We start from the raw sequence: 72,089 nt of genomic DNA, 5'->3' as shown, positions 1-72,089 counted from the left end.
TTGGGAGAAACAATATATACCAAAAAGTTTCGCATTTCCTCAAGCTTTCCAACGGCGTATCATTTGCTGCATTCGGACATACAGTTAAAAAAATAGATCGAAAATACAAACTCGGTGGAACTTGTACCGTTTTCTAAATTACTCTTAAACCGTTCAAAATTAGAAAAAAAATTGTACATGAAAAAGTAGCGCATATTCATAAGCTTTCCAACACCATATCATTTGCCTCAATTGGATTAGCCGTTTAGAAATTACATCGAAAATACGAACTCGGCTGTTTGGTTTGCGAAATTTTACGATTTTCCAAATTACTCTTTAACCATAAGGAATTAGAGAAAACTTTCAACATGTGGAAGGAGCGGTTTTGCAGCAGCTTTCCAACGCCATATTATTTGCCTCATTCTGATAAATGATTTAGAAATGCGATCGAAAATATGATTCACGTTTTTGTATGAAGAAAAAACGGTTTTCAAAACTGCTCTTAAACCGCTTACATTTTGCCAAAAATTTAACTTGGGTCATGATACTGGTGTCCATAGCTTTCCAACGGTGTATCGCAAGCCTCATTTGGGCAATGTTGGCGGAAGTTCAACCTAGCACTGGAAGAAGTTCAGGTCGAACAACTCAGGCAGTAAAATTGCAAAAAATGCAATTTCATCATAACCCGAGAGCAAAATCCGCCAACGAGCGAGATTCCTATTTAAAACCGGTATTTAGTTGCTGAAAAACGTTTCTAGATTACACTAACATCATATAGAACACGACTAACCAGAATAATTCGCGGGGGAAGCCACGGTTGCGAAGATAGCCCGAAGGTCGGGTTCGTACACTGGGAAGTTCAGGCGCGTTACTCAGGCAGTTTAGGTTGTGATCGGAATATTATTCTGATCCCGTGATCAGAATAGTGTTTATGTGTGTGTGTGTGTGTGTGTGTGTGTGTGTGTGTGTGTACCCGTGAGCTATGGGTGGCTCTGAGTGGAACAACTCGGTGGCACCGATATGTGTAACTACAAGTAGTAGAGCATATCGATGACTGAAAGTGCAACTAATCCCTGGGTGGGTTTGGTAATTCTTAACAACATATAGCTCATTGAACTAATACCCTTTCAAGATAATCATTTCAGGAAAGTTCAATGATTGGCATGGCATGGACTAGAGATGTGCACCCCTCAAAATGCTAAGGACACATATTGGCTCAATCTCAAGACTCTACATTTTCATTTTAGTGACCCAAGATCACATTGAGTGTATAGGAAAAGCCAATACTATTAAAAGGGGATGAGGTGTTGCTTAATGACTTGCTTGCTCAAAATGCTTAGTGATATGCTCCAAAAGCCCTCAACCACTTTCTCATATCCACATATGTCCCAAACCAAAAGTCAAACTTGGCCCCACCGATTTGATCTATCCGGCGCCACCGAGTTCATTTGACATAGCCATAGCCAGAAAACACTAATCAGTTCGGTCTCACCGATAGGGATCTCGGTCTCACCGAGATGGGATTGCAAACTCTCTGTTTCCCTTCGTAACGTTTCGGTCTAACCGAGATAAGCGATCGGTCCCACCGAGTTCGCAATGCAAACTGTCTGTTTCCTTTTCGTAACGTTTTGGTCTCACCGAAATGAGCGATCGGTCCCACCGAGTTTGCCTGACCAACTCTCTGTTTGCCTATTACAGAAATCGTTCTCACCGAGTTCATGTGATTGGTTTCACCGAGATTACGTTATACCCTAACCCTAATGAAATCGGTCCCACCGAGTTGACAAGTCGGTCCCACCGAAATCCTAATGTTCACATTTTGAACTAAATCGGTCTGACCGAGTTTGAGTATTCGGTCCCACCAAGTTTGGTAAATTGTGTGTAACGGCTAGATTTTGTGTGGAGGCTATATATACCCCTCCACCCTTCCTCCATTCGTGGAGAGAGCTATCAGAACATGCCTACACTTTCAGCATTCATTTTCGGAGAGAGAACCACCTACTCATGTGTTGAGACCAAGATATTCCAATCCAACCACAAGAATCTTGATCTCTAGCCTTCCCCAAGTTGCTTTCCACTCAAATCATCTTTCCACCAAATCCAAATCTGTAAGAGAGAGTTGAGTGTTGGGGAGACTATCATTTGAAGCACAAGATCAAGGAGTTCATCATCAACACACCATCTATTACCTTTTGGAGAGTGGTGTCTCCTAGATTGGTTAGGTGTCACTTGGGGGCCTCTGTCAAGATTGTGGAGTTGAACCAAGGAGTTTGTAAGGGCAAGGAGATCGCCTACTTCGTGAAGATCTACCCAAGTGAGGCAAGTCCTTCGTGGGCGATGGCCATGGTGGGATAGACAAGGTTGCTTCTTCGTGGACCCTTCGTGGGTGGAGCCCTCCGTGGACTCGTGCAGCCGTTACCCTTCGTGGGTTGAAGTCTCCATCAACGTGGATGTACGATAGCAGCACCTATCGGAACCACACCAAAAATCTCCGTGTCTATATTGCGTTTGCTCGCTACAAACTCCTCCCCTTTACCTTCATATGCAATGATTTATATTCCGCTGCTATACTCTTAGATTTGCATGTGTAGGTTGATTGCTTGACTTGTGATAAGTTGCTAAAATCTACCAAGACTTAAAATTGGGAAAATGCTAGATTTTTATTTGGTCAAGTAGTATAATCACCCCCCTCTAGACATACTTTCGATCCTACAAGTGGTATCAAAGCTTTGGCCTCCATTTGCCTTGATTTCCGTAGCTTTGGTGATCATAGCCTTGGTTTCACAACCTAGGAGAGTATGCCATCTAGCGAGGGAAATTACCACCGTAGAGGTCTTTACTTTGACGGTACTAATTTTGCTGGTTGGAAGCATAAGATGAAAATGTATATTCTTGGACATAACCCCGCTGTTTTGGCTATTATGTGTATTGGCTTGCAAGGTGAATTCTTTGATGGGAGAGAACCGAATTGTGAAGCTACCGCGGAAGAATTGAAGATGCTGCAATACAATGCTCAAGCTTGCGATATCCTCTTCAACGGACTGTGCCCCGAAGAATTCAACAAAACCAGCCATCTTGAGAATGCAAAGGAAATTTGGGATACTTTGATTGATATGCACGAAGGTACCGACTCCGTCAAGGAATCCAAATTGGATGTGCTTCAAAGTCAGCTTGACAAGTTCAAAATGAAGGATGGTGAAGGTGTCACTGAAATGTACTCTAGGCTTGCTCTCATCACAAATGAGATTGCCAGCTTAGGAAGTGAAGAGATGATCGACAGATTCATCATCAAGAAGATCCTAAGATCCTTGGATGGAAAATATGATACCGTGTGCACATTGATCCAAATGATGCTCAATTACAAAGATCTCAAGCCAACAGAAGTCATTGGTAGAATTGTTGCTCATGAGATGTCACTCAAGGATAAAGAGGAGCTTCACAACAAGTCAAGTGGTGCTTACAAAGCCTCATGTGATGCTCCTACATCATGAAGTGAGAAACAAGCCTTCAATGAGGAATTGAGCCTAATGCTGAAGAACTTCAACAAGTTCTACAAGAGTAGAAGCAAAGAAAGAAGTTCCAAGTCAAGGTCCTACAATGACAAAAGATCTTCTAGTCGTGAGCGTAATTGCTACAATTGTGGAAGATCCGGACACTACTCCAATGAGTGTACGGCTCCCTACAAAAAAAGAGAAGACTCACCTAAAAGGAGAAGTAGAAGAGAAGAATCACCTCCAAGAGAGAGAAGGAGTAGAGATGATCGTTATGAACGAAGAACCTCTCGCAGAAGCAAGGATTCTGAAAGGAAGGACAAGTCATCAAGGAGCTACACAAAATGAAGACATCAAGCTCACGTTGGTGAATGGGTATCCGGTGTTGGAAATATGCCCTAGAGGCAATAATAAAGTGATTATTATTATATTTCCTTGTTCATGATAATTGTCTATTGTTCATGCTATAATTGTGTTATCCGGAAATCGTAATACATGTGTGAATACATAGACCACAACATGTCCCTAGTGAGCCTCTAGTTGACTAGCTCGTTGATCAATAGATGGTTACGGTTTCCTGACCATGGACATTGGATGTCGTTGATAACGGGATCACATCATTAGGAGAATGATGTGATGGACAAGACCCAATCCTAAGCATAGCACAAGATCGTGTAGTTCGTCTGCTAAAGCTTTTCTAATGTCAAGTATCTTTTCCTTAGACCATGAGATTGTGCAACTCCCGGATACTGTAGGAATGCTTTGGGTGTGCCAAACGTCACAACGTAACTGGGTGGCTATAAAGGTGCACTACGGGTATCTCCGAAAGTGTCTGTTAGGTTGGCACGAATCGAGACTGGGATTTGTCACTCCGTATGACGGAGAGGTATCTCTGGGCCCACTCGGTAATGCATCATCATAATGAGCTCAGAGTGACTAAGGAGTTAGTCACGGGATCATGCATTACGTAACGAGTAAAGAGACTTCCCGATAACGAGATTGAACAAGGTATTGGGATACCGACGATCGAATCTCGGGCAAGTAGCATACCGATGGACAAAGGGAATTGCATACGGGATTGATTGAATCCCCGACATCGTGGTTCATCCGATGAGATCATCGTGGAACATGTAGGAACCAATATGGGTATCCAGATCCCGCTATTGGTTATTGGCCGGAGAGGTGTCTCGGTCATGTCTACATGGTTCCCGAACCTGTAGGGTCTACACACTTAAGGTTCGGTGACGCTAGAGTTGTTATGGGAAATAGTATGTGGTTACCGAATGTTGTTCGGAGTCCCAGATGAGATCCCGGACATCATGAGGAGTTCCGGAATGGTCCGGAGGTGAAGATTTATATATGGGAAGTCATCATATGGTCACAGGAAGTATTCGGGGGTTTGCCGGTATTGTACCGGGACCACCGAAGGGGTTCCGGGGGTCCACCGGGAGGGTCCACCTGCCCCGGAGGCCCCTATGGGCTGTATGTGGAAGGGAACCAGCCCCTAAGTGGGCTGGGCGCCATCCCCCCTAGGGCCCATACGCCTAGGGTTGGGGGGGAACCCTAAGGGGGGCGCCCCCCTTGGCTTGGGGGGCAAGCCCCCTCCCCTTGGCCGCCGCCCCCCCTCTAGATCTCATCTAGAGGGGCCGGCCCCCTTCCCCCTTCGCCCTATAAATAGAGGGGAGGAGGGAGGGCAGCAGCACCTCATCCAAGGCGCACACCTCCCCCTCTCCAACACCCCCTCCTCCTCCGTTGAGCTTGGCGAAGCCCTGCCGGAGAACTGCAAGCTCCACCACCACACCGTCGTGCTGCCGGAGTTCTTCCCCAACTTCTCCTTCCCCCTTGCTGGATCAAGAAGGAGGAGACGTCCCCGTGTTGTACGTGTGTTGAACACGGAGGCGTCGTTGTTCGGCGCTTAGATCGGAATCAACCGCGATCTGAATCGCTGCGAGTACGACTCCTTCATACGCGTTCTTGTAACGCTTCCGCATCGCGATCTTCAAGGGTATGAAGATACACTCCCCTCTCTCTCGTTGCTAGTCTCTCCATAGATTGATCTTGGTGATGCGTAGAAATTTTTTAATTTCTGCAACGATCCCCAACAGTGGCATCATGAGCCAGGTCTATGCGTAGTTTCTATGCACGAGTAGAACACAAGTTGTTGTGGGTGTCGATTTTGTCAATTTACTTGCCGTTACTAGTCTTATCTTGATTCGGCGGCATCATGGGATGAAGCGGCCCGGACCGACCTTACACGTACGCTTACGTGAGACAGTTCCACCGACTGACATGCACTAGTTGCATAAGGTGGCTAGCGGGTGTCTGTCTCTCCCACTTTAGTCGGATCGGATTCTTTGAAAAGGGTCCTTATGAAGGGTAAATAGAAATTGGCATATCACGTTGTAGTTTTGGCGTAGGTAAGAAACGTTCTTGCTAGAAACCTATAGCAGCCACATAAAAAACTTGCAAACAACAATTAGAGGACGTCTAACTTATTCTTGCAGCATATGTCGTGTGATGTGATATGGACAAAAGGATGTAATGAATGATATATGTGATGTATGAGATTGATCATGTTCTTATAATAGGAATCACGACTTGCATGTCGATGAGTATGACAACCGGCAGGAGCCATAGGAGTTGTCTTAATTTATTGTATGACCTGCGTGTCAATGAAAACGCCATGTAATTACTTTACTTTATTGCTAAACGTTAGCTATAGTAGTAGAAGTAACATTTGGCGAGACAACTTCATGAAGACACGATGATGGAGATCATGGTGTCATGCCGGTGACGATGATGATCATGGCGCCCCGAAGATGGATATCAAAAGGAGCAAAATGATATTGGCCATATCATGTCACTATTTGATTGCATGTGATGTTTATCATGGTTTTACATCTTATTTGATTAGAACGACGGTAGCTTAAATAAGATGATCCCTCTCTAAAATTTCAAGAAAGTGTTCCCTCTAACTGTGCACCGTTGCGAAGGTTCGTTGTTTCGAAGCACCACGTGATGATCGGGTGTGATAGATTCTAACGTTCGAATACAACGGGTGTAAGCCAGATTTACACATGCAAAACACTTAGGTTGACTTGACGAGCCTACCTTGTACAGACATGGCCTCAGAACACGAGAGACCGAAAGGTCGAACATGAGTCGTATAGTAGATACGATCAACATGGAGATGTTCGCCGTTGATGACTAGTCCGTCTCACGTGATGATCGGACACGGCCTAGTCGATTCGGATCGTGTATCACTTAGATGACTAGAGGGATGTCTATCTGAGTGGGAGTTCATTAAATAATTTGATTAGATGAACTTAATTATCATGAACTTAATCTAAATATCTTTAAAATATGTCTTGTAGATCAAATGGCCCACGCTACCCTCAACTTCAACGCGTTCCTAGAGAAAACCAAGCTGAAAGACGATGGTAGCAACTATACGGACTGGGTCCGTAACTTGAGGATCATCCTCATAGCTGCCAAGAAAGCATATGTCCTTGAAGCACCGCTAGGTGAAGCAGCTGTTTTCCCAACAACTCAAGACGTTATGAACGCCTGGCAGTCGCGTAGTGATGATTACTCCCTGGTTCAGTGCGGCATGCTTTACAGCTTAGAATCGGGGCTCCAAAAGCGTTTTGAGCAGCACGGTGCATATGAGATGTTCCAAGAGCTAAAAATGGTTTTCCAAGCTCATGCCCGGGTCAAGAGATATGAAGTCTCCGACAAGTTCTACAGTTGTAAGATGGAGGAAAACAGTTCTGTCAGCGAGCATATACTCAAAATGTCTCGGTTGCACAATCGCTTGTCTCAGCTGGGAGTTAATCTCCCGGATGACGCGGTCATTGACAGAATCCTTCATTCGCTTCCACCTAGCTACAAGAGCTTTGTGATGAATTTCAATATGCATGGGATGGAGAAAACCATTCCTGAGGTATATTCAATGCTGAAATCAACGGAGGTGGAGATCAAAAGGGAACATCAAGTGTTGATGGTCAATAAAACCACTAGTTTCAAGAAAGGCAAGGGTAAGAAGAACTTCAAGAAGGACGGCAAGGGAGTTGCCGCGCCCGGTAAGCCAGTTGCCGGGAAGAAGCCAAAGCATGGACCCAAGCCTGAGACTGAGTGCTTTTATTGCAACGGAAACGGTCACTGGAAGCGGAACTGCCCCAAGTACTTAGCGGATAAGAAGGTCGGCAATACCAAAGGTATATATGATATACATGTCATTGATGTGTACCTTACCAGCACTCGTAGTAGCTCCTGGGTATTTGATACCGGTGCGGTTGCTCATATTTGTAACTCAAAACAGGAGCTGCGGAATAAGCGGAGACTGGCAAAGGACGAGGTGACGATGCGCGTCGGGAATGGTTCCAAGGTTGATGTGATCGTCGTCGGCACGCTACCTCTACATTTACCTACAGGATTAGTTTTCAACCTCAATAATTGTTATTTAGTGCCAGCTTTGAGCATGAACATTGTATCTGGATCTCGTTTAATGCGAGATGGCTACTCATTTAATCTGAGAATGATGGTTGTTCTATTTATATGAGAGATATGTTTTATGGTCATGCCCCGCTGGTCAATGGTTTATTCTTATTGAATCTCGAACGTGATGTTACACATATTCATAGTGTGAATGCCAAAAGATGTAAGGTTGATAATGATAGTCCCACATACTTGTGGGACTGCCGCCTTGGTCACATTGGTGTCAAACGCATGAAGAAACTCCATGCAGATGGACTTTTGGAGTCTCTTGATTATGAATTATTTGACACGCGCGAACCATGCCTCATGGGCAAAATGACCAAGACTCCGTTCTCCGGAACAATGGAGCGAGCAACCAACTTATTGGAAATCATACATACTGATGTGTGCAGTCCAATGAGCGTTGAGGCTCGCGGTGGTTATCGTTATGTTCTCACCCTCACTGATGACTTAAGTAGATATGGGTATGTCTAATTAATGAAACACAAGTCTGAGACCTTTGAAAAGTTTAAGGAATTTCAGAGTGAGGTTGAAAATCAACATGACAGGAAAATAAAATTCTTGCGATCAGATCGTGGGGGAGAATATTTGAGTCGCGAGTTTGGCACACACTTAAGAAAATGTGGAATTGTTTCACAACTCACGCCGCCTGGAACACCTCAGCGTAATGGTGTGTCCGAACATCGTAATCATACTCTGTTGGACATGGTGCGATCTATGATGTCTCTTACCGACCTACCGCTATCATTTTGGGGTTATACTTTAGAGACTGCCGCATTCACTTTAAATAGGGCTCCGTCGAAATCCGTTGAGACGACATCGTATGAATTATGGTTTGGAAAGAAACCTAAGCTGTCGTTTCTAAAAGTTTGGGGATGCGATGCTTATGTCAAGAAACTTCAACCTGAAAAGCTCGAACCCAAGTCGGAAAAATGCGTCTTCATAGGATACCCTAAGGAAACTATTGGGTATACCTTCTACCTCAGATCCGAAGGCAAGATCTTTGTTGCCAAGAATGGATCCTTTCTAGAGAAAGAGTTTCTCTCGAAAGAAGTAAGTGGGAGGAAAGTAGAACTTGATGAGGTACTGCCTCTTGAACCGGAAAGTAGCGCAGCTCGGGAAAATGTTTCTGTGGTGCCTGCACCGATTAGAGAGGAAGTTAATGATAATGATCATGAAACTTCGGATCAAGGTACTAACTTCGTAGGTCCACGAGGACACGTTCCGCACCAGAGTGGTACGGCAACCCTGTCCTGGAAATCATGTTGTTAGACAACGGTGAACCTTCGAACTATGAAGAAGCGATGGCTGGCTCGGATTCCAACAAATGGCTTGAAGCCATGAAATCCGAGATAGGATCCATGTATGAAAATGAAGTATGGACTTTGATATACTTGCCCGATGATCGGCAAGCCATAGAGAATAAATGGATCTTTAATAAGAAGACTGACGCGGATGGTAATGTGACCATCTATAAGGCTCGGCTTGTCGCTAAGGGTCATCGACAAGTTCAAGGGGTTGACTACAATGAGACCTTCTCACCCGTAGCGAAGCTGAAGTCCGTCCGAATCATGTTAGCGATTGCCGCATTCTATGATTATGAGATATGGCAAATGGATGTCAAAATGGCATTCCTTAATGGTTTCCTTAAGGAAGAATTGTATATGATGCAGCCGGAAGGTTTTGTCGATCCTAAGAATGCTGACATGGTATGCAAGCTCCAGCGCTCAATCTATGGGCTGGTGTAAGCATCTCGGAGTTGGAACATTCGCTTTGATGAGATGATCAAAGAGTTTGGGTTTACACAGACTTATGGAGAAGCCCGTGTTTACAAGAAAGTGAGTGGGAGCTCTGTAGCATTTCTCATATTATATGTGGATGACATACTATTGATGGGAAATGATATATAATTTTTGGAAAGCATAAAGGCCTACTTGAATAAGTGTTTTTCAATGAAGGACCTTCGAGAGGCTGCTTACATATTAGGCATCAAGATCTATAGAGATAGATCGAGACGCCTCATTGGTCTTTCACAAAGCACATACCTTGACAAGATATTGAAGAAGTTCAATATGGATCAGTCCAAGAAGGGGCTCTTGCCTGTATTGCAAGGTGTGAGATTGAGCACGGCTCAATACCCGACCACGGTAGAAGATAGAGAAAAGATGAGTGTCATCCCCTATGCCTCAGCCAGAGGGTCTATTATGTATGCCATGCTGTGTAGCAGACCTGATGTGAACCTTGCCGTGAGTTTGGTAGGGAGGTACCAAAGTAATCCCAGCATGGAACACTGGACAGCGGTCAAGAATATTCTGAAGTACCTGAAAAGGACTAAGGATATGTTTCTCATTTATGGAGGTGACGAAGAGCTCGTTGTAAAGGGTTACGTCGATGCTAGCTTCGACACAGATCTGGATGACTCCAAGTCACAACCCGGATACGTGTACATTTTGAATGTGGGGCAGTCAGCTGGTGCAGTTGCAAGCAAAGCATCGTGGCGGGATCTACATGTGAAGCGGAGTACATAGCAGCCTCAGAGACAGCACAGGAAGTAGTCTGGATGAAGGAGTTCATCACCGACCTAGGAGTTTGTTGGGGAACGTAGTAATTTCAAAAAAATTCCTACGCACACGCAAGATCATGGTGATGCATAGCAACGAGAGGGGAGAGTGTTGTCCACGTACCCTCGTAGACCGACAGCGGAAGCGTTATCACAACGCGGTTGATGTAGTCGTACGTCTTCACGATCCGACCGATCAAGTACCGAACGCACGGCACCTCCGAGTTCTACACACGTTCAGCTCGATGACGTCCCTTGAACTCCGATCCAGCCGAGTGTTGAGGGAGAGTTTCATCAGCACGACGGCGTGGTGACGATGATGATGTTCTACCGACGCAGGGCTTCGCCTAAGCTCCGCAATGATATTATCGAGGTGTAATTTGGTGGAGGGGGGCACCGCACACGGCTAAAAGATCTCAAGGATCAATTGTTGTGTCTCTGGGGTGCCCCCCTTCCCCCGTATATAAAGGAGCAAGGGAGGAGGAGGCCGGCCCTAGGAGGGGGCGCACCAAGTGTGGAGTCCTACTAGGACTCCCTAGTCCTAGTAGGATTCCACCTCCCATATGGAATAGGAAAAGAGGAAGGGAAAAAGAGAAGGAAGGAAGGGGGCGCCCCCTTTCCCTAGTCCAATTCGGACCAGACCAAGGGGAGGGGTGCGGCCACCCTTGAGGCCCTTTTTCTTCTTTCCCGTATGGCCCAATAAGGCCCAATACGTATTCCCGTAACTCTCCCGTACTCCGAAAAATACCCGAATCACTCGGAACCTTTCCGAAGTCCGAATATAGTCGTCCAATATATCGATCTTTACGTCTCGACCATTTCGAGACTCCTCGTCATGTCCCCGATCTCATCCGGGACTCCGAACTCCTTCGGTACATCAACATACATAAACTCATAATAAAACTGTCATCGTAACTTTAAGCGTGCGGACCCTACGGGTTCGAGAACTATGTAGACATGACCGAGACACGTCTCCGGTCAATAACCAATAGCGGGACCTGGATGCCCATATTGGCTCCCACATATTCTACGAAGATCTTTATCGGTCAGACCGCATAACAACATACGTTGTTCCCTTTGTCATCAGTATGTTACTTGCCCGAGATTCGATCGTCGGTATCTCGATACCTAGTTCAATCTCGTTACCGGCAAGTCTCTTTACTCGTTCCGTAACACATCATCCCGCAACTAACTTATTAGTCACAATGCTTGCAAGGCTTATAGTGATGTGCATTACCGAGTGGGCCCAGAGATACCTCTCCGACAATCGGAGTGACAAATCCTAATCTCGAAATACGCCAACCCAACAAGTACCTTTGGAGACACCTGTAGAGCACCTTTATAATCACCCATTTATGTTGTGATGTTTGGTAGCACACAAAGTGTTCCTCCGGTAAACGGGAGTTGCATAATCTCATAGTCAGAGGAACATGTATAAGTCATGAAGAAAGCAATAGCAACATACTAAACGATCGGGTGCTAAGCTAACGGAATGGGTCAAGTCAATCACGTCATTCTCCTAATGAGGTGATCTCGTTAATCAAATGACAACTTATGTCTATGGCTAGGAAATATAACCATCTTTGATTAACGAGCTAGTCAAGTAGAGGCATACTAGTGACACTCTGTTTGTCTATGTATTCACACATGTATTATGTTCCCGGTTAATACAATTCTAGCATGAATAATAAACATTTATCATGATATAAGGAAATAAATAATAACTTTATTATTGCCTCTAGGGCATATTTCCTTCAGTCTCCCACTTGCACTAGAGTCAATAATCTAGTTCACATCGCCATGTGATTTAACATGAATAGTTCACATCACCATGTGATTAACACCCATGGTTCACATCGTCATGTGACCATCACCCAAAGGGTTTACTAGAGTCAGTAATCTAGTTCACATCGCTATGTGATTAACACCCAAAGAGTACTAAGGTGTGATCATGTTTTGTTTGTGAGATAATTTTAGTCAACGGGTCTGTCACATTCAGATCCGTAAGTATTTTGCAAATTTCTATGTCTACAATGCTCTGCATGGAGCTACTCTAGCTAATTGCTCCCACTTTCAATATGTATCTAGACCGAGACTTAGAGTCATCTAGATTAGTGTCAAAACTTGCATCGACGTAACCTTTTACGACGAGCCTTTTGTCACTTCCATAATCGAGAAACATATCCTTATTCCAGTAAGGATAATTTTGACCGCTGTCCAGTGATCTACTCATAGATCACTATTGTACTCCCTTGCCAAAATCAATGTAGGGTACACAATAGATCTGGTACACAGCATGGCATACTTTATAGAACCTATGGCCAAGGCATAGGGAATGACTTTCATTCTCTTTCTATCTTTTGCCGTGGTCGGGCTTTGAGTCTTTACTCAATTTCACACCTTGTAACACAGGCAAGAACTCTTTTCTTTGACTGTTCTATTTTGAACTACTTCAAAATCTTGTTAAGGTATGTACTCATTGAAAAACTTATCAAGCGTCTTCATCTATCTCTATAGATCTTGATGCTCAATATGTAAGCAGCTTCACCGAGGTCTATCTTTGAAAAACTCCTTTCAAACACTCCTTTATGCTTTGCAGAATAATTCTACATTATTTCCGATCAACAATATGTCATTCACATATACTTATCAGAAATGTTGTAGTGCTCCCACTCACTTTCTTGTAAATACAGGCTTCACCGCAAGTCTGTATACAACTATATGCTTTGATCAACTTATCAAAGCGTATATTCCAACTCCGAGATGCTTGCACCAGTCCATTGATGGATCGCTGGAGCTTGCATATTTTGTTAGCACCTTTAGGATTGACAAAACCTTCTGGTTGTATCATATACAACTCTTCTTTAATAAATCCATCAAGGAATGCAGTTTTGTTTATCCCTTTGCCAGATTTCATAAAATGCGGCAATTGCTAACATGATTCGGACAGACTTAAGCATAGATACGAGTGAGAAACTCTCATCGTAGTCAACATCTTGAACTTGTCGAAAACCTTTTTGCGACAATTCTAGCTTTGTAGATAGTGATACTACTATCAGCGTCCGTCTTCCTCTTGACAATCCATTTATTCTCAATTGCTTGCCGATCATCGGGCAAGTCAACCAAAGTCCACACTTTGTTCTCATACATGGATCTCATCTCAGATTTCATGGCCTCAAGCCATTTTGCGGAATCTGGGCTCACCATCGCTTCTTCATAGTTCGTAGGTTCGTCATGGTCTAGTAACATAACCTCCAGAACAGGATTACCGTATCACTCTGGTGCGGATCTTACTCTGGTTTACCTACGAGGTTTGGTAGTAACTTGATCTGAAGTTACATGATCATCATCATTAACTTCCTCACTAATTGGTGTAGAAGTCACAGGAACAGATTTCTGTGATCCAATAAGGGAGCAGGTACAGTTACCTCATCAAGTTCTACTTTCCTCCCACTCACATCTTTCGAGAGAAACTCCTTCTCTAGAAAGGATCCATACTTAGCAACGAATGTCTTGCCTTCGGATCTGTGATAGAAGGTGTACCCAACTGTCTCCTTTGGGTATCCTATGAAGACACATTTCTCCGATTTGGGTTTGAGCTTATCAGGATGAAATTTTTTCACATAAGCATCGCAACCCCAAAATTTTAAGAAACGACAACTTTGGTTTCTTGCCAAACAACAGTTCATAAGGCGTCGTCTCAACGGATTTTGATGGTGCCCTATTTAACGTGAATGTAGCTGTCTCTAATGCATAACCCAAAACGATAGTGGTAAATTGGTAAGAGACATCATAGATTGCACTATATCCAATAAAGTACGGTTATGACGTTTGGACACACCATTACACTGTGGTGTTCCAGGTGGCGTGAGTAGTGAAACTATTTCACATTGTTTTAACTGAAGGCCAAACTCGTAACTCAAATATTTTACCTCTGCGATCATATCGTAGAAACTTTTATTTTCTTGTTACGATGATTCTCCACTTCACTCTGAAATTCTTTGAACTTTTCAAATGTTTCAGACTTTGTGTTTCATCAAGTAGATATACCCATATCTACTCAAATCATCTGTGAAGGTCAGAAAATAATGATACCTGCTACGAGCCTCAATATTCATCGGACCACATACATCTGTATGTATGATTTCCAACAAATCTGTTGCTCTCTCCATAGTTCCGGAGAACAGCGTTTTAGTCATCTTGCCCATGAGGCACGGTTCGCAAGCATCAAGTGATTCATAATCAAGTGATTCCAAAATCCCATCAGTATGGAGTTTCTTCATGCGCTTTACACCAATATGACCTAAACGGCAGTACCACAAATAAGTTGCACTATCATTACTAACTTTGCATCTTTTGGCTTCAATATTATGAATATGTGTATCACTACGATCGAGATCCAACAAACCATTTTCGTTGGTGTGTATGACCATAAAGGTTTTATTCATGTAAACAGAACAACAATTGTTCTCTAACTTAAATGAATAACCGTATTGCAATAAACATGATCAGATCATATTCATGCTCAACGCAAACACCAAATAACACTTATTTAGTTTCAACACTAATCCCGAAAGTACAGGGAGTGTGCGATGATGATCATATCAATCTTGGAACTACTTCCAACACACATCGTCACCTCGCCTTTTACTAGTCTCTGTTTATTCTGCAACTCCCGTTTCGAGTTACTACTCTTAGCAACTGAACCAGTATCAATTACCGAGGGATTGCTATAAACACTAGTAAAGTACACATCAATAATCTGTATATCAAATATACCTTTGTTCACTTTGCCATCCTTCTTATCCACCAAATAGTTGGGGTAGTTCCGCTTCCAGTGACCAGTCCCTTTGCAGTAGAAGCACTTAGTCTCAGGCTTAGGACCAGACTTAGGCTTCTTCACTTGAGCAGCAACTTGCTTGCCGTTCTTTTTGAAGTTCCCCTTTTTCCCTTTGCCCTTTTCTTGAAACTAGCGGTCTCGTCAACCATCAACACTTGAAGTGGTCTCGTCAACCATCAACACTTGATGTTTTTCTTGATTTCTATCTTCGTCGATTTCAGCATCACGAAGAGCTCGGGAATTACTTTCGTCATCCCTTGCATACCATAGTTCATCACGAAGTTCTACTAACTTGGTGATGGTGACTAGAGAATTCTGTCAATCACTATTTTATCTGGAAGATAAACTCCCACTTGATTCAAGCGATTGTAGTACCCAGACAATCTGAGCACATGCTCACTAGTTGAGCGATTCTCCTCCATCTTTTTGCTATAGAACTTGTTGGAGATTTCATATCTCTCAACTCGGGTATTTGCTTGAAATATTAACTTCAACTCCTGGAACATCTCATATGGTCCATGACGTTCAAAACGTCTTTGAAGTCCCGATTCTAAGCCGTTAAGCATGGTGCACTAAACTATCAAGTAGTCATCATATTGAGCTAGCCAAACGTTCATAACGTCTGCATCTGCTCCTGCAATAGGTCTGTCACCTAGCGGTGCATCAATGACATAATTTTTCTGTACAGCAATGAGGATAATCCTCAGATCACGGATCCAATCCGCATCTTTGCTACTAACATCTTTCAACATAATTTTTCTCTAGGAACAAAAAATAAACACAGGGAAGCAACAACGCGAGCTATTGATCTACAAAATAATTTGCAAAATACTATCAGGACTAAGTTCATGATAAATTTAAGTTCAATTAATCATATTACTTAAGAACTCCCACTTAGATAGACATCTCTCTAATCATCTAAGTGATTACGTGATCCAAAGCAACTAAACCATGTCCGATTAACACGTGAGATGGAGTAGTTTCAATGGTGAACATCACTATGTTGATCATATCTACTATATGATTCACGCTCGACCTTTCGGTCTCTGTGTTCCGAGGCCATATCTGTATATGCTAGGCTCGTCAAGTTTAACCTGAGTATTCCGCGTGTGCAACTGTTTTGCACCCGTTGTATTCGAACGTAGAGCCTATCACACCCGATTAACGCGTGGTGTCTCAGCACGAAGAACTTTTGCAACGGTGCATACTCAGGGAGAACACTTTTATCTTGAAATTTTAGTGAGAGATCATCTTATAATGCTACCGTCAATCAAAGCAAGATAAGATGCATAAAGGATTAACATCACATGCAATCAATATAAGTGATATGATATGGCCATCATCATCTTGTGCTTGTGATCTCCATCTCCGAAGCACCGTGCTTGTGATCTCCATCTCCGAAGCACCGTCATGATCACCATCGTCACCGGCGCGACACCTTGATCTCCATCGTAGCATCGTTGTCGTCTCGCCAACTTATTGCTTTTACAACTATCGCTACCGCTTAGTGATAAAGTAAAACTATTACATAGCGATTGCATCTCATACAATAAAGCGACAACCATATGGCTCCTGCCAGTTGCCGATAACTCGGTTACAAAACATGATCATCTCATACAACACATTATATCACATCATGTCTTGACCATATCACATCACAACATGCCCTGCAAAAACAAGTTAGACGTCCTCTACTTTGTTGTTGCAAGTTTTACGTGGCTGCTACGGGCTTAGCAAGAACCGTTCTTACCTACGCATCAAAACCACAACGATAGTTTGTCAAGTTGGTGTTGTTTTAACCTTCGCAAGGACCGGGCGTAGCCACACTCGGTTCAACTAAAGTGAGAGAGACAGACACCCGCCAGTCACCTTTAAGCAACGAGTGCTCCGAACGGTGAAACCAGTCTCGCGTAAGCGTACGCGTAATATCGGTCCGGGCCGCTTCATCTCACAATACCGCTGAACCAAAGTATGACATGCTGGTAAGCAGTATGACTTATATCGCCCACAACTCACTTGTGTTCTACTCGTGCATAGCATCAACGCATAAAACCAGGCTCGGATGCCACTGTTGGGGAACGTAGTAATTTCAAAAAAATTCCTACGCACACGCAAGATCATGGTGATGCATAGCAACGAGAGGGGAGAGTGTTGTCCACGTACCCTCGTAGACCGACAGCGGAAGCGTTATCACAACGCGGTTGATGTAGTCGTACGTCTTCACGATCCGACCGATCAAGTACCGAACGCACGGCACCTCCGAGTTCTACACACGTTCAGCTCGATGACGTCCCTCGAACTCCGATCCAGTCGAGTGTTGAGGGAGAGTTTCGTCAGCACGACGGCGTGGTGACGATGATGATGTTCTACCGACGCAGGGCTTCGCCTAAGCTCCGCAATGATATTATCGAGGTGTAATTTGGTGGAGGGGGGCACCGCACACGGCTAAAAGATCTCAAGGATCAATTGTTGTGTCTCTGGGGTGCCCCCCTGCCCCCGTATATAAAGGAGCAAGGGAGGAGGAGGCCGGCCCTAGGAGGGGGCGCACCAAGTGTGGAGTCCTACTAGGACTCCCTAGTCCTAGTAGGATTCCACCTCCCATATGGAATAGGAAAAGAGGAAGGGAAAAAGAGAAGGAAGGAAGGGGGCGCCCCCTTTCCCTAGTCCAATTCGGACCAGACCAAGGGGAGGGGTGCGGCCACCCTTGAGGCCCTTTTTCTTCTTTCCCGTATGGCCCAATAAGGCCCAATACGTATTCCCGTAACTCTCCCGTACTCCGAAAAATACCCGAATCACTCGGAACCTTTCCGAAGTCCGAATATAGTCGTCCAATATATCGATCTTTACGTCTCGACCATTTCAAGACTCCTCGTCATGTCCCCGATCTCATCCGGGACTCCGAACTCCTTCGGTACATCAACATACATAAACTCATAATAAAACTGTCATCGTAACTTTAAGCGTGCGGACCCTACGGGTTCGAGAACTATGTAGACATGACCGAGACACGTCTCCGGTCAATAACCAATAGCGGGACCTGGATGCCCATATTGGCTCCCACATATTCTACGAAGATCTTTATCGGTCAGACCGCATAACAACATACGTTGTTCCCTTTGTCATCAGTATGTTACTTGCCCGAGATTCGATCGTCGGTATCTCGATACCTAGTTCAATCTCGTTACCGGCAAGTCTCTTTACTCGTTCCGTAACACATCATCCCGCAACTAACTTATTAGTCACAATGCTTGCAAGGCTTATAGTGATGTGCATTACCGAGTGGGCCCAGAGATACCTCTCCGACAATCGGAGTGACAAATCCTAATCTCGAAATACGCCAACCCAACAAGTACCTTTGGAGACACCTGTAGAGCACCTTTATAATCACCCATTTATGTTGTGATGTTTGGTAGCACACAAAGTGTTCCTCCGGTAAACGGGAGTTGCATAATCTCATAGTCAGAGGAACATGTATAAGTCATGAAGAAAGCAATAGCAACATACTAAACGATCGGGTGCTAAGCTAACGGAACGGGTCAAGTCAATCACGTCATTCTCCTAATGAGGTGATCTCGTTAATCAAATGACAACTTATGTCTATGGCTAGGAAACATAACCATCTTTGATTAACGAGCTAGTCAAGTCGAGGCATACTAGTGACACTCTGTTTGTCTATGTATTCACACATGTATTATGTTTCCGGTTAATACAATTCTGGCATGAATAATAAACATTTATCATGATATAAGGAAATAAATAATAACTTTATTATTGCCTCTAGGGCATATTTCCTTCAGAGTTATTCCCAATGCGTCGGGCCCAATGACACTCTTCTGTGACAACACTGGAGCTATTGCCCTTGCCAAGGAGCCCAGGTTTCACAGGAAGACCAGGCATATCAAGCGTCGCTTCAACTCCATTCGTGAATATATTCAAGATGGAGACATAGATATTTGTAAAGTGCATACGGATTTGAATGTCGCAGATCCTTGACTAAACCTCTTCCACGAGCAAAACATGATCAACACCAGAACTCTATGGGTGTTCGATTCATCACAATGTAACTGGATTATTGACTCTAGTGCAAGTGGGAGACTGTTGGAAATATGCCCTAGAGGCAATAATAAAGTGGTTATTATTATATTTCCTTATTCATGATAATTGTCTATTGTTCATGCTATAATTGTGTTATCCGAAAATCGTAATACAAGTCTGAATACATAGACCACAACATGTCCCTAGTGAGCCTCTAGTTGACTAGCTCGTTGATCAATAGATGGTTACGGTTTCCTGACCATGGACATTGGATGTCGTTGATAATGGGATCACATCATTAGGAGAAAGATGTGATGGACAAGACCCAATCCTAAGCATAGCACAAGATCTTGTAGTTCGTCTGCTAAAGCTTTTCTAATGTCAAGTATCTTTTCCTTATACCATGAGATTGTTCAACTCCCGGATACAGTAGGAATGCTTTGGGTGTGCCAAACGTCACAACGTAACTGGGTGGCTATAAAGGTGCACTACGGGTATCTCTGAAAGTGTCTGTTAGGTTGGCACGAATCGAGACTGGGATTTGTCACTCTGTATGACGGAGAGGTATCTCTGGGCCCACTCGGTAATGCATCATCATAATGAGCTTAGAGTGACTAAGGAGTTAGTCACGGGATCATGCATTACGTAACGAGTAAAGAGACTTGCCGATAACGAGATTGAACAAGGTATTGGGATACCGACGATCGAATCTCGGGCAAGTAGCATACCAATGGACAAAGGGAATTGCATACGGGATTGATTGAATCCCCGACATCGTGGTTCATCCGATGAGATCATCGTGGAACATGTAGGAACCAATATGGGTATCCAGATCCCGCTATTGGTTATTGGCCGGAGAGGTGTCTCGGTCATGTCTACATGGTTCCCGAACCCGTAGGGTCTACACACTTAAGGTTCGGTGACGCTGGAGTTGTTATGGGAAATAGTATGTGGTTACCGAATGTTGGTCGGAGTCCCGGATGAGATCTCGGACGTCACAAGGAGTTCCGGAATGGTCCAGAGGTGAAGATTTATATATGGGAAGTCATCATACGGTCACCGGAAGTATTCGGGGGTTTGCCGATATTGTACCGGGACCACCGAAGGGGTTCCGGGGGTCCACCGGGAGGATCCACCTGCCCCGGAGGGCCCTATGGGTTGTATGTGGAAGGGAACCAGCCCCTAAGTGGGCTGGGCGCCATCCCCCCTAGGGCCCATGCGCCTAGGGTTGGGGGGAACCCTAAGGGGGGGCGCCCCCCTTGGCTTGGGGGGCAAGCCCCCTCCCCTTGGCCGCCGCCCCCCCTAGATCTCATCTAGAGGGGCCGGCCCCCTTCCCCCTTCGCCCTATAAATCGAGGGGAGGAGGGAGGGCAGCAGGACCTCATCCAAGGCGCAGCCCTCCCCCTCTCCAACACCCCCTCCTCCTTCGTTGAGCTTGGCGAAGCCCTGCCGGAGAACTGCAAGCTCCACCACCACGTCATCGTGCTGCCGGAGTTCTTCCCCAACTTTTCCTTCCCCCTTGCTGGATCAAGAAGGAGGAGACGTCCCCGTGCTGCACGTGTGTTGAATGCGGAGGCGCCGTTGTTCGGCGCTTAGATCGGAATCAACCGCGATCTGAATCGTTGTGAGTACGACTCCTTCATCCGCGTTCTTGTAACGCTTCCGCATCGCGATCTTCAAGGGTATGAAGATACACTCCCCTCTCTCTCGTTGCTAGTCTCTCCATAGATTGATCTTGGTGATGCGTAGACAATTTTTAATTTCTGCAACGATCCCCAACATCCGGCTCCGACTCCGACCATCACTCCGAGAGAAGTTATCACCCCGACTCAGAATATACTCAAGATGAAGGTGTTGCTGGTCTAGCACTTGTGTCGACCAACTCCTATGACATATTTGACTCACCAAATGAAGGAATTGGAAGATGCTTCATGGCTAAAGGCCCAAAGGTGTCACACCCCAAGTATGTTGATTTCAATAGTGATGAAGATTATTTGCTAGGTGATTGTAACGCCCATGATGCGGCTATATCTCTCACGTGTCGGGGCACGACTTAGAGGCATAACCGCATTGTGGTTTTGTCGCAAGAAGGGTCATCTTCACACAATCCCATGTAATGAACAAGAAAGGGATAAAGAGGGTTGGCTTACAATTGCCACTTCACACAATACTTAAATAATTCATACATCATCCAAAATACACACATAGTCCGACTACGGACAACCAAATGAAAAAGAAGATAACCCAACTGCTAGATCCCCGATCGTCCCAACTGGGCTCCACTACTGATCGACATGAAAAGAAACATAGCAATGACCAAGGTCCTCATCAAACTCCCACTTGAGCTCGGTTGCGTCACCTGCACTGCTATCATCGGCACCTGCAACTGTTTGGAAGTATCTGTGAGTCATGAGGACTCAGCAATCTCACACCCGCGAGATCAAGACTATTTAAGCTTATGGGTAGGAAAGGGGTAATGAGGTGGAGTTGCATCAAGCACTAAGCAAATATGGTGGCTAACGTACGCAATTAAGAGCGAGAAGAGAAGCAACGCAACGGTCGAGAAGCTAGAAATGATCAAGAAGTGATCCTGAAACTACTTATGTACAACCATAACACAAACCGTGTTCACTTCCCGGACTCCGCCGAAAAGAGACCATCACGGCTACACACGCGGTTGATACATTTTAATTAAGTCAAGTGTCAAGTTCTCTACAACCGGACATTAACAAATTCCCATCTGTCACATAACCGTGGGCACGACTTTCGAAAGATTATACCCTGCAGGGGTGTCCCAACTTAGCCCATCACAAGCTCTCACGATCAACGAAGGATATTCCTTCTCTCGGGAAGACCCGATCAGACTCGGAATCCCGGTTACAAGACATTTCGACAATGGTAAAACAAGTCCAGCAAGACCACCCGAATGTGCCGACAAATCCCGATAGGAGCTGCACATATCTCGTTCTCAGGGCACACCAGATGAGCAATCCGTACAACTAAAACCAGACCTCAAGTGTCCCCGAGGTGGCGCTGCAAATGGCTCTAGTTTGGACCAACACTCAGAGGAGCACTGGCCCGGGGGGGTTAAAATAAAGATGACCCTTGAGTCTGCAGAACCCAAGGGAAAAAGGCTTAGGTGGCAAATGTTAAAACCAAGGTTGGGCCTTGCTGGAGGAGTTTTATTCAAAGCGACCTGTCAAGGGGGTCCCATAACCCCAACCGCGTAAGGAACGCAAAATCAAGGAACATAACACCGGTATGACGGAAACTAGGGCGGCAAGAGTGGAACAAAACACCAGGCATACGGCCGAGCCTTCCACCCTTTACCAAGTATATAGATGCATTAATTAAATAAGAGATATTGTGATATCCCAACATCTTCATGTTCCAACATGGAGCAATCTTCAACTTCACCTGCAACTACCAACGCTATAAGAGGGGCTGAGCAAAGCGGTAACATAGCCAAACAACAGTTTGCTAGGAAGGTGGGTTAGAGGCTTGACATGGCAATATGGGAGGCATGATGTGACAAGTGGTAGGTAGCACAACATAGCGATAGAGCGAACAACTAGCAAGCAAAGACATAAGTGATATCGAGGGTAATGGTCATCTTGCCTGCAATCCCGCAAGGAAGAAGAACGAGTCCATGAAGAAGACAAACGGACGTAGTCGACGGATCCTCACAATCGCAACGTAACCGGAACTATCAAGGAGAAGCGCAACAGGAAAGAAGCAAACATCATGGTAAACAACCATCACATAAACATGGCATGATGCACAATCAAGTATGATGCATGTCCGGTATAAAAGCATGGCAAAGTGCAACAAACAATACTACAAGTTAAGTGGAGCTCAATACGCAACAAGTTGCATATTGACGAAACACCACATTTAATTATTTAGTTCTCCCCCGTTTATGTACCCAACAATATTAAATGTTGTCAAACATGGCAAGGGGTGAAGCATAATAAAACTAGCTATCTAGGCAAGTTTAAATGAGGCCGGAAACAACAAACAACTATTCCAGAAAATCCTCATGTGCATATTTTAGAAATGGTACTGTTCTGCCCTAAACCATATTTTAGAGTAGTTAAACATTCAAAGTAATGTTGCCATGTTAAACTATGCATTTTTCCACCCCATTTACATATAAAGTTTATTTAAAATGGAGCTACGGTTAATTAGTTATGAAATAAATCATTTTAACATGTCATTTATACAAATTTATGCAAACAGCAAGTTTAAACAGTTTTAACATAGATGAAAGCAGCATATTATGAAAGTACATGAAAAACTAAGCATCTTACATATATAGTTTATTTAATTCTGATGCATGGTTTGTGAATTATTGATGCATGAACAAAGAGGGTTTTTCTGCAAAACTGGCACTCTCTGGAAATTAGCTAAATTCGCAGCAACAGAAAAAAAACATGAACGGGCCGTAACTGCTGGGCGCTGGGGCGCTCACCATGGGCCAAGCCCAGATCGATGGAGAGGCCAAGGCAGGTCGGCCTGGCGGGCGAGCGGGTGAAGAGGTCGGCTTGGGGGTCACGGTCGATGCAGCAGGACACGGTCAACGCACGCGGGCGAGCGCTCGTCCTGGACGTAGCAGAGGAAGCAGGGCGCTGGCAGCAGGGACTTGGTGACGGTGAGGCAAGCGAAGGCGACGGCAGGCGAGGTCTTGGTGACGGCGGCTGGTCATGAAGACGGACTTGGCGCGGGCGGAGGCGCGCTGGAACGAGCGAGTCCCTGCTCGACGAAGAGGAAGCAGAGGCCGGCGCGACGAGAAGCAGGGGACACAGCGGCGTCCTGGTGCGGCTGGGACTCCGGTGAAGGGCTGCACGACGGGGAGGGTCTTGGTCGTCGGTGTGGAGGCACGCCTCAACGGGGTTGCGGAAGCCGAGGCGGCTTGGCGCGGGAACTCCAGCGAGGCGGAGCTTGCTGCCAGCGAGGCATGAGGAGGGGAAGCAGAGAAGGCCGCGGGCTCCTGGAAGAAATGGTGGCGGCTTGAGGAGTTTCCCATCGCAGATCGAGGGAGTCAGGCGGCGCTCCGGTTCCTGTGGAGAAGAGGCAGGGAGATGAGACGGGAGGGAGAAGGGAAGAAGAAAGGAGAGACATGGAAGGAGAGGGCGGCCCTGCCGGTGCTCGTCTTGGCAGGTTCAGGCGGCGGACGGAGCAGCTCCGGTGGTGGCGCTCGCCGACGCGGTCGAGCGGGAGGAGGCTCTCGGGCTCGTGCGGGAGCTGGGAGGCGCTGGGGCTGCAGAGGCTCTCTGGGCATCGTATCTGAGATCCGGTGATCCAGATCGAGTGGGAAGTGGCTATGGTGGTTGGCTGGATCTGGATCCGAAGAGAGGTGGGAGGAGGCTGCGGGATCGAGGGAGGGGATCCCGAGAGGATTTGGTGGAGTGGCGGCGGGATGGGACAAGGGTCCTAATTTTTAGGGTTTGCTCAGATTTTGACTAGCTTCGTATATATAGTGATGGGAGATGAATTAGGGTAGACATGGACCCTTAGATCAAAATTGGGCGGTCGAGAAAGATAGGCTATGGGCGTCCAAACAAAGAAAACGGAGATGTTTTTGGGATGTTTCGAGATGAATCGAACCCATTGGTAACGACAGCCGGTTCGGGTCCGGGGAAGTTTCGGACACGGGCGAGGGGTCGATGCACTGTGCAAAGAGGGGTTAGGCGAACGAGGTCAAGTGTGTGGTTGGACTGAGAATGGTCAAGGAAGACAAATGGTCTGACCACATGCCACGGAGACCAGGAGAAGCGACAGCTACGAACGACTATGAGTTTTATGAAAACATGCGGATGCAATGCATATGATGTCATGATGAATGCAACAAACAAAAATAAAACACACGGCGACAACAAAATAGCAGACTTCTGGAGCGTCGGTCTCGGGGCGTCACAGTGATGATGATTTACTTGTTGACAACTCTAGTGATGAAGATTATGATGAACTTGCTATTAATCATGCTAATCAAGATAAAGTGAATGACGATGATAATAAGGAGATTGAGCGTCTAACTAAAGAACTAAACACTCTCAAGTTGGCTCATTAAACTACCTTGGAAGATCATCGAGAGCTTTTAAAGACTCATGAGAAGCTACGCTTTGGAAAACTCAACCTTGAGCAAAAGCATGGGTTCTTAAAAGCAATCAATGATGATCTTCGCAAGAAAAGTTCTTCTTACATCGCCAAGCGTTTACTCTTGTCTACTTACATGCCACAAGTAAAATCTAGCAACAATAGTAAGAAAGATTCTTCCTCTAGCAGTAACAATGATCATGCTAAATCCAATGTTGTTGCTTCTAGTTATTCTATTGATTCCACTAATGATTCTCTTAGCCAAGTTACACTTGAGCAAGAAAATAGCTTATTGAAGGGAATTATAGAGAAATGTGTTTACAAGAGCCTTGCCAGAAGTAAGCAATTTGAGGAAATTATATGCAAGCAAGGAAGGCACCAGAAGAATCAAGGTGTTGGTTTTGAACGAAAGTTCAATGCCAATGGAGTTGAGTCGGAAGAAGATCAATACCCCAAGATGAAGTTTGTTCCTCAACAAGAGAAGTATGATCCTACTTCTTTCAAGGGAACACGAGCTCAAGATGATCTTCCACCACAAGACCACAAGCAAAAAGGCAAGGACAAGCTTCAAGAGGAGATTGATGCATTTGAAGAAGCTCCCAAGGCCTTGGTCAAGTGGGTTCCCAAGACTACATCAAGTTCTACTTCATCAAGTATGACTACAACTCCAAGGATTCCCATCAAGTTGATGTGGATCCCGGAGAAGAAGAACTAGGGAGTTCTTGAGGGTGACTCCGCCAACATACTTCACTCATATCATTTTGGCGAGAACAAGTGCAAACAACTTCCACATCTTGCACTAGTTCAAGGAGTCACAAACCCTCTTGTTGGTAAGACAAGGGACAAGGTAACCTAATGCTTTCATAGACATCATCTTGTGTGAACTTCACTCTATGTCTATGGATATCCTTATTTGTTCCTTGTGGGACTAACCCGTATAGGTACTGAAGGTGCAACTCACTCCGATGGATTGCTCCAAATGATCTACATCAACATTAAGCATCCACATCTTCAACATCTACATGAAGTCATCATCGACAAAACCCAAGGTTAGTTCATCCCTCTTAGGGGGGATATCACATCTAGGGGGAGCTTTACTCTAAGAATTGAGCTAAAGCAACTCTAATGGTGTGAACACAACAATGTTGTATGTAAAAGTGGTAACCCCACTTCCGCTTAAACGATGAGTATGGCCTATGATCAAATGTTTTCATTTGACTCCTAAGTCAACATACTCATATATAGATGACCTAGTCATCGCCAATTGCTTGATAGATGCTAGAGTGTTTGTGCATGCTTTGCCAGATATTTCATTTGCCATTTTATTGTGTGAGCATGTTGATTGCATATTTTTGTCATTCGAGGACATCCATTTGTTGCTTTGATTGTTTGGCTCTTCTTATTTTGCCAAATGGATGGACAAGAATGCCTAAGAACTTGCTCTAGCTATCTATGCTTTTCTCGTCTCAAACTCTATTCATGCTACATCACAAAGTTTGATCAAGTCATATTCGCCATAGACTTAAACTTCCAAAACCTCTCTGTGCATTTCGGTCTGACCGATTCATCCTTTTCGGTCATACCGAGTTCACTGACTTGATCTAGGTTTTCAATCTCGGTGCAACCGATTAAAACTGTTCGGTCACACTGAGTTGCAGTAACCGCTTGCGATTCTGCATCTCGGTGCCACCGAGTTGTTCCACTCGGTCACACCGACAAGGTCAGGAGATATATACCGATGGGTCAAATTTTGGAAATTTCTCCGAAACCTTTTCGCCCGCCCGTGTCCTGCTCTGCCGACTCGGGTCTCCGGATCATCTTCTTGTCGCCAGCGACCTCCCGCCGCTGGTCTCCGCCGCCGTCAACGGAAATCTTCACCACCGTTGCCGCCGTAGCGAGATCATCGCCAAGTTAGGGTATGAGTTTGATCCTTTGTGCAATCTTTACCTCCGATTCTTAGCACAAAGTCAATGCCATGATTCTTACCATGTATGGGATCATCCTATCCAGCAAAAACTTCCTTTAGATTAGTTTTGATTTAAAAAATTTAGGGTTAGGTTTCCGCCGAACTCATCTCGGACCTACCGAGTTGTGGAAATCGGTCTCACCGATTTGGCTTAGGCCATTGCACTTGTAACTTTTGGTCTGACCGAAACTTGCAAATCGGTGTGACCGAGTTCAACTCTCAGTGAAACCCTAGCAATCTTGGAGTCACCGAACTGTGTCTCGGTCTGACCAATTTCACTAGTTTAGACTCCAAAGTTGCTTCAGTGTCACCGAGTTTAACAAATCGGTAGCTCCGAAATGCTTTTTATGGACAACTAAACTAAGTTTTTGACTCAATTGTTTTGCAAAATCTCTGCACTTTGTGATGCTCATCCACTCTATCTCATCTATAACTATTCACAGGGCCAGCTTTCAGTTTGCAGTGTCAAACATGTCAGATCAAAGTGATAGCCAGAACAAGTCTGAGGAGCAGGTAAATCTGAGTGAGGGCACTAGTCCCTCTGGCAGTTATGATGAAGGCAGCAGAAGTACTCCTAGCAACCTGCCTAAGGCTGCTACTAGGCAGAGGAGAAAGAGAAATTCTGATTCAGAGGATGAAGACTATGTTGCTGCTAAGGAGGAGGTGAGCTCCAAGAAGAAGGTTGTCAAGAAGGAATTTGGCACAACTGCTTTAACAAAGCCTGGTCTAAACAAGAAGGCTCCTGCAAAGAGAGTGCCCATGTCAAAGGCCAGAGCCTCCACTCTTGAAACCTCCAAATCAACTGTTGGAGAGGCTGCTGGTGAGGGAAAGAAAAAGAAGGAAAGAAAGAGAGGGAGATGGTGCAATAAAGTAGATCCCATGGCAAAATTTGGGAAGCACTCATCTAATGAGGAAGAAGAGGAAGAAGAGGATGCTGCACCAGCACCTAAAGCACAAAAGCTGATGGGGATGCCATCAAGTCTGGGGCTGCTCCTTCAAAGCCCAAGACTGCCCCCAAAGCTACTGCTCCAGCCACCAAAACTGCACCATAGAGAAGTACAAGAAATATACCAGCTGCTGAGAAGAACAAGGCCCAGTGCCTGAAATAGAAGAAGAAGACGATGAAGCCCAAGTGCTCAGAAAGTTAAAGCCAAAGATCCCTGATCATGATGACAATCATCCAGTGGCAGAAAACATGAAAATCAGAAAGGATGCAGGTCTCAGATCGTGGAGACAATCAGACCCTTATGCTGTAAGGAGAGGACTGCCGTGGACTATAGATTTCACACCAAGGAGTAGCAGGACTTCTATGAGACAATTCTTTTGGATGAGAAGCCCATAGTGTGTCACATGAAGTGGGTAGACTGGAAATACATCGACAACAATGAAGACCATTTCCCAGGAGTGCATGAAAGTTTCAGACTCAATGGAGTAGACACTTTTGTGGGTCAGAAACTGAGCAAGTGGAATGATGAGCTCATTATGCAATTCTATTCTACAACTCGTTTCTATCCAGATGGAAGGATTGTATGGATGTCTGAAGGTACAAGGTACCAATCAACAGTTGCTGAGTGGGCCAAGCTGATCAATGCCCCTGCAGAGCTTGAGGATGACATAGATGTCTATGCCAAGAGAAAGAAAGATCACAACTCAATGGCCAACATGTACAAGGAGATACCTGGCAAGGCCTTGGAGACACACAAGCTCGGCTCTATATATTATTTGTTGTCTGGACTGGCCACTATTAACACCATCTTGAGGCACACCTTGTTGCCCAAATCAGGAGATCACAGGATGATCAGAGGCCACTCCATCAATTTGCTTCAGTTGTTTGATGTGCCCCAGAAATTCAAGGTGATGAGTTTGATTGTTGAGACAATGAAGAGGACAACTGCAAACCAGAAGAGATCATGTGGGTATGCTCCACACATCCAGATACTCATCAACTCCAAGATGGGCACAGGCACATACTTGTTGGATAAAGAACACCTCCCCTTGAGGCCTGACTTTGAGGGCAACTCAGTTGTCATGGATGCTGAAGATCCTACATCAGTAGAGGCTCAAGAGAAGAGGGAGAAAGCAAAAGCTGAGAAGGCAGCCAAGATGCCAAGTGCTGAAGAGGCTTCACAAGTTTTTCTCAAGTCAAAACAAGATCAACTTGGATATCTTATTCAAGCCACTTTGAGGACTGAGAAAGGATTGGCCAACCCGACTCAGAATCAAGAGAGTCTTGAGAGGATCATTGAAACAAAAATTTATGATCTTGACTTGAAGGTGACAGAAATGCAAACAACTGTTGAGTAGCTCCAGAAAGAAGCTGAAGAGAGGAAAGGGAAAGCTACCACTGAAGCTTTTCAGAGAGTGCCCAGGGCACAGAGATCTGCAGCAGTGCCTATGACAGACACAAGAGCTACAACTTCTGCACCTGCAGCCACAACTTCAGTTGTTCCTCCGGTTGCAACTCCACCAGCTCCAACAACCTCAACAGATGCATTCGTCCTAGGAGTCCTCTCCACGCCACCTCCCGAAGATCAAGCCTAGAGAGCCGCATAGCACTATGCATTTTCAAGCTTTTTGGTAACTTGTTGCCAAAGGGGGAGAAAGTGTATAGATCATAGGCTTCGAGAGAGAGAGATTTGCTTCTTTTTGCTACCTCTTTTGCTACTTGTTTGATACTTATTTGTTTGCTTGCCTGGATGATACTTTATGTGTGTGTGAGATACTTGTATGATCATGTGTTTGATCATATCATACTTTAATGCTTGTGCTTGGATGATGATATTATTTATCTCTCATGTATGATCATTCACTTTGCCTTGGTGATGAGTGCATATTTTCTTATTCTATCATTTTGAGCGCTCCACCAAGATGTATGTGACATGGAAGAGTAACCCATGATCCTAACCGATTGTGCATTTGCATTCAAAAGCAAATTTTAAATAATGCACAAATTTAGGGGGAGCTCTTGCTTATCACATACTTCTCAAAGCGACGATATATTTCATTCTTATTATCATTTGTCGAAGCTTTGATCTATATGTTGTCATCAATTACCAAAAAGGGGGAGATTGAAAGTGCAACTAATCCCTGGGTGCTTTTGGTAATTCTTAACAACATATAGCTCATTGAACTAATACTCTTTCAAGATGATCATTTCAGAAAGTTCATTGATTGGCATGGCATAGACTAGAGATGTGGACCCCTCAAAATGCTAAGGACACATATTGGCTCAAGCTCAAGACTCTACATTTTCATTTTAGTGATCCAAGATAACATTGAGTCCATAGGAAAAGCCAATACTATTAAAAGGGGATGAGGTGTTGCTTAATGGCTTGCTTGCTCGAAATGCTTAGTGATATGCTCCAAAAGCCCTCAACCACTTTCTCATATCCACATATGTCCCAAACCAAAAGTCAAACTCGGTCCACCGATTTGATCTAGCCGGCGCCACCGAGTTCATTAGACATAGCCATAGCCAAAAAACCTAACCAGTTCGGTCTCACCGATAGGGATCTCGGTCTCACCGAGATGGGATTGCAAACTCTCTATTTCCCTTCGTAACATTTCGGTCTAACCGAGATGAGCGGTCGGTCCCACCGAGTTCGCAATGCAAACTCTCTTTTTCCTTTTCGTAACGTTTCGGTCTCACCGAAATGAGCGATTGGTCCCACCGAGTTTGCCTGACCAACTCTCTGTTTGCCTATTACAGAAATCGGTCTCACCGAGTTCATGTGATCGGTCTCACCGAGATTACGTTATGCCCTAACCCTAATGAAATCGGTCCCACCGAGTTGACATGTCGGTCCCACCGAAAATCCTAACGTTCACATTTTGAACTAAATCGGCCGACCGAGTTTGAGTATTCGGTCCCACCGAGTTTGGTAAATTGTGTGTAACGGCTAGATTTTGTGTGGAGGCTATATATACCCCTCCACCCTTCCTCCATTCGCGGAGAGAGCTATCAGAACGTGCCTACACTTCCAGCATTCATTTTTGGAGAGAGAACCACCTACTCATGTGTTGAGACCAAGATATTCCAATCCAACCACAAGAATCTTGATCTCTAGCCTTCCTCAAGTTGCTTTCCACTCAAATCATCTTTCCACCAAATCCAAATCTGTGAGAGAGAGCTGAGTGTTGGGGAGACTATCATTTGAAGCACAAGATCAAGGAGTTCATCATCAACAACCATCTATTACCTTTTGGAGAGTGGTGTCTCCTAGATTGGTTAGGTGTCACTTGGGAGCCTCCGTCAAGATTGTGGAGTTGAACCAAGGAGTTTGTAAGGGCAAGTAGATCGCCTACTTCGTGAAGATCTACCCAAGTGAGGCAAGTCCTTCGTGGGCGATGGCCATGGTGGGATAGACAAGGTTGCCTCTTCGTGGACCCTTCGTGGGTGGAGCCCTCCGTGGACTCGCGCAGTCGTTACCCTTCGTGGGTTGAAGTCTCAATCAATGTGGATGTACGATAGCACCACCTATCGGAACCACGCCAAAAATCTCCGTGTCTACATTGCGTTTGCTCCCTCCAAACTCCTTCCCTTTACCTTCACATGCAATGATTTACATTCTGCTGCTATACTCTTAGATTTGCATGTGTAGGTTGATTGCTTGACTTGTGATAAGTTGCTAAAATCTGCCAAGACTTAAAATTGGGAAAAGGCTGGATTTTTATTTGGTCAAGTAGTCTAATCACCCCCTCTAGACATACTTTCGATCCTACGGCGACTCCGAAACGTTCAACTCGGTGACACCAATATGGAAACCTAGATCAATCTCAGTGATTTCGGTTTGACCGAGTTTGAGTGGATTGGTCCAATCGAAATGCATAAAGAAGGTTTTGGATTTCAGTCCATCTCAGATCGGTGGCTCCGAGTGCGCCTCACCTAGGGTGTCGGAAAAGGCCCCAGGATGGGATCTCACGGGGAACTGAGGCTTGCAGCGGCGAAAAAGTATTTTGGTAGACGCTTCTGTTGGTTTGGGAATATTTGGGAATTTATAGCGCAAGAATTAGGGTTGGAGGACTCCTGGGAGCCCACAAGCTAGGGAGGCGCGCCCCCCTAGGGCGCGGCCTCAGGGCTTGTGGGTCCCTCGGGACTCTTCTGGCCCCCTCTCCAAGCTCCATGGATGTCTTCTGGTCCAAGAAAAATCATCATAAAGTTTTATTCCGTTTGGACTCCGTTTGATATTCCTTTTTTGTAAAACTCAAAACAAGGAAAAAACAGGAACTGGCACTGGGCTCTAAGTTAATAAGTCAGTCCCAAAAATAATATAAAATAACATATTAATGCATATAAAACATCCAAAATAGATAATATAATAGCATGAAACAATAAAAAATTATAGATATATTGGAGACGTGTCATTTTGCCTGATTCTCCGCCATCAACGGTGACTCAAGGAGCGTGGTTAACGAGGCGACCATCTCAGAAAGGACTTGAGCCGGCGGCTTGACCGGGCCAGAAGCGTTTGGATCAGTCACCGCAATGCAGGTTCCATCCACGGTGCCTGCAGCGGTGGAGTTAAGAGCCGGAGCAGTGCCCGCCATGTAGGCGACAGTCCAACGAGGCGGCTCAGGGCCAACCGGAGCCAGTTCATCATTAGAGCAGCCCCCGAGCCACCCGTCATACAGTGGGAGGATTGACTCCGTATCTCCAACCGACGACTCGCCATCAGAGTAGACCAGGGTGTCGCCGCCCGACGCTGAGTTGTCCGCGAGATCGACCCCCTGGGTGAAGCCAACGAAGACATGGTTTCGGCCGGCTTAAGCCCTGGTGGGTTGTGTGCGCCGAGCCGGCTCGACGATGTCGGTGCATATGTCCGGCTCGGGTCCTGACTCGCCGATCTCGCCGATGAAGACGTGGATCTCATCGAAGGGGACCCGGTACCCGTACTCGATTGAGTCGGCCTCGGGGCCCCAGCCTGAGTCGTCGATGTAGAGCTTGCCGTAGCGACTTTTGGTCATGTGGCCGATCGTGTATCCCTCGATCCCCGGGAGAGCTCCCTCGAAGAACTCAACACCACCGAGCGATAACCCCACGGTGGGCGCCAACTATCGTGGTTTTGTCACGGCAGATGTCCTCGTGAAAGGACTTAGTCGTGAGGCCATCGCCGCTAAGTAGTAGCTTGAACAGGGTTGATCGGAATCGAGAGACAAGGGTTTACTCAGGTTCGGCCCCTCACGGTTGAGGTAAAAGCCTACTCCTGCTTGATTGCTATTGGTAATGATGATCTCGATTACAACTGTGCGACTTGACTAACCTAGTACTCGAGAGATTGTAACTTAGTCTTTCTGCCTCAGGGGCTCCCCTTTATACATAGGTGGAGGCCGTGGGCTTACAACAGAGTCCGGCTCATACTCCGATCCGTGCTCTAGTATGTTTCGTATGTTTTGTTTCCTAAGTAAGAAACGTCCTTTGGCGTCACGGCAAATACTGACGGCTTGCACTTCTGGGCCATGAGTCGGCCCATTTGGCGACCCACCTCCTGGGCCTTGAACTCGTGGTCATCTCAGCCCATCATCAAACCATACCTTTGCCAAGTCGCCAAAGAATGACCCAGCCCTAAACTGGCGGGTGATATCGCGGGGTTATATCCCCAACAGATGGTGTGTATCCTACGCGATCCCAGGCAGGCGACAGACTCTCTGGCAAGGTGGTCGTCGTCGTGCATTGTTGGCTTGCTCGCCTGCCTGTGCGCCTCGCGCTGGCCGTGCGAGTTGTAGCGTCGCGAAGCGAGTTGCACCATCGGCTGAGGTTGAGCTGTCTAACTAACCGGTGCTGAGGAGGAGCAGCAGCGCTAGCTTGGCTCGGCCGACCGATTTGGCTCGGTTGGACCATGTATAAGGTTTGAGTCTAAATCGCGTTGGAGCACGAGGGCGTCGTTGGCGCCTCCACAATAACATCGTCGCGAGCATCTCCGCGTCGCGAGGAAGAGGGCCGCCACTGGTCCTGGTCTTCTAGAGATGAACCGAGGCCGGCGTCGTTGTGTCGCGTGCTGGAGGACTTTCTGCGCCGCACATCGTCTCAATCAAGAAGCTTGGACATGGTCACATGGCCGAGGACCAAGCCGAGTGCGAGCATGGGCGGTTGTGTGTTGGTGGCGGGGTGGTCCATGCTGTATCTCAGGCCGAGGGGGTCTCGCCAAGCATGCGCCGGCTAATGGCCATGGCAATATATGTGTTGCCTATGAGCATCGCCGCACCATTGTTGGCTGCACGCTGGAGGGTCGACAGGCGTCGTGTCGCTGCTGGCCGGGGAGAGCCTCGCCTTGGATGATGTCGTTCTTACGGCGCGCTGCGGGTGAAGGATGGTGCCTCAGGCGCTGCCACTCTGCGAGGATGCGGGCCGAGCGGCCGCGCCATGACTGGTGAGCTGATCGTTGCCCCGTTCGTCACTAGTGCCGCCGCGTGATATGAGCGAGAGAGAAGGCTCAGGCGCGGTCCACCACACAAGGTTCGCGGGCGTAGTCGGCATGCCTCCCCACCATGTCATCCTTACAAGCGGACCCTATTTGTTAGTTAGGCTTTCAAAAAAGGGTTCAAACTAGAGTTAGTCTGATTTTTGCGGCCTACCCTAAGCTTGGTCCTGATATGCTAAAAAATTAATGAAAACCCAGCCACAAATGTGGTAATTGCATGCAATTAACTCTCATCCACAAAACAGAACAAAAAAGCGCAAAATGCACTGAGAGCATGGTTAATAATACAGGCAACTGCTGGCTATAAAATGTTGCTAGATCATCTATAGCCAATACATATAGTCACTCATACAATAAGGTTAGCTACAAGATTAGTACTTTTTCTTATCTTCTTTCTATCTCTTTCCTCACATTTATTGCATTTGCCTTGGAGCACGCATATAACTAAGCTTTTGCATGAGAGCCCACTCCTCTTATTTTTTTCATGTCTCTCTTCTTCATATAGATAAAATTATTATGTAAGCAGACTATAAACCCACTATTGTACTCGCTCTAAGATGCTGACACGGGCCAGTGTCTACACTGTACAGAACCCTAACGGATTATGCTTTCCCGTATAGACCAATCTCACCCGTAGCTCTCCGAAGGCCGCAGCCACCAGTATCCGACCCCCGCTTCCTCCGCTCGGCCGCTCGCGCCGCCGTGCACAGCCGCGTGCCAATGGAGCGCCTACACCTCGCGGTGTCCCACCGCCCGGCTCTCCCCCTCCCCACTCCTCACAACCACCTACGCCGCCGCCATCTCCAGCTGCAGCCCTCCACTAGTTCTCTCTCCCTCTGCCGCCCCATCTCCCCTCACATCTCCCTCGCCCCTCGCCGCCACCTCCATCCTCTCCTGGCCTCCGCGTCCGCCACCCAAGCTTCAAGCCCCAACACTGAGCCCGCACCGGCGCCGGCCCCCGCCGCGGCCTCGGCCGGCGCGAAGCTGCTCCCCCTCATCGCCTCCATCGCGGTCGGTCTCGCAGTGCGATTCCTGGCGCCGCGGCCCCCCGAGGTGACTCCGCAGGCGTGGCAGCTCCTCTCCATCTTTCTCTCCACCATCGCAGGGCTCGTCCTCGGCCCGCTCCCCGTCGGCGCGTGGGCATTCCTCGGCCTCACTGCTACCGTGGCCACGGGTACGCTCCCCTTCACCGCGGCGTTCGGGGCGTTCACCAACGAGGTCATCTGGCTCATCGTCATCTCCTTCTTCTTTGCACGGGGGTTCGTCAAGACCGGCCTCGGCGACCGCGTTGCCACCTACTTCGTCAAGTGGTTGGGTGGAAGCACTCTGGGCCTATCCTACGGTCTCACCATCAGTGAGGCATGCATCGCGCCGGCCATGCCCAGCACCACGGCGAGGGCTGGAGGGGTGTTCCTTCCCATTGTCAAGTCGCTGTCGCTATCGGCCGGCAGCAAGCCGAATGATCCATCAGCGAAGAAACTGGGTGCCTACCTTGTGCAGTCTCAGCTGCAGGTACACTACAATTTACTGATGCACATGCCAAAAGGCTGCGCTTTTTATTTACGAATTTAAGATATTACTGATGAATCATTGTAATCTTGGAGGTGCATTTTGCCCAGATGGTCATCAATTTTTCCCGAGATCGCTGAGTCCGTGATATGCGCTCATAGCTAGGATCATGTTCTGTTTCTCATATCCTGATAGAATACGTAATTACCATTTTATCTCTATACTACATTGCTTATGGGGGTGCTCAGAATGAGGTTTTCAATTACAGTTGCGTCACATGGGTTGTCCATATGCTGACAAGCAAGTAGGATGGATCTTAGTAATAATTATTATACTCCTAAGATTATAATTTCTTATGTGAAAATTTCTGTCTTGCTATTATTAATCAAGAGTTCTGTTTGCTTCCTCATTGCATCCAGAAGCATGCGTTCTGGATCATTCTTATACTTGAAAGCACCTTCACTCTGAAACTATTGGAAAATATGTGGCATTTGTATCACAAGATCTGGTTTGCATGGCATTTTTTAGTATGCTAGCTACCTGCGTTAAACGCCGTGTCAGGGGCAGAACTTGATACTTGTAGGCTGTACTAGTGTCGTTTGAATGGGTTAAGTTACACGGTCTACAGATAGTTGTGATCATGGAGTCTATATATTTTTACTATTAATTAAGGGTTCTTCATAATTACTGGAATTTGACTCTGTTATGTGGGCTAGCTCATCAAATGATGGAGTCTTATCCCTTAGAGTCCTGGTTGATTAAGCAAGTTTGTTAGGACTTAGGAAATAGTCCAATCAGTTTAGATCGTATTAGAGTTTGAATATACGTACCGGCTTGTCGGTCAACTCTTGTCTACTGTATAAAAGGGCCGACCCTGCAAATAAAGCAAGCAAAGAAAAATAGTGTTGCTACTTTCATCTACTTTTCAATAATTAGGGTTATGTCATCAGTAGATTATTCCAGTTTGGTACCTGAGCCATCTACGATGGTGGGCAAAGAAATCGAGATCGAGGCTGTGGAGCAGATGAAGAGCATCATGAAGCAATTGGAGGTCTTCACGCGCCAACGAGCAGAGGACAAGACGCTCCTTGCCGGGCTAGTGACGGCCCTCGAGCAACGGCTGCAGCCTTGCCCGCGGCACTAGATCCCACGGCTGCAGCGGCCATCCATTACGCTACCTCCCTGTCCCAGGCCCTCCTCCCCGGCGACAATGTGCCCCTAGTGCTCCCCCTCGCCAACCCTTCTCGAGCGGGGAATCACTGATTGCCCACCCCAACCACCCCTCGCTTTCCTTCCATCAACCGGCTGCTTGCTGTCGCAACACAACCCTGTGCTAAGTCCTGCTAACCACCACCAGCAACCATTCCCCTTTTACCACCTCTAGCCATCTCCTTACTCGCCAGCTGCCTCCTAACATCAATTTGGGCCACTTCGCACCCCCACCTTACAGCTCAAATCCTACCCCAAATCCCGCCCCAATTTTGTCGCCCACCTACTAACAACAGCTCTACCATCACCAGGCGCAGATCTCTGCCGCCTTGACCGCCTCCAGCCACCAACTGATTCCTTACACCAGTATGGCCGTGCCCCCTTCCACAACCCATCTATGGATCCACCCTGCCCATCACCTCCCTCGCCCCTGCCTATCCATTACCTTGGCTTAGGTTTAGGTTCCGGCATGCTCCGCTTCCACAAGCTCGACTTCCCAACATATGCTGTCTCGCTTGATCCTCTTGGTTGCCTCAATAGGTCCGAGCAGTTTTTTCATGGACAACACATGAACTAATGATGCCCAGTTCTGGTACTTACAACTCGAGCACAATTTCAACAGTTGACCATGGGAGCAGTTCAATGAGGCTTGCCACGTTCAGTTTGGGCCATCACGTCGAGCAAATCCCTTGGGTGAGTTGGCACGTTTCCATTCACTTCCTTGGTCACTGACTACACCAACAGGTTTCTAGCGCTCAAGTGCCGCAACAATGAGCCATTAACACCGTCCCAACAACAGTACCTGTACACAGTAGGCTTGCCTGATGGTCTTCGCTTTGACATCGAGCTTCAACGACCATCTGACGTCCACACCGCCATTTCCTTCACCAAGGCCTATGAGCAGTGGCATTTCCTCGCAACATCACTACACTAGCCTTCTGAGCGGCCCCTCCGACCCTCCCGCGATCAACGCAACTCCAATACCGTCACTTCCAACACCACTAGCAGCTGTTCTATCGTCGACCACTCCAGTGAACGCCGCCATGGCAAGTTTGGCGCCTCACCCCAACTGAGTTGGTAGAACCTCGTCGTTGGGCCTTTGCACAACATTGTCGACCACTCCAGTGAACGCTGCCATGGCAAGTTTGGTGCCTCACCCCAACTGACTTGGTAGCACAACGAGATTTATGTTCGGTGGTCATCATTGTGCGTGGCTCTTCTTCATCGAGGCTGATGACTACGACCAAGATAGCTCCACAACTAGTAGTACCCAAGGTTCCTTGAAGAAAGGGAGAGATGATATGTGGACCAGCCCATCAAACATGGAGTCTTGCTCTTATCCCTTAACCAGAGTCCTGATTGATTAAGCAAGTTTGTTAGAAAGAGTCCAGTTAGTTTAGAGATCGTATTAGAGTTTGAATAGATTTACCAGCTTGTTGATCAAGTCTTATGTACTATATATGTTGCTTAATGAAAAACCACATAAGGTGTTTTTTTGTCGATCAAGTCTTGTCTGCTATATATTCGATCCGAAGTTTGAATAATCTTGGTAGATATTTGTCGTTGGTCGAGTCGACGTGGCACAATGCTAGCAAGCATCGCATTCATCAACCTTAAAAACGGGCATACACATCGGTTGTGCAACCGGTCGACGTATACTGGAGAGGTGTTTTTTTTTTGGGTTTGGCCATGCCTCCTGATCGAGTGAAGCTTAATCTCGTTGAGGGGTGGACCCCCCGAGTACCGTTACGATACCCGGCCCCGTGTTGTAGGCTGAATCCTCGACACGTGGTAAGCTTTCTTCATGATGTTTCCGTCCAAGCCTGGGCTCGGAGGGAAATTCACTTGGTCCGATTGCCTAAGCGGTCGTCTCAAAAGGAAGCCAAGGTCTTGCCTGTTGTGAGAGCTCTCTTATTCCAAATGAGAGATTTACAAATGATCCATGTGGTGCCTTTTATAGGCTCAAGGCCTCGTACAAATGACCACCACTACCCCTGGTGGGGAGGGAAAGCATGGGCAAAAGAGTCTATTGTAGAAAAAACTAAATGCCCCTACGAACATAAAGAAGAGGAAGGTTATTTCAATCTTCTTTGGTCCATGAGGGATGTGCATGAGTGGGGTTAATGGGCTTCGTACTTTAATGGGTCTCTTTATCATTAGGTTGCCATTTGACTTGGCATTTAACCTTTCTTTTTGTGTCTTTGATCTTCAATATTTCTTGGTGCTCTGGCTTATACAACATGGAGAACCAGGAACCTTCTGATTGATAGCTGATATTTTTATTTACAACAATATAAAGGGGCTCGGCCCCTCTCAACAAAGCAGAGAAGAATATTATCGTCTGGTTTTATCTACTTTTCAATAATTAGGGTCATGTCAGTAATAGATTCTTCCAGACTGCGCCAGAAAGCTGCTTTGATTTGCATTGGGCATGGTAGTTCAACATCAACTTTGGAGTATTATATTGGATATTCAGTCTAAAAGTCCATCACTAAGGGTGCAATTTTAGATATTTGATGTTTATACACAAGGTTGCGCTGTAGAGCTCATCTGAGTAGACGACACCATCAAATTAATAAACTGGCACTGGTGCTGAAAAAGTCTGCAAGTGTTTTGTATAAGCGTGTTGTTGGGTATGTGAAGCAGCACAAGGTTGTGGAGGAACAACTCCACTTTGCTGGTTGCTGCTACACAGTGTGCAACACAAGTGTTGAAGGAACTACTTCAATGTGCTGCGTAGATATCGCTCTAGAGGCCAAATAGGCCAATGTGGCAGCAGGAGTTTAGTCCAAAACTCCTTGAGCACAAGATCTACTCCAAGATCTTAGATAAGAATACCAAGTTCTATTATAGGTAGTGGGGGTACATAGCCTTGTCACAAGTTAAGAGATGAGGACCTCTATTTATAGGACTTTGGGAAGTCTTCACATCCCAAATTCTACTTATAGCTAGAACATTCTAGACAACATCACTTAAGATACAATGTTCCATTTATACCTAGAAGACTCTAGAAAACAGTAGCTAGGTTAAGAAAAGAAAAGAAAATACTGGAGGGGACAGATGTGCGTGGAAGCTAGCTATCCATTTGCCAGAATCATGAGTTGGTTGCGAGATCTTATGAGTTTCAGCTCTAGCCTACCCCAACTTGTTTGGGACTAAAGGCTTTGTTGTTGTTGTTGTGAAGTTTGTCTTCTTTTATTTTCCTCTATTGTTCCTCATCATTCTCCCCTGGTTGTTTGTGAGCGCTTCTTCTGGGTGGTAGAGAGTCAAGTCCGCAACATTGTATGCCCATCTCGCCTGGAAGATCAATCACATAAGCATTATCATTTATCTTCCTCATAATAGGGAAGGGCCTATACCTTCGCTACCTAAGCTTCCCTTTAATAATGAAGGTCTTGAAGTGTGGTTTTGTAATGTCCGCTGCTCTTTGTGTGATCTGGAGCTGTTTCTGGGTATGTGCGTAGAGGATCTGGTGCGATCCTATGCATAGTGGAATACTGAGACTAAATCATCAAAATAATGATAATATGGTACTACATTGGGAAGGATGGTGTATTCTTGTAACGTCTTACGTTGGAAGGATAAGATATGCTTTAGTATGTCGATGTTTGGTGGAGAAACCTGAGTTTCAAAGTAAACCATGGGCAACAAACAATCCTTCTTTAAGTTTGGAAGTTCTGGTGCTGTTTCTCTGTGATATACTCCCAGAATTTCTGATGTGTTGCTTCTAGAGTGGTTGCATGTATAATTTCTCTCTGTTCCACTTCTTAACCATTTAGCTTGAATTTTAAAACTACCAATAACAGTGTCGTGTTGGTTTCTGCTGCTTGACAGGCATCTGGCAACTCCAGTGCTCTCTTTCTGACCGCTGCTGCGCAGAATCTCTTGTGTTTGAAGTTAGCGGAGGAGGCTGGTGTCAAAATTGCAAGCCCGTGGATATCATGGTTCAAGGTTGCAAGTTTGCCTGCCATCATTTCGCTTTTAGCAACACCTTATTTGCTATACAAAATATTCCCTCCAGAAATAAAGGACACTCCTGAAGCCCCTGCATTAGCTGCTCAAAAACTAAAGAAAATGGGCCCAGTGACAAAAAATGAATGGGTCATGGTTGCTACAATGATTCTTGCAGTCTCACTCTGGATTTTTGGGTAAGATTTATGTCTTTTTGACTTCTCTGCACTGAGTTTACCTACTAGCAATATACTTCGGATTTATGATTGATTTACAAGAGATAAATGCACCATTAGTCACACAGCTCATGTGATATGTGTAGTCTAAGAATGTTTTAATTTTAAAGTGGCCACAAGACTTATAGTTTATGAGCAAACATGTGACATGCAAATTAAACCCCTCTCCCCCTCACGCTCCCAGCCACGAGGCTGATGAGGCTGTATTTTTTTTAAAGTAACTATGATGACAGCTTTAGTGTGGTTTAGTGCAAATTAAACCCCTCTCTCTTCCACGAGGTTGATGAGACTGCGAAACCGACTTATGGCACGACGCACTTAAAAAAGGGACTTCGACTGAAGTTGTCAATCGATGACATCATCGCAGTTTCCTCCACCTATTGGTGTAGCCGTGTCGTGTGCGTTGAGAACATAATGTCAGCATTCTGATCCGATAGTAACTATCGGGGGTCTACGAGTGGTAGATTGGAATGGCGACACACAAGAGACAACGATCTACTCAGGTTCTTGCCCTCCGTGAAGCCGCAATACTCTACTCCTGCTGCTGAGATGTATTGCTTAGTGTGCAGGCTGGATATCGGAGACATCTCAGCTAGGGTTGTACAAGGGGCGCCACGGTGGCTGCAGAGGTGGGAGCTGAAGGGTTAGGTGAGGAACCATAGATCTCGCTAGTGGTGTGTAGAATGATCTGAGATGAATCTCTTGTCTCTCGAGAGGCCTATAACTTTCCTTATATATGTGGTCAGGTTAGGGTTACATTGCTCGGGTCGGTTTACAAGTTGGTGGGGGCTACTGGGTCACACCGGACCCTGGCTTGTTGGGTGAGCTGGTTGGTTGACTTGTCCATCGAGATGATGAGGCATCCCATCTAGGAGCTGGACGTAGTCGCCAGTCCGGCCATGCTAGGGTCGCTGGGCTGGCTTTCGGCCTTGCTGACTATACCCTGGTGCCGTCCGTATCCTCGTCACAACCCCTTCGACACCGCGGAGAAGGAGGTCTGTGACGCCTCTGAGCTCATCGGCCGGGTCCTCTTCGTCCACCTCGCCGCCCATGGTGCAATGGGGAAGGGAAGGGCTATGCCTTCGTCGAGTACGACGATGACTCCGAGCGTGTTCCACGACCTGCATGCCCCCCCTGCGTAGCTGTGGGTCAGCCCCCAGGACCTCTTCCATGACTTCTGCAGACCATCACCGCTGCGTTCGTCACTGCCACACATGCCTTCCATTGGCACCGTCTGTGCTCACATCCGGTGACAATCCGGCCACCTCCACTCATGTGGATGCCATGGGCAAACTGGCGTGCGTGTCCTCGTAGCTCACGGACGCGTCCAACGCCGCCATGGGCTGCTCCATGGCCCTGCCTAGCGCCGAGCATGGACAGTAGGTCCATAAACGAACCGAACTCGAGCGAGTACACCCAGGCTCGGCTCGAGCTCGATTTCCATCACAAGCCAAAAGGTTAGCTCGAGCTCGGGTCGTGAGCTTAGGCATGAGGTTGAGCTCTACTAGCTGAAGGCTTTACAAGCTTGCAGAACTCTTTATTTTTTATATTTAACTAATTCAACCAGCACATCTGTTAGACGGCACAAATTAGAGTATACTGGCCAAGATGACAACAACACAAGCCTCTATTTATTGCTGGAGCTCTGCCGTGCTCCGTATCAACAACCGATGTGGTATGAACTGGAGTGCTCCAACGCACATGCATTAACGATGAGTTACTAGGCTGCAAAAGGCTTCTTTGCCTCAGGAGTGAAGTCCCGTGAGGTGCCCAGACTTGTGCATATCAAGTAGTAGTGGCAGGGGTATGATAACATTGGGCCTACAGTTATTTGCTGAAAGAGCTGGAACGTTGAGCATGCTCGTTCTACCGAGCCTTTGCGAACCGTTCAAGCTTGAGCTCGCCAGGTTCGTGAGCTTCACATCAGGCTTGAGCTCAGCTTGTTTAGCTCTCGAGCCAAGCTCGAATCCAGCCTGGAACGAATCAAACTCGAACAACATGACGAGCCTAAGCTTTTTTTACAACCCTAACGGCCAGCCCCTGAACCCCAGTGCCGTGGGCGGCGTCGCGCTGTGCTGTCGGACAAGAGGGCATGCGGCGGCGAGCATGAGCGCCACCGAGCCATGGCTAGGAGCGTGAGGGGAAGAGGGAGGTTTAAGTTGCACATTAAACCACTGTAAAGATATTATCAGGGTTTATTTTGTAAAAAGACGGCCTCATCAGCATGCCATGTCAGCTGCGGTTACTCTGCAAAAGGGTATGTGATCTGTTTGCTCATAAACAAATGCGACCGCTATTTAACAATCTAATAGTTCTGTGACTAAAGTACTCATCCTGCGTAAGCAATATGACTAATGGTGCATTTGTCTCCATTTATATCTACTTGTTATCTGCAGTGTTGCTTGCAGTTTCACGAACTGCATATCTTGCTGCTTCTCTCATTACGTTACACCTTTTATTGTGAAAGCAGACACACATACACATCACATGATTACAAGTACTTTTATGGTTGCTCTGCTGACTTTGTAGTTGTGTCCAGTTGTCGAAACTAAGAGGGACCTAACTGGAATTAGGTACTATTAAATTAAGATACCGGGGATGACTGTCTAGCTCACGATCGGTGGTGCTGACGAGTTGCCCCTGGATGACGTCTCCAGTTATAACGAACTATCACCATTAGACTCCAATAGATGATGTAAAATAGGGCACCAGATTGTGGTTCGAGTAAAATTTACATCACCTAAAAGTGCTATTTTACATCACCAAAAACCTCCAACTCCGATAGATGATGTAAAATAGGGCTCCAATAGGTGATGTAAAATAGAGCAGCCGCACAACAGCCGCTCCACAATTTCATACATGTGTGAACCAAATCATTTCAAATCAATCCTAAACCTAAACCGGCATTGAAAGTACCTCTCTAAAAAAACTGGTTTAGGAGTAAAATAGTTGCCCATCAATCTTGCGTGAGCCTCTAGCTGTTCTCTTCGTGTGCTCACGGCCAAACACGGAACCGCCATGCTTCGGCCTCTTCTTGTGCATCATCACGAGCAAAGCAATCACGAGCGAAATAGTGTCCTCTTCGTCGGCCAAATCATATTCCTCATTCGATGAGGAATCATCCCAAACAGAGGAGTCACATGAGCTCATCTACAATACGGAAATCTCCATGAAAGTACTTCTTTCGTGCACGTTAAAAAACCATGACAGGTTTAGGATATTTTTATCTTATGCAATATTTGTCGAACACCTTGTGCATGAGGAGGACGAAACTGGGGGGCTGCTCGTCGGAGCAAAGATGGTAGCTGTGCCGGCGACGAGACGCTCACTAAGGCCTCTTCTACGCCTCGTTGACGCGTGCCGGTTGGGGGCTGCCCGTGATTTTGGTGACGTGGTGCCGGCGGCGCCGACCAAAATCATGGCGGTTGCGCGACTGCCCGCGGTAGCTCCGGTGGCCAGAAGTCCTATTCCGGACAACGGCCATGAGCTGCGAGAGCCATCACGGGAGTCGGCGCTCTGGCCAACAGCCGAATCGGCCAAAACATGGCGCGGCGGCAGGACCTTCAGCGGCTGGATGGGGTCGCAGCGAACTCAGGGGAGGATGGACGAGCGGCGGCCGCAGCCTTCCCTTGCAAAATCGCCGGCAGCGGTGGTCGGGTGGATGAGCGGGCGGCAGGATCGACGTAGGAATGTTCCACGCGGCAGTTGGGCTACGCCTGCGACTGCACACGTTTTGCTCGAGCGACACAAGTTATGCAAATTTGCATCACTTGGTGGCCTATTTTACACCACGCCCTATCCCTCTAGTAAAATAATTGCTGGAGCACCGTTTTGCCCCTGGTGGTTCTAAAATATGTTATTTTTTCATCTACATCATCTATTGGAGATGCTCTGATGGTATAGAAATTTGTTCCCTCCAGAATTTTCTGCTGAAGTTTCCTTTATCAGTCTGACGTAAAGTTCAACGGGTTTAAAACAAATTCCATTGTCTTGAAAAAGGTATGCGTCGTTTTGTTTTCAACTACAGAAGTCATCCATTTTTGTTGGTTGCACCTAACTGACATTTGTACCCAAACAAATATTTGCTCCCCTCGTACAACAACTATGAACCCTTTAGTCCCAAACAAATTGGGGTAGGCTAGAGCTGAAACCCATAAAATCGCACAACCAACTCATGGTTCTGGCACATGGATAGCTAGCTTCCATGCATCCCTGTACATGGCTAGTTCTTTGTCGATACTTCAGTCCTTCAGATCCCTCTTTACGGACTCCTCCCGTGTCAAGTTCGGTCTACCCCGACCTCTCCTGACATTATCATCATGCCGTCCGCTATGCATAGGAGCTTCTAGAGGCCTGCGCTGAATATACCCAAACCATCTTTGACGATATTGGACAAACTTCTCTTCAATCGGTGCTACCCCAATCCCATATAACATCATTCTATACCCGATCCTTTCCCGTGTGGCCACGCATCCATCTCAACATGCGCATCTCCGCTACACCTAACTGTTGAACATGTCATCGCCTTTTAGTCAGCCAACACTCGGCGCTATACAACATTGCATGTCAAATCACCGTCCAATAGAACCTGCCTTTTAGCTTTTGTGGCACTCTCTCGTCATAGAGAACACCAGAAGCTTAGCGCCACTTCATCCACCCGGCTTTGATTCGATTCGATTGTTCACATCTTCATCCATCCTTGTGCATCATTGACCCCAAATATCGAAAGGTGTCCTTTTGAGGTACCACCTGCCCATCAAGGCTAAGCTTCTCCTCCTCGTGCCTAGTAGTACTAAGCCTGCCCATCAAGGCTAAGCTTCTCCTCCTCGTGCCTAGTAGTACTGAAACCGCACCTCATGTACTCGGTTTTAGTTCTACTCAGCCCAAAACCTTCTGATTCCAAGGTTTGTCTCTATAGCTCTAATTTTCTATTAACCCCCGTCCGACTATCATTGACTAGCACCACATCATCCTCAAAGAGCATACACCATGGGATATCTTCTTGTATATCCCTTGTGACCTCATCCATCACGAAAGCAAAAAAATAAGGGCTCAAAGCTACCTGGTGCAGTCCTATTTTAATCGAAAGTTCATCAGTGTCGCCATCACTTGTTCGAACACTTTCATAGCATTGTTGTACATGTCCTTGATGAGGGTAATGTACTTTGTTGGGACTTTGTGTTTCTCTAAGGCACACCACATGACATTCCGCGACATCTTATCGTAGGCCTTCTCCAAGTCAATGAACATCATATGCATGCTCTTCTTTTGCTCCCCGTATCTCTCCATAAGTTGTCGTACCAAGAAAATGGCTTCCATAGTGGACCTCCCACGCATGAAACCAAACTGATTTTTGGTCACGCTTGTCATTCTTCTTAAGCGGTGCTCAATGACTCTCCCATAGCTTCATTGTATGGCTCATTAGCTTAATTCCATGGATTTAGTACAATTTTGAACATTCCCCTTTTCTTGAAGATTGGTACTAATATACTCCGCCTCCATTATTCTGGCACCTTGTTTGCCTGAAAAATGAGGTTGAAAAGCTTAGTTAGCCATACTATCGCTATGTCTCCGAGGCCTCTCCACTCCTCAATGGGGAGACAACCAGGGCCCATCACCTTGCCTCCTTTCATTCTTTTTAAAGCCTCCTTGACCTCAGACTCCTGCATTCGCCGCACAAAACGCTTGTTGTTATCATCAAAGAAGTCGTCTAGTTCAATGCTAGAGCTCCCATTCTCTCCATTGAACAACTTGTCGAAGTACTCCTGCCAACAACAACAACAACAAAGCCTTTAGTCCCAAACAAGTTGGGGTAGGCTAGAGGTGAAACCTGATCTCGCGACCAACTCATGGCTCTGGCACATGGATAGCAAGTTTCCACGCACCCCTGTCCATAGCTAGTTCTTTGGTTATACTCCAATCCTTCAGGTCTCTCTTAACGGACTCCTCCCATGTCAAATTCGGTCTACCCCGACCTCTCTTGACATTCTCCGCACGCTTTAGCTGTCCGCTATGCACTGGAGCTTTTGGAGGCCTTCACTGAATATGCCCAAACCATCTCAGACGATGTTGGACAAGCTTCTCTTCAATTGGTGCTACCCCAACTCTATCTCGTATATCATCATTCCGGACTCGATTGGTGGCCACACATCCAAGCAACTCTATCTCAGACGATGTTGGACAAGCTTCTCTTCAATTGGTGGCCACACATCCATCTCAACATACGCATCTCCGCCACACCTAACTGTTGAACATGTCGCCTTTTAGTCGGCCAACACTCAGCGCCATACAACATTGCGGGTCGAACCGCCGTCCTGTAGAACTTGCCTTTTAGCTTTTGTGGCACTCTCTTATCACAGAGAATGCCAGAAGCTTGGCACCACTTCATCCATCCGGCTTTGATTCGATGGTTCACATCTTCATCAATACCCCATCCTTCTGCGGCATTGACCCCAAATATCGAAAGGTGTCCTTCTGAGGCACCACCTGCCCATCAAGGCTAACCTCCTCCTCCTCACACCTAGTAGTACTGAAACCGCACATCATGTACTCGGTTTTAGTTCTACTAAGCCTAAACCCTTTCGATTCCAAGGTTTGTCTCCATAACTCTAACTTCCTATTTACCCTTGTCCGACTATCGTCAACTAGTACCACATCATCCGCAAAGAGCATACACCATGGGATATCTCCTTGTATATCCCTTGTGACCTCATCCATCACCAAGGCAAAAAGATAAGGGCTCAAAGCTGACCCCTGATGCAGTCCTATCTTAATCGGGAAGTCATCAGTATCGACATCACTTGTTCGAACACTTGTCACAATATTATTGTACATGTCCTTGATGAGGGTAAAGTACTTTGCTGGGACTTTGTGTTTCCCCCTTGTTCTTGAAGATTGGTACTAATATACTTCGTCTCCATTCTTCTGGCATCTTGTTTGCCCGAAAAATGAGGTTGAAAAGCTTGGTTAGCCATACTATTGCTATGTCCCCGAGGCCTTTCCACACCTCAATGGGGATACAATCAAGGCCCATCGCCTTGCCTCCTTTCATCCTTTTTAAAGCCTCCTTGACCTCAGTCTTCTGGATTCGCCGCACAAAACGCATGCTGGTCTCATCAAAGGAGTCGTCCAGTTCAATGGTAGAACTCTCATTCTCCCCATTGAACAGCTTGTCGAAGTACTCCTGCCATCTATGCTTAATCTCCTCGTCCTTCACCAGGAGCTGATCTGCTCCGTCCTTGATGCGTTTGACTTGGTCAACATCCTTCGCCTTCCTCTCTCGGATCCTGGCCATCTTAGGGCCAGTTCTTTTGGTGGCTTTTTTGGGCTTCTAGAATAAGCTGCCCCCTACCCCAACCAAAATTTTCCTTTTGGAAGCCTACTAGTCAAGTCATAATTGGTAGGCTTCTAAAAAAAAAATTTGGTTGGCAGCTTATTCTAGAAGCCAGCAAAAGAACTGGCCCTTATAGATGTTTCTTTCGCCTTCCTTCGTGTCTAAGTGCTGGCAGAGCTCCTCATAGGTCCGGACCCCTTGCTTCACTCACAGCTCGCTTTGTGGCCTTCTTTGCCACCTTTTTTTTTGACTGGGAACTGTGAGGCAACAGCCCCACAGTATTTTATTAAAACTCAACCAACAAAAAACAAAAGGTCTGGTAAGTAAAAGTTAGACTACTTACCTATGGTCCTATGTACATAATTACATGCCGGGTTAAATAATTACAAGGAGCCATCTAGGGCAAAGAATTAATCCAATGCAACAACAAAGGCTTTAAACTAGGCTTGAATCTGTGGGATAGCAGGGTAATATCATGGATGAAATTCCTCCTCCATGCTGCAAAGGTATGCCTCTCATTTCTGAAGATTCTTCCATTCCTCAATAACCAGACATTCCAAGCAGCTAGATAAACAACCTCTTTGAAGAAAGGCTGGCCAAAGCTGTTCCTGGCAGCAATCAGGCACTCTGAAGGAGACAAACCAGCTAGCCACTGAATTTGCAAATAATTTCAGACCCTTGAGCTGAATTGACAGGTGAAGAATAGATGATCTCTGTCCTCATGGGCTTGAGCATGACATAAGGGGCAAGTGTTGTCCTCCTGAGGCGATCTCCAGTGCCTCCTGACCAGCAAATCTCTGGTGTTGAGCCTATCATTAAGCATTAACCACGCAAAAACCTTGATTTTCATTGTTGATCTACTTCCCCAAATCCATTTGGCCGGCATATCCGTAGGAAGGTGGGCATGCATCATTGCATAGTAGCTCTTGGCAGAAAATTTTCCTTTGCCTGGGATCCATGACCAAGAATCATTGATACTGTCATCAGTATTCATGTCAAGCAGGCCATTCTGTACAGTGATCATTTCCTCATTGCTTCTGGTGATAAGGGCAGGTGGAAGAGCTCAGACATATCAAGAGTGTTGAGAACATCTCTTACAGAGACCTTATCATCAATGGCAAAAGAGAAGAGCCTGGGAAACCTCTCCCTGAGAGGAACAGATGATCCCAAGAAATTCCAAGCATCAAACCAGGAAAGAACAGAGCCCCCCATGTTTATAGTAACCTCACAGTGTAGCCTGAAAGCTTCATTAAGTTTGATGATATCCCTCCACCAAAAGGAGCCACACAACACTGTTCCATGGGGTACAACTCCATCATAATAGGTGTTCCAAATGAGAGACACCCAAGGAATATCTGATTTGTTCGTAGTAGTAAATAAAACTGAAATCCTGTAAGTTTTACTTATGCCTTCATTGTTCGGAAATACTGTTATGTTCTTCCTGCGAACGGATTATGTGATTGTTTGCTTCCAAAATCTCGACTTGCGGTCACATTCTGTATGGCATGGAATTTTTGTAAATGTTTTCGTAAGACATGGTGACAACAAGATTAGACGTAGGAAACTAAAACAGCAACAGAAGTTCTTAGAAGTGCAACACCATGCCTGTTTTTACAAATAGACAGAAATGTGTAATTATTTGTTTATTATTCAAAATATAGTTTCATGTTGAACTGTTGTACACTTTGTTTTGCAGGGATGCTATTGGTGTGTCGAGTGTTGTTGCTGCAATGATTGGGCTTTCAATTCTTCTTCTACTTGGAGTGATGAACTGGGATGATTGCTTGAATGAAAAGTCTGCGTGGGACACTTTAGCTTGGTTTGCTATTCTAGTGGGAATGGCAGGGCAGCTCACTGACCTCGGGATTGTGTCATGGATGTCAAATTGTGTTGCAAAGGTTCTTCAGTCTTTCTCATTGAGTTGGCCTGCAGCATTTGGTGTTCTTCAGGCCTCCTATTTCTTTATTCACTATCTATTTGCAAGCCAAACTGCACATGTTGGAGCTCTATACTCGGCGTTTCTTGCCATGCACCTAGCAGCTGGTGTTCCTGCTATACTCTCAGCACTTGCTCTGACGTACAATTCAAATCTCTTTGGAGCACTAACACATTATAGCAGTGGGCAGTCTGCGGTTTACTATGGAGGTAATTTTACTTGAAATTCAAATTTATGCATGTTCACAAGCACTTGTGTGTTACATGCCCGTCAATTTACATGTCCAGTTTGGTGTTTTAATGTAAAAACACATCTAAACAAAACCATTTTCTGATATATGGGGTTGTTTGTACTGTTTCTTAAAAAAAAGAAGCAACGTTCCATTAAGTACGGGGAGTGTGTATAAACCACCTTCAAGATTGTTGCATAGAACAACACCATTCCAATGCCTCGTTCGGAAACCACGAGTCCATATACACAAACTGACATTTAAAGAAGTCCTTTTTAAAAATGTATTTAACTGTTAGATTTCTCATATCAGGGCTTTAACCAAATTCTTGTTATTTTGCACTGCAGCTGGGTATGTTGACCTCCCTGATGTATTCAAGCTGGGGTTTACAGCAGCAGCGATTAATGCTTTGATTTGGGGAGTAGTTGGTACATTTTGGTGGAAATTCTTGGGGCTTTATTGAGGATTTCTGCGGTGTAAGTTGATGGAAATTGTTCTTTACTGCACCAGAAACCTATGTGGCTCACCATTTGGAGTGAGCTCATCTTTCTTCGGAGGTACTTGGTGAAATGTATAATAAGAGAGGGATGTTCACCACTCAGAACTTTGAACATGCTACATTTGTAAAGACCCAGAAGGGTTCACATAGTTTTTAAGACTGCATTGTATCTCTAATTTGCAGAACTAAATGCAATGTAGGGATGAGTTTAGATCCGGAAGCTCTGTATTTTCTTACTTCATGTGGATATTGCGTATGCAATGACTTTTTTTGTGTGCCAACAATGGAGAGCTTCTGTCTTGATTAGTGGTGGCCGCATTTTGGAGCAGAGCGAGGAATGCCCTTGGAAGAGCTGCCCGCAGCTCCACATTGGCCGCATCAAAGAATTGGCACTACTCATTCAAAATAACTGGCACTGTAGCTGTGTGGGATGCTAGTTTTTTTTTAATGTTGGTAGGAGAGCTATCCAAATCCATTGATTAGAACGGCGTACTAAAGAAGGAATGCACCGCATAAGGCATTAAGTAAGGACAGTATAACTGGACCTAAACCGAGCTCTCACAGCGATTTAAGTTTTCGGCCGTACGTTTTTTCGATCTGGGACTTCCTGGCCGTCCGATTTTGTGGCTGTGGCGATCTATTCCGCAGTCTGTGTTAACTGGACCCGGCTGTCCTGCGGGCTGCTGCTCCACGGGCCGAAACCCCTGTGGTGCATTGGGCCTTGGGCGAGCCGGCAGCCTACTGGAAGGAGGGAGAGCGACCGCGTCGGCTTTACTCGCGAGCCCAATCTAAAAGCTAGGGAAACCTAATCGAAGGAGGGGAACAGGAGCGCATCGATCCGGAATCGAGCCGCCATCTATCGAAGACCGCCGGGGTGCGTCCGTCCACAGGGATGGGATCGAGTTCGGTCGATCCCAGCGACCGGAGGAGTGGGATCCAGGTGAAGACGAGTCCATCCGGTCGATCCCAGTGACCGGCGGAGCAGGATCCGGGTCGAGCCGATCCAATCGTGGCAGAGGTGTGAGGTGCGGGCGAGGGAGAGACGCCTCGTGTACTGGTAACTTCTCTCCTCTCCTTCAATCTCGCATTCATGGCATTGTTCTGCTGGAAACTGCTCTGCTCCCCTTCAAGCTCGCGATTATGGCCTATTATCATTCATTCATTCATTCATTCATGCCTATTATCATTCCTTCATTTGCTTAATGCCTGGTAAAGCCGCAAACCTCGCAGGTTCTGTATAATGCTTCCCTCCCTGGCTGTCTATGCACATCTTACTCCAGGAGCAACATCTTCTTCGGCGACATGCTCAGGTATGCTACTTGCAAATTGCATCAATGTCCTCGTGTCATCTCACAAAAAGATACTCATATCCTCTCCCAAAAAAAATATGTGCAGGTGATGTTCATGCTACGTGTTGACAATTGATTTGGGCAGATTCTGCAGCTTCCTATTGTCCATTGTTGTGCTCAGTCGTTCATCATCTCAAATGTCTCTTGAACAGGTAATTACTCCTTTCAGCTTTTGCTATCAAATTTAATACTACGCTGCAAATCCTTTCCTCTGGGATATGGAACAGGTGTGTTAGAAAAGTGTATTACAATGTGCAAAAAACGTAACCATTCCGTCGTAGAAGGAGCCGAAGCCTCAGCTTCTTCTGCCTGGAGCAAAGTCCAATTCTGTGGACCACTTTTTACCTAAGTACCCTACGCCTCATTCAAATGAAAATTGTTTCGCCCGCATTAAATTCAGAAGACAGAAGAAATTAGTACAACCAGGGCCATTGCGTGATGCCAATGGCCACGTAAAATTGCCTTTTAGTGAGGAGTATTCAGACGCCCTTAATATATATTTTCCAGTTCACCTATGAATGCATGATTCATTCTTCCAGCAAGCAATTGAATTGTTCTGATTTTGTCTCATTCCAAAAACTGTACATATAGGTGTTTCATGCTTGTTGTGGAGTTCATGGAGACTGTACTCGCAATTTTTCTACTTCGGCAGCTCACGATCATCTATGGCTTCTGCACATGTAACTCATTTTTGTGGAAATATAACCAATTCTGATTTACTCCCTTCCCAACAGGAAGAAGTAAGAGAATTCAGTGAGTTGGTTTTCAGGCCAATTTGCATCTATCAGAAGATCTGAAGCCATCCCTCGGCGTGTCACTGCGCTTTCACGTGTAGCTCTTGTATGATATCCCTAGAAGGGCATTGAACGCATCTTGACATCGTCTTTCTTGATGAACAGGCCTACTAAAAACTTATTAATATAACGTCCTTGTGTTTTACACTGATCTTCTATCGAAACAATATGTATGGAGAGGTAAGTGTGATGAATGCAAAAAATATTCAGGGAAAACTCAAGGAGGGCAATGTTTTCCTCTTCAACGAGTCCTTTGTGAAAGTAGCAAAGAACATGTATAAGGTTGTGGAAGCAAGTTCCATGAAAATAACTCCATGGTCAGTTTAGGCACAACCTTATGTCCCTATCAATTATCCTGATTATGCATGTTCACTCACCAATTTTATACCTCTACCCTCTATGGTTGGAAAGACAAATAGGCAAGGAAAATCTACTTTAGTGCATGCACAATTATTCCTTTGTTCCCTCCACTTTGCTGCTTTATTATCTTTCTGGTCCATTATCATGCTCATGTTTCAATGTGCAGTTGTCGAAATAGTTTCGGTGATTTCAGATCTCTTTTAAGGTTTGACTGCCTGCTCGAGCCCAGGATTCTGACAAAAGTAACCTCCAGATAACAGATAATGAGTATGCTTTCTCATCTAAATTACGTGACCATCTATTATCTTCTAACTTCCATAAGAGTCACAAGACTATCTATTATCCTCTGAACTCTCACTATAATAGCTGAATCGCATGTACTTAGTGTATATAATCATGTCTCAGATTACCGACTATAGAGTCATTATCCTCTGAACTCTCACTATATTAGCTGAATCGCATGTAACTTAGTGTATATAATCATGTCTCAGATTACCTACTACAGAGTCATTATCATAATTGTCGGCGACAAGTTATAACTAAAAGTAACTATATTTGTGATCTCTGAACTTTTCCAATGACAGGTGAATACTAGCTAGCACCAACAGAATTGAGATTATGTTGATCTCTCGTGCACATGGTCACGTACTTAGTACACCAGTATAGTCCTCTCTCAAATTATAAAGTACTCCCTCTGTTCCGAAATGTAAGTCGTTTAAGGGTTTGACGTGTAAATTTCGTAACGCTACGAGAATTTTTCACTTTCCAGAAATGCCCTCCCACCACCGCTCGCTCTCACCCACTCGAGCTCACTCTCTCGTTCCCCTCTCACCCACCCGGCCACCCCTCTCTCGCTCCCCTCCAGATCCCCGTCGTCGCCGGCCTCTCCTCGCCATCGTCACCGCTGAGCCACCCCGCTTCCTCTCTTTCTCCGCACCACCGAGCCACCCTGTTTCCTCCCACCGCCAGAAATCCACCACCCGTAGGTCAAAAGCTTGATTTTTTAGGCGCCGGCGATGAGCTTCTGGCCGGCGGAGGCGCTGGATCCGCGTGCTTCAATGCCGGCGACGAAGCGACATGGATCCGGGCGGGATGCTGCTGGAGGACTTCGGGCTGTGGGTGGACCTGGTGCGGCGCATCCGCGAGGTGCTGGCCAACTACCCGGAGGGCACCACCGCGCTGCGGGACGCCGGGAGCTCATCCAGAACGCCGACGATGCCGGGGCCTCGTGCGTCCGCCTCTGCCTCGACCGCCGCGCCCATGGGTCCCGCTCGCTGCTCGCCCCCGCGCTTGCACAGTGTACGCCAGCAACGACGCCGCCTTCACCGACGAAGAGTTCGCCAGCATCCCCCGCATCGGCGGCCGCAAGAAGTCCTCCCAGGCCTGGAAGACCGGCAGCAAGATGGGCGCTAGCTACACTCTCTATCGCTGCCGAGCTCTGCTTCGAGCTGCTGCTCTTTCAATTTGAGCTGCGCTAGCTAAGCTCTTTCAATCTGAACCAGTACGTGTTCATTTTCTACTCGTATGAATGTTGCTGCTGTTTTGTGTTGTCACCTACGAATGCTGCTGCTAATTTGAGTTCTACTGTTAATTTGAGAACAATATGCTTAGCAAGGACCCACTGTTAATTTGGAGTAGCAACTGTACTCCATTGAAGTACTGTTACTGTTAATTTGCAAACTGAATTTGGAGTAGCAATTTTGTATACTGAATTTGGAGTAGCAATTTGGAGTATGAAGCAGCTGTATGGATTACTGTTAATTTTGCATACTGAATTCGAGTAAAATGGAGTAGCTCTGTCACTGAATTTGGTTGGTAAAGATGCAGTAGCAGTAGGAGTTTTTACTGCGCCTAACTAAGGTAGCTGCTGGGGTTAATTAGTTACCGCGCCTAATTAATTATCATGTGTAATCTGAACTGGTGTGTGTACCAAGTGATGATGGTTCTTAAGTTTTTTTTTTTTGAAACAAGGCAAAAGACTTGCCATTTTCATTTAATAAGGAGAGGTTTGAGAACAGACATCGCCAAGCGGCGGAAAAGCAAAACAATTACTCTCGCGGCATTACATTACGCAAATGCTTAGCACCTGCATTGGCCCAAATCGAAACTTCCTCTTTGATGCCTTGCATGACAATCGCCACCGGCGCCGCTTTGCTCCTGAAGACACGAGCATTCCTTTCATTCCATATCTGCCATCCCACAAGAAGTAACAGGGAAGATAGGGCCTTCGTCGGGAGTGTATTATCAGAGAGAACCGCATCCCACCAAGATTTCACCGAATCGAACAGGAGCCACGGAGCCGTGGGGATAGCAAGCCCAAGCCATGAGAAGACCGTATTCCAAATCCGAACAGAGAAACGACACTTGAAGATCAGGTGTGCTGCAGATTCTTGCACCTGACTGCAGAGTGGGCATTTGTCACAATTTGGCCATCCTCTCCTCTGAAGCCTATCAGCCGTCCAAACTCTGTTGTGGATAATGAGCCACGCGAAAAATTTGCATTTGGGGGGAGCCCACGCCTTCCAAACCGCAGTAGCCGAACTTGAGAGCGGGAGGTCATGAAACTGCGCCAAATAAGCAGACTTTGCAGAGTATTGCCCATCATTGGTTGACTTCCACAATATGGAGTCCTGGACACCCGGCTGAATGGCCACAGTCGCTAGCTTCTCCCAAAGGGCCAAGAATTGTTGAAGGTGTTCTAGAGTGAGGCCAGCGTCAATGTTGATTTGTGCTATCCAGTGCCCATCCCTTAAGACCGTGGCGACCGTAACACCTTTCTTGCGTGAAATATCGAAAATCTTTGGCGCAATATCTTTGGGCCTAACGCCCTGAAGCCAAGAAGATTCCCAGAAGGAAGCCTTCTGTCCATCGCCGATCCTGACCTCAGTCAAGACCGCGAAAAGGTCGCGGTCGGAAGTCGTGCAAGGCGTCCCCAATCCACACCACGCACGAGGTGGGTCATTCCACTCAAGCCATAGCCACCTCAGCCGGAGGGCGGCAGCAAACTTGCGAAGGTGCAAAATGCCAAGGCCCCCATACTCCTTTGGCTTGCAGACATGCTCCCAATTAATCTTGCACTTGCCGCCACTAACCGTGTCAGATCCTGCCCAGAGGTAGGCACGCCGCAACTTGTCAATCGCTTTTAGAACCTCCACCGGGATGTCGAGCGGCGTGATGTGATAAATGGCCACCGCCGTAAGGACTGCCTTCACCAAGGTCATACGACCCGCAATAGCAACGTGCCTTCCTCTCCAAGGTGCCAATTTGCCCGCAGCCTTGTCTTCCAAAGGTTGGAGATGCACCCTCTTTAACCTTTTGACCGCGAGGGGGAGCCCAAGATAGCGGATCGGGAAGGCGGCGCGGCAAGCCGGGAAAGACTGGAGAACATCATCTAGGTCCACATTGGCACATCTGATGGGTACCACAGAACTTTTGGTGCAGTTTGTGGAGAGGCCAGTAGATTCACCAAAGGAGGAAAGTATGTTGGTAAGGTATTGGACATCCTCCTTAATGGGGGCACAGAAAATGGCAGCGTCGTCAGCATAGAGCGAGGCACGAATTCTCCCCGGTTGTCTCTCGGGCAAGGGATGTAGCTTTCCTTGGGTTGTGGCTTTGCTGAGAATATGATGTAGGGGGTCTATGGCAAGCACGAAGAGGAGCGGTGAAAACGGATCCCCCTGCCTGAGACCCTGACCGTGCTTGATTGGGTCACCAGCAATACCATTTAGCAACACTCTAGAGGACGCGGAGGAAAGAAGTGCCGAGACCCAGTCACGAAAGCGGGTAGGGAAGCCATGATGATTTAGCACCTCCAGCAAGTAGTCCCATCTAACCGAGTCGAAAGCCTTCTTGATGTCTAATTTGAATAGAAGCATAGGTTTCTTTGAGCGGTGAAATTTTCTGGACAGATTCCGAACATACATAAAGTTGTCATGGATGCTTCTTTTTTTTATGAAGGCGCTTTGCGCAGTGGAGACAATGGCATTCATATGAGGGGCCAGTCTAGTGGCCAGAATTTTGGCAATGAGCTTGGCCACGACGTGAATCAGGCTAATTGGTCTGAAGTCAGAGATGTCCTCGGCACCATCCTTCTTGGGAATGAGGGCGATATTCGCCGAATTGAGCCAGTGCAGATTTCCGGCATTTAGGTTGGAGAAGCTGCTGATCACTAGCATGATATCATCCTTAATAATATTCCAGCAACTCTTGAAGAATTTTCCGGTGAATCCGTCCGGGCCTGGCGCTTTGTCAGGAGGAAGAGAAAAGACAGCAGCTCTGACTTCCTCTTCCGAAATGGGATCACCAAGCGCGGTAAGGTCAATGCCAGTGGGTGGGATGGGTGCCCAGTTAATGGTCTTGGAGCGTGGAACGCCCTTTTTCAAAATCGCATTGAAGTGGGAGTGAACGATAGATTTCTTGTGATCATGATCTGTCACCCAACCTTGGCCATGCTTTAGGCGGTGAATAAGGTTTTTCCTCCTCCGGCCATTGACTCTAAGGTGAAAATAGCGGGTATTCGCGTCTCCCTCTTTTATGTTGGTGATCCTCGAGGTCTGCCTTTTCCGCGCACGTTCCATCACCGCAAGGCCCACTACTTTTTTCTTGAGTCGCTTCCGAAGATCCAACTCCGCTGGACTAAGAGCTCGAAGGTCCTGGGCCTCATCAAGTCTTAGGATGACCTCCAGAGCCATATGTAGCTGGACTTTGGCATTAGAGAAAAGGCTTTTGCTCCAGGAGCGAAGCTTCTGACTTGTCTTCTTTAGCTTGTGGAACAGTCTTTGGTATGGCTCATTGTGTGCGGACGTCTCATTCCACGCCTCCTGGACGACCTGCTGAAAGCCTGGCATGTTGGTCCAAAAATTTTCAAATCTGAAAGTCCGCGGCCGCCGAAGCCCATCTTCATTGGCGAGGAGTAGAGGGCAGTGATCCGAAAGTGAGGATGACAGGGCGTGAAGGATGTGTTTATCGAAAGTGATATCCCATTCCTCATTACAGAAGAACCCATCTAGTTTGGACATTGTCGGGTTGCTTTGCTCATTACTCCAGGTGTATTTTCTATTCTGGATGTGGATTTCCTTGAGCTCGTAGAAGTTGAGGGTGTTGCGGAATCGTACAATTCGGCCACGGTTAGCATTTGGACGATTCTTATCTCTAGCCCTGTAGATTTGGTTAAAATCGCCGGTGACGAGCCACCTCACATTATTTGCTGGCTTTTGGTCCTTCATTTCCTGGAAGAATGCCTCTTTTAGGTTGTTTCTAGTTGGGCCGTAGATGGAGGTTAGCTTGAAAGAAATATTGGAGATGATGATAGTGACAGTGGCCGAGAGGGTGTAGTCGCCATACTGGACACTTTCAACGCGGACATGGTCTTCATTCCAGAGAAGTAGGATTCCACCCCGCGTTAACAGCAGGGCGCTGAGCAAAACCTTTCAGTCTATATCCGCCAAGAAAAGCAGCAGTGTAGGCATCCACATCTTCAAGCTTTGATTCCTGGAGGCAAGCCAAGTGACATGTTGAAGCTGCATGGTGGCATTCACAGTGGTTCTTCTATTGGGGCAGTTCAGGCCACGTACATTCCAATTAAGCACACTTAAATTTAGACTAGTCATTGAGCAAACTAGATAACATCAGGAGGTGCATAGCATCATTCAGCACATTACATAAACAGCCTTGCCAGGGCACATTGGGGTGGTAGCCAGCAACAGCAGCTACAAACAGGCCTAGGACATAGATGATTTTCACTAACATAGGAAACTAGCTACATCAACTAATCATAACGTGGAGCTCCAGTCTACTCCAGCCCAGACTCGGCAGCCGCAGGTGTCATCTCCACCGCGCCCTCGCCTCCATGCAGCAACAGAGCATCTTCCACCGCCGTTGCAAGGTCACAGTCCATCTTGAACAAAGCTCGAAGCCCTGCAACAGCCAAGTCAGGCAGCTGACCCTTGAACATTGCCACAAAACGACCAATAGCCTCCTCTGTGATCGCCTCCCCTTCGCCAACTATGCCCATCCTCTGACAGAGGAGCTTTTCCGCCAACTGGGCAATAGGCATTGCCCTGTTCTTGTCCCGGATGCGTGGGCTCCGTCGGCTCAGGTCAAAACCAATGACCCCAGCCAAGGTCTTCCTCCTCCTGCTTGGCGGTCTGGGTGGTGGAGAGCCCGGATCAGGCAGGATAGCCGGCTGCACCGGCACAAACAGAGGCGTGCCAGGGGAGCACAAGGGTGGCTCGTCAGTAGCCCCTCCTCTCAGATCAGCAGCAGACTGAGAGGAGGCCATCTGCACAAGACGAGGCATGTGAACAGGCGTTGCTGGAATCTGCTCTTCAGGGTGTGTGCGTTCCTCAGGCTGACTTGTTTCTGCATGATCTTGAAGAGTCGAAGAGGGCTGCACTTGTGCCCCAAAGCAGGGCGTCGCCTTGCGCAGCCAGGACGAAAAGGACGAGGTAGTGTTGATCTCAATGACGTCCGAGGAAGTGGTGCGCGGCGAAGGAGGAAGTGAGCGGCCACGGCTGCCAAAGCGATGGCCCAGTTGGCTGCCTCCAGAAGCGCTGTCAGCCGAGCGGTGACGAGGACGCCTCCCAGAGGCCGGGATGACAGAGCCATCAGGCAGGCGCTGCACCCTTGTAGCATCAATGCGACGAGCGTCAGGCAGCTCGAGCTCCGCTCCACGCCTTCTGCCGTCGCCACGGTCGTCACGACGCGAGTCACGGCTGTCATCGCGCCTGAAGTCGTTGCGATCGTCGTCATGGCGCCTGTCAGGAGCCCTGGAGCGGCTACGGAAGATGCGCTCGCGCCAAGAGGCTCTCCTGCCCTCCTGGCCGTGACGGCGCCCACGGCGGTCGTCGTCATCATCATGGCGGTCTCTATCATCACGACGGCAGCGATCTGGCTCATGGCGGTCACGAGGGCTCCTTTCTCCGTCGACCCTACCATATCGCCAGTCAAACTTGTTGGAGTAGTGTGGCCGCCGGGGGACATTGCCGTTGGCGTCGGGGGTGAAGTCCTCGTGCCTATCAAGATGCACCAGGACGCGGCGGCGAAGGCCTTGACGCCCAGTAGCCCCCGACGGGCCGACGAGGACTCCACCAGGCTGGCTCGCTCCCACGGTGAGATGGACCACCTTGGGGATGGCCGAAGGGCTGGCCGACCACGCCCAAAGACTGAGCGCAGAGGCGTCCTCTCGCTGGACAGTGGCGATGTCGAAGTAGTGGAGGAAGGTGTTGGGACCGAAGACCTGTTGAGCGACGGCGTCATTCCAGGAGTTGAGGGGGACATTCTCGACGCAGAGGTGGACGTGATGGAAGGCGTCAACGACGTCGGCATGGGCATTGAGCCTCCACTTGGCCGCATGGATGTCGAGGCCGTCACTGGAGAACCTCCCTAGGAGCGCGGTGACCAGGTCCCGGTGATGGGGGTAGTCGAACCTGACCAGGAAGTCTTATGGGTCATGCGGCACCACTCTGAAGCAGTTGCGGTCAATGTGGAAGTGAGCTGCGATGGCACTCCTCATCTCCTCAGCGCTGACCCGCGGACGGTTGCCGCCGAGCCAGACGAACGCCGCGAGGCTGGCCAGACCAGCGGCCTGCGCGACCATGTCCGGGGTGGAGATGACCACGGCGTGGTGCTCCTCCGGGCGAAGAGAAGGATCTCCGATGCGCGGCATCCTGTCTTGGCTTGTGGAAGTGTAGCTGGAGCTTGATGCAGAGTAGTTTGGGGAGGTTGGTGCAGGGCTGTAGCCGGAGGAGCTTGGGCTGGTCATAGGCGAGCTTGACGCAGAGCTGTATCCGGAGCAGCTTGATGTGGAGATAGAGCGAGGACTGAAGCAGGAGCGTGCCCGGTGCCCACACCGCCGACAGCGGAGACACCTGAGCGAGTTGCGGCAGCTGGCCTTACAATGCCCTTTGTCTAAGCATCGATGGCATACTCTGTGTTTCAACTTGACGAAGCCAGCGCCTGGGGAGTAAAAGGGAGCAGGTGGCCTTCTTCTTGGATGCTGGTGGTTGGACGCAGGGCTTCTCCTCCACCAGAACGGCGGGCGCACCAGCTGCCAGCCCTCATCACTGCGGCCCGCCTCTTCAATGCTTGGCGCGGAGGCCGCGACCGGCGCATGCAGCGCAGGGCTCGATGCGGGAAGCCCATTGAAGGAGCGATTTGCCGCTGATTTGATGCAGGGCCGGTGAGCGCCATGAAAGGGCTCGGGCGGAGTGGCCTCCAGCAGGGTCGCATTGAAGGCGAACCTGACTCTGCGCTTCCCCAAATCCAGCGCAGCAGGATCCGCAACCGGCTGCGAATCCGGGACGGCGGGAGAGACGGACGCAGCAGGGCCAAGGAGCGGCGGAGCCAGATCTGGCCTCCTCTGTGCCAGCTGCGGGAAGAGGGCAAGCACCAGCTCGTCCTGCCCGTACTTGGCCTGAGCGAATCCAGGCGGGAAGGACGGCGTTGGAGGAGAGCGCGGTGCAGCCGGAGGGTTCACGTCGGCGGCGCTTTGGGTGGCTGCGAGCGCCGGGGTGGCGCGTCGCAGGAGCGTGGGGGGCGGCGGACTCATTTTGCAGAAATTCAATGCACTTCAATTGCCAACTCTTGTGTCAGGAACATATATTCATAATGGAATAAAAACAAATTGCCAAGTTCTTTTCTGACTGGAACATATTCAGAATGGAATATAAACAACTTGCCAAGTTCTTTTGTGACTGGAACATATTCAGAATTTATTTCTACTCCAGTTCAGTTGCTTAATTTTCTTGGAGTACATTTGCTTAATTTGCTTGGAGTACATTTAACTTGGAGTACTTCAATACTCCAAGATTTGCTTAATTTGTGAACTGGAGTAGTTTTCAGAATGGAATGAAAACTAATGGCAGTACATTTGCTTAATTTGCTTTGAGTACATTTAACTTGGAGTCCTCTGGTACTCCAAGATTTGCTACTCAAACAAATTTTGAGTACTTGCACTTGCACACAACACTAAGCAATTTTCAATTAATTTTCTTTGATTACTCCATCTTGCTCTGTTAGGTTATCTTGCATTTTCTGTTAATTACTCCATCTTGGATACTTGGAGCACTGATGATGATTGCTGCTGTTATGTTAGGACTTGCAAGCAGTAGTTTTAGTACTTTAGTGTAGGACTTGCAACAAGAGGAGAGCTACTGTAGTATACTCCTCTTGTGCCCTCCATATTCTTGATCTCTTCTTTTCTCTTCTCTCTCTTCTCTCTTCTACAGTAAATATGAGCCCTACAATAATATGGTTTGTGACCTTGAATGTTTTTTTCCATCAGATTGTTTTAAAGAAGGGCTAATGAAAAAAGATGTGTGAGGGTATCAGTCATTCTCATGCCGGCATGCTGCACTTTTCAGCTAGCAGGTTGGTATCTCAACATTTCTCCATTCAAGTCATTTCCCATAGTGTTTTTTTGAAGCACTAACTGCAGATTTGCATACTAAGAATGGCTGGAGTATTTTATTTACATCAAATTATGTCAAACAGTTTAGATTGTTCAGTCATACCATAGTGTTTAAAAGTTTGGACATTCTGAAGATTCAAATAAAAATAGACATGTGCACAGTTTACTTGATCATGTCAAGTTACAGGTGAAAGTGACCCTCTTATGGGAATAATGAAGTACAGAAATGAGATCGAGTTCAAAGTAAGGCTGGGGTAAAATTTTCAAAGGCCATGATCTACTCCTTCCTGATATTCATGCTCCTGATATTCCTACTCCTATTCCTACTCAATTTTACCTTAAATGAGAGTAGCAATTATTTCTGCCCGTTAATTCATACTCCTACTGATTTGGAGTACTGATGAAACTAAGTCCAAACCTGTTCTAAATTGACAGTACTTGTTCATCTTTTCTATTGACAGTACCGGTCCAAACCTGTTCTAAATTGACAGTACTTGTTCATCTTTTCTATTGACAGTACCGGTCCAAACCTGTATTGATAGTACATGTTCTACTCAGTGTTCATCTTTCACTGTTCAATATCACTGTTCAGTTTCAGTGTTAAATTTCAGTATTACTCCAAGATTGTACTGCATGCAATTATTCAAGACAAATGATTACAACAAGTTTATGATCATCAAATTGTTTACTCAGATGCAGAGCGAGTACTGGGCGAGGAGATGAACCTAGGCGAGCAAAATTGAGAACTCCGGCTGGAGCAGCTCCTGTCCAGCGGCGAGGACTTCAGCGGCAGCAGCACCTGTGCGTGGGGAGGAACAGCACCTGGGCGCGTGCAGGCGGCAGCTCGCCTCCAACAGTGGGCGGCAGCAGAGCACCAGCTCGCCACCACCAGGGGCCGGCAGCAGAGCACCAGCTCGCCTCCACCAGCGGGCGGCAGCAGAGCACCACCTGGGCACGCGCGGGCCAGGAGGGGCCCCTGGGCGTGGGAGAGGAGGAGCGCCTGGGCAGGGGTGGAGGTGGAGGGCGGAGGAGGAGGCGGAGGTGGAAGGCGGGGATGGAGGCGGAGGTGGAAGACGCCGAGGAAGAAGACGGGCTGATTCAAAGTTTGAACTGGGGGCATAAAGGTCCATTTGCCCATTTTCACCTGGTCGGAACATATTCCCCAGCGACTTACATTTCGGAACGGAGGGAGTACTTTATTTCTTCACTGCACCAACATATCTCAAAAATTTATGGGCAAAAAACGCCACTGCCAGCCAGCCAACAGACACCGGAAGATCCAAATTGCACTTGTCAATAATGCTTCCAGTAGCACAAACAAGAAAAAGGCAAAAAGGTAAATAGCCACATTATACTAAACTCCCTGTTCAAGATTCTATTTTTCAACGTACATATATATTAACACCTATCTTCATGATTTACAATTCTGCAACTGACACAATCAAGACCTCTTCTTCAAAAAAGAAACTTCATCTCCTTGAGCAAAGATTGGCTCATCTACTTTGGGAGCTATTAAATAAATGGACATGTTATGATTGTGACCACCCTTTTTGGATGTTTTACTTATGTCGTCTGCCTGCGACAACTATCACCGGGTTACGTGATAAGACTTTGTGTTTGCCAATTCCGGCTTATCTGTACTGCGTTTTCAGAGAACCATTGCTCCTGTCTGAACTGAATTATCCAAGACTTCCATCTCTACAATCACCCTTATTTATCCTCTAAAGTGATGTTTCTGTTCTTTGCTACATTATGATCCCGTGTCTCTATTTCTATTACTGTGGTAAATCTGGATAGTTGCCCTATTATCAGCCTCTCTGTTTTTTACCGGTGAGCAGCTGCTACATCTTTTATCATAATGGTCTCTTGTATTATACTTTTGCACTGTGCGCATCCTGCGTTTTCCTCTTCTCTATTTTCCTGTTTGACATGCTACAAAAATAATACCACCAAATAGTATTAATGGGAATGCTTTGAATTTATCACAAGCTCATGTGGATAGTTATATAGGCGTATATTTCACATATATTATCCCATTCAGATTGATAATTTCCTACTCAGACTCAGTTTACATAAAGAATATCATGTTGAAGTGACTTCAGTAGTTGGCTGTAAAGATGAATGCTGGGTATGAAGCTCACTTGGTGCGTGGTACATATTAGGTTTTTTTCTTCTACTTAGATGAATGCTGGAATGTAATTCACTATGTGCGCACCCCTCAATGATTTTTTTGCGGGAACTCAGTGACTTATTTCGGCTGTACCAAAATTTGCGATGCCTTTTTTCGGTTCTAGAAAATTCTGTAAAACTGTACCATACAACCTTTCAGATAGACGGGCGCTTGGTTTATTGAGGAAAATTAGGGGAAGACTTAACCAACTCTGTTTATTGAGGAAAATCAGGGGAAAGCGTAACCAGCGTCAAGCTAAGTGGTGCAAACGGGCCGAAAGCGCCACATAATGTGAATGGGCCAAAATGCATCATGGGCCACAAACTCGCTGAAAGGTACTTTGGGTTGTAAATGGGCTGAAAGGGATCATGGGCCTACACTCCCAGATACAAATGGGTGTAGGTGGGTCGAAAGAGACCATGGGCTGAAACCAGCTAAGACGCACAACAGACCGAAAATGAGCTGATATACATCACGGGCCGAAAATGGCCCAGAGACACCACGGGCTGTAAATGGGTCGAATTCATCACGGGTCATAAAAGGTCCGGGAGGTTGTACAATTGTAAATGGGCTGAAGGGCAGTATAGTCCAAAACTGATATCCAGAGGCACCACAGACCACACACAAGCCAAAAGTATCAATGGTCTAGAACCATGTTCAAAGGCCCACGTGCTGGGGCTGAATTCATGGAGGTCCTAACTATGTGGACCCGGGCCATAAATTGGCTACATGCAAGCAGCTATTAAAGGTTCTTACATGAGCCAAATCGCCTATGTTTTGACTTAAGCCCGTGGGCTTTAACCAGGCCTTTGTCTGGCCTGGCCTATTTTGCTCCCCACAGAACTCACATACGGGTCTATGGTGCAGAAGATGATGCAACGCTCCTTGAGCAAGATCGTCTTCGGGCGGCTGTGCGAGCTGCACGCTACCAGCAAGCTTTGCGCCGCTACCATAGCCGCAAAGTTTATGCCCGAAGCTTTGAGGAAGGCGACCTTGTTCTTCGACGCATTCAAGCCGCCAAGAGATCAAACAAGTTGACACCAAAGTGGGAAGGTCCTTATCGGGTAGTACGAGTCACCAGACCTGGCGCAGTCCGTCTAAAGACCGATGATGGCATTAAAGTGCAGAACTCATGGAATATTGAGCATCTTCGCAAGTTCTACCAATGAGGCGCAGTTGCCGAGCCTTATTACCAACAACCCCTTTTGTACAAGCTTTGTCGGCAAGACTTGTTAGCCTTTGTACAAAGCCAGGCATAGATCATGTGCGTATGCGAATAAAACTAAGTGTTTCTACATATTCATTTATGTATAAATGCATGTGATGTTGTGATTACACTTTGATTTGTATGAGATGGCTGATGAACCGCCAAAGTTTCCAAACCACTCTTTTCTCTTCTTTCTTTTTCTCAAAGGACGGAAGGATCCCTCGCGTACAAGCTTCCCGGGGGGAGTGACAATGGGAATACCATTTAAATGGCATTGGCGTTTCAAGTGATCATTTCGTACAACAAGAAAAACAACATAAGGGAAAAGCTAAGTTGAAAAACTTTGAAACAATTTCCTTGTTATATCTGCAATTCCCCTTTGAAACGATTTTGTGTTTGTATGAGAAACTTGCACGCGAAGGAACCTTGTCGTGATCATTCGCGCTCTTACTTTGTTTCGGGCCCGCTCAACAATTTAAGTAGCTGCATTGAAAACGTTAAAGGAAAACTTGTCGGCGGCAACACTACTGGCAAGCTGCTAAGGACCCGTTCCTCAAGCGTTCGCGACAAGTGCGTGCCCCGGCAAGCTTCTGGCATGCGTAGGGTACAAAATCAAATCATACAAAGATGAAGAGAAACAAGGGAGACAACACACATTCATCTGAGCATGATAAACGGTAGATATTCATTAAGGAGTGCTCGATAACATTTTCTTAGCCCTTCCCCGCAGGGTTTACACCGAGTGCAATACATGGGCAAAAGGAGTGCCTAGGCGAAGCCCGACTCGCTCCCGGAAGACCAAATGATGGTGCTGCCGGTGTTCAGCTGGAGCTGGAGCCGTCGTCCTTGATCTTGACACTTGGAGAGTCGTATCATCGTCCTCGGTCTCGCTGGAGGAAGCGGTGTCGCTGTCGCTCGAGCTCTTCGCGCAGCATTCCAGGCGAGCGCCTGAAGCCCCGAAGAACTTCACAAAGAGCGTGTCAGATCCGACCAGCCTGAAGTGAAGAAGGTGTCCCTGCCCCAAGCTGTGGGAGTGGACGAAGGACTTCCATCCGTGTGTGAAGTACATGATGTCGTTGGCGGAGATCTCGACAGTCACCCAGATGGGGCCGTTGCAGCGGCCGTCCATGCATAGCCACAGGCCACGCGGATGGCTGTCTTCCATCATCCTAGCAAAGGGATGGGGAAGACGCAGCTAGCTCTCTAGCCGATGGCGCAGTTCCACGACGAACTCGTGCGCCGTGTCCTCCGTATGGCCTTCTGCCGGGGGAGGAGTAGCTGCAGATGAAACGACGAGTGCTCCACCGTGGCCACCCCAACCTCGGGCGCCGCGTTTGCCATGACCACGGACAGCTGGAGCCGGCCTCCGTAGCTATGGCCGGAACGTGTGCGTGGTGCCGAGGAGAAGCTCTCGCAACAACGACGGATGCACGAGCTCGACCCTTTCCCTGGCCATAGTGACAACAGATTCAGGAGGGGAAGGTGAAGAAGGAAGGCAATGATGGCTGGGGGATTGGAATGGAAAGAGGTGATATGAGCATCGCTCTCCGCGACCCCCCTCTTTATAGGGAAGGCGCGAGGGCTGGCTCTTCACTATTTTTCTGTGACCGCCCAGTTTCACCAATCCCATGCCCTGCATTCCTGGCTAGGTGCACTACCCCAGCGACAACCCAGTTTGATCAATCCCATGCATCGCGTCTCCTGCCAGGCGCAACACTCCAATGACCGCCTTGTTTTTGTCAACCCTGCATTTTGGATGAAGTGCGTGTGGCTAGAGGGCATAGTAAAAGAGAAAATTAAGACATATATGGCAGTTACTCTTCGCCACGCGTGGCTGTGCACCTGTTCAGGTCTGGCCCGACGATGCCTCGTGTACGTGCATACTCCAGATCTATGCACAGGCAGTAGCTGCTCGCCCGACGTCAGGTTTTGCCGGAGGATGGCCAAAAGCAAATATAAATCTAGATTATGTCGGCGTTCTGGGAACGGGGGTCCCCAGACTTGCCTGCCTGCGGCCCACAGCGTGGCCAGGCAGCGGGCCATACGACCCATATTCGTCAACAAGGCACCCAAGACCCTCGTGAGGGTCCAAGCCTCGCGAGGCGGACGATGCAAGACCTCCTCTGGAGTGGCCTAGCCAGGCAGGCTCACGAGGAGCGAAGATATCAAGGCAAGGCAAACCTCACGAGGCTCTCGTGACGTGAGCCATGACGAACGGTACCAGGCGGGCGCCAGGCGGGCGCCAGTGCGCACATCGTCCTTATTTCCTCTTTGGTGCTAAGGAGGCCAGCGCAGGCGAAGAGTACCGAGGCATCAGGCAAAGGTTGCCATATTGGTGCAACGAGACCAAGACCAGGAGGACGGCAAGGCGGAGGTCATCGTGGAGCCCAAGACGGCGTCACCCCAGAGCTTTTCGCAGGCGAAGACCGCTTTTGTCAGGATAGCTTGTACTAGCTGCCCCCCTTCAAATTTGCCCGCCGTTGTTGGCTCCCTTCCCGCTCGATATTTGGGAAGAGGACCAGGGCCTATATAAGTAGAGCTAGCCACCACAGTAGAGGCATCGAATCCTCACGCCACAAGTTCACAAGCACAAGAACACCTCAACCTCAGGAGGCTGTTCTTTCCTTGTACTGTTCATCATCAGCCCGAGAGGCAATCCACCACCACCACACTGGAGTAGGGTATTACACCACAACGGAGGCCCGAACCAGTATAAACCTCGTGTCTTCCTATGTTGCGAGTTCGTCGAGTTCATCCGCGAGATCGTAGCGAGCTAGAGCGTAGATCGGTAGGAGGGAGAGACTTCGCGCGCACCCCAGTGTTCGAACCTTAAGGGTTTGCCAGAACCCCACATCCGACATTTGGCGCGCCAGGTAGGGGTGCGCCATAGTTTCCCTTCCATCAGTTCGTTGCTCCATCGCTCCGTCGTTTCCATGGCGGACGCTCACCGTGCTCGAGCTGAGCGTCGGACTGCCCTATCCGCCCGCGTCGCTCAGACGGCTCCTGTAGGCGGGCCACCCCGTCGTTCTCCGTCTCCCGCCGCCAATGCTGCCACCGGCCCGGCGGGGAACGAGCAGCAAGTGTCCTCGCTGCATCCTTCGGTGCGGCAAGACGGCCGCACCGCTACTCCATGACTTACCCCTGCCGGTTCCCCGTCTCACGCGCACCGCGCTCCCATGGAGGCACGGGCCGCGCTCATCGCGGCGAACGAGCTCCTGCGTTACCGCCCCATCGACGACCTCTATGAGGAGTGGCTCGACCGTGTCGCCGAGCTCGTCCACACCGTAGGGGGCTCTCCGGCGCCGTCCCACTCTCTGCCTCCCCCTCAACCAGCCGCGGGCGACGGGGCTCATGGCATGCCTCCACCACATCAGCCCCAAGATGGTGCCTTGGCACCAAGGCACGCGCCTCCGCGGCGTGATCCACCGCGCCCGGCGTCCGCGCGTGAAGAAAGAAGCTGCCAAGAAATCCCGCGGCCGCGAGAAGCTGCGCCGGCGCTCCCCGCGCCACCTCGTCAAGACCGCGTGCCGCCTGCAGTGGCGCAGCGCGGACCTCGCCAAGACCAAGCTCCACCTCAGAAGCGGGCCCCGGCGACCACGGCCGGCTGCCGCGCCTTCACCCCCGAGCTGTGTAGCGTCGCCTGGCCAGGCAAGTTCAAACCAGATCTGCCTCCTCGCTACGACGGCACCGCCGACCCCGCGGAGTTCCTGCAGCTCTATGAGCTGAGCATCGATGCGGCCAACGGCGACGAAAAAGTCATGGCGAACTGGTTTCCCATGGCTCTCAAGGATGGGGCCCGCTCCTGGCTCCTGAACCTGCAGCATGGCTCGATCTCCTCCTGGGACGAGATACGTGACCGTTTCGTCGCCAACTTCCAGGGCACTCGCGGCCGCCCACCGGCCGCGGGTGACCTACGCCGCATCAAGCAACAACCAGGAGAGACCCTCCAGAAGTACATTCAGCGCTTCAACAACACCCGCCTCAAGATCCCCAAGGTCACAGACGAAGCCATCATCTCCGCGTTCTCGGACGGCGTCCGTGACGTCAAGATGAAGGAAGAACTCGCTATCCACGAGGAGCTTTGCACATCTCAGGAGCTGTTCAACCTGGCGACCAAGTGCGCAAGAGCAGAGGAGGGGCACCTTTCCCTCCTTGAGCTGCCAGCTGCAGGAGCGGAGGAGAAGAAGGCCAAGGCCAAGGACGTGAAGCGCAAAGAGGCAGTGGTGCTCGCAGCGGAGCCCGACACCAAGCGAGGCAGAGATCAGCCCAAGTCATCCAAGAACGGCCGACCGTTCTGCGCCTTCCACAACCTGAACACCCACAACAGCAGCGACTGCCAAGAGCTCAGAGCCATACGGGAAGGACGCTACGGTCGACGCCCCGAGCGCAACGACCGGGGCTACGACCGCGGAAGAGGACGCTGGGACGACCGTGGCCCGCGCCAGGAGTGGCGCGACCGGCCTCGTGAGGACCGCTGGCAGGACCAACCTCGCGAGGGTGCCTGGAGGGACCAGCCTCGTGAGGATCGCCCCCAGGGCAACGCCGGTCTTCCTCCGCTGCCGCCGCCAAGGAGGAGCGACGACCACCACCAGGACGAGGGGGCTGGGGGCTTCCAGGAGCCGCGTGCGACCGCCTGCATCTTGGGCGGTTCCCAGGCCCCAGCCTCTCAGCGCATCTTCAAACAGTTCGCTCGCGAGGTGAATGCGGCGCTCCCCAAGCTCGAGGCCACGTGCCCGCACAGGTGGTCCCAGTGTGCCATCACCTTCAACTCGGCAGACCAGCTCAAGTGCGCAGCCACCACTGGCGCCCTCCCTATGCTGTGTTCCCCGGTCATCAGCACTGTGCAAGTCACCAAGACTCTCATCGACGGCGGCGCAGGGCTCAACGTCCTGTTCGTCGACACGTTCGACAACCTCCAAGTACCATATGAGTAGCTCCAGCCAACCAAGCCTTTCTCAGGAGTGATCGACGGTTCCACCACACCAATAGGGCAGGTCCGCCTGCCTGTCACCTTCGG

The 72,089-nt window shown here is 47.7% G+C and overlaps 2 protein-coding genes and 1 pseudogene across 2 annotated transcripts; 2 read left to right on the top strand and 1 right to left on the bottom strand.

Moving 5' to 3' along the window:
* Positions 1-35,431: 35,431 nt before the first annotated feature.
* On the top strand, positions 35,432-52,064 carry LOC109740276 (dicarboxylate transporter 2.1, chloroplastic). The gene is made up of 4 exons (XM_020299311.4): positions 35,432-36,393; positions 41,434-41,747; positions 50,816-51,264; positions 51,632-52,064. Exons 1-4 carry the CDS (start codon positions 35,602-35,604, stop codon positions 51,745-51,747), a joined length of 1,671 nt encoding a protein of 556 aa, XP_020154900.1. The 5' UTR covers positions 35,432-35,601; the 3' UTR covers positions 51,748-52,064.
* A 484-nt stretch (positions 52,065-52,548) lies between these two features.
* On the top strand, positions 52,549-65,569 carry LOC141026490 (uncharacterized; annotated as a pseudogene).
* LOC141027106 (uncharacterized) lies at positions 56,335-59,511 on the bottom strand. The gene has a single exon (XM_073504038.1). The coding sequence runs from the start codon at positions 59,509-59,511 to the stop codon at positions 56,335-56,337; it is 3,177 nt and encodes a 1,058-aa protein (XP_073360139.1).
* Positions 65,570-72,089: the final 6,520 nt, after the last annotated feature.

Source organism: Aegilops tauschii, chromosome 7 (genome assembly GCF_002575655.3).
Source record: "Aegilops tauschii subsp. strangulata cultivar AL8/78 chromosome 7, Aet v6.0, whole genome shotgun sequence".
Taxonomy (NCBI): domain Eukaryota; kingdom Viridiplantae; phylum Streptophyta; class Magnoliopsida; order Poales; family Poaceae; genus Aegilops; species Aegilops tauschii.
This window is presented reverse-complemented; position numbering and strand designations above follow the sequence as displayed.

Coding starts and splice junctions, on each gene's coding strand:
- LOC109740276 (XM_020299311.4), top strand. CDS start 35,602: ATGGAGCGCCTACACCTCGCGGTGTCCCACCGCCCGGCTCTCCCCCTC. Junction 36,394..41,433: donor TTGTGCAGTCTCAGCTGCAG/GTACACTACAAT, acceptor GCTGCTTGACAG/GCATCTGGCAACTCCAGTGC. Junction 51,265..51,631: donor GTCTGCGGTTTACTATGGAG/GTAATTTTACTT, acceptor TTTGCACTGCAG/CTGGGTATGTTGACCTCCCT.
- LOC141027106 (XM_073504038.1), bottom strand. CDS start 59,511: ATGAAGGACCAAAAGCCAGCAAATAATGTGAGGTGGCTCGTCACCGGC.